Genomic DNA, 71,664 nt, shown 5'->3' with positions numbered 1-71,664 from the left:
TTTGTTTCATTCCCAAGTCTCAGCAGGTTTCATTCCCCTCTCCTTGACTATTGGCATCAGCAGCAGTGGCTGTACCACACCTTGCAAATCTGGGCAGCAGCCATTCCTGACACTGAGGATCCAGGGCAAAATCCCAAGCAACTCAAAAACTGCCAAAGTTCTCGGCTAAATCCGGGAATGGTGTTGACTTGCAGGTCCAGCTGGATCGTTGCTATCATCCTCTTGGACTCTTCTTCCTGAGGAGAGTGCATCCATCTCCTCTTCCTATCCGCAGGGATTATTCGGCTCAGCTGCATTACAACACTCAGAAGTAACTCAGCACACTGACGGAGCACTGTGGATGGACAGACAGGGAAACTGCTACGAGCCATTGAGAATCCAGCAGCCCAGGATCACACCAGTGGTGTTCTGATGGAGGTGGAGGTCACCTGCACTGACTTCACCCAAAAAGGTTCCCAAAAGGAATGACATCACAGCAACCCCAGGCACTGAGCCGTCCTTGCAGAGTGGAAGAACCCTATTACTTTTGAGATCCAAAACTTAAATTTCAATGTGAGATTCGTGCATCACTCCTGCAGCTCCCCTGCAGCATCAGCTGCTCTGAGGGAACCGCTCATCTTCCTCCTCTCAGCCTCAGTTTGGAGTTTGTGGGTTGGCTTTTTGCAGGGTTGGTACTGCTCCATTGAAACTGGGAGGGCAGGATGCAGTTAGGGGTGAATGTGCACAGGGCTTTCTCTCTACTGACTTCCAGAGGCATAAGTCAGGCTGCTCAGCTGCTCCAGATGGAAACACAACAGTCATCTTTCATAAGGGCTCTGCAGAGAAGACGACAAGAGTCAATCTTACTTTCAGTCTTACTGCATCTTCAAACGGCACTGCAAAATAAATAAATACATCTAAGATTGCACCTCAGTTGGGGTAAGTGGTGTAAATGTTCCTATCTCTGGTGAAGACAGTTTCTACCCACCGAAGATCTGCCCCTTGATCTCCAAAGCCAAAGGAGCACAAACTCCTGTGTTTTAAGCACAGTAGTGGCAGTGCTTAATTCTATTCCGTCGTCTGTCAGAACAGCAGAAGGAAGAAGGAATGTATTGGTGTCATATGGAAACCACGGCTTGATGACGGACAAAATTAAATCCTTGCATTTGGACATAAACCATAGTAACACAAAATATGCAGCAAGTCAGGCTTGGTTTTCAATACTGAAAACACAAGGCCCCACTTGGCAGGCTGGGAAGGGATATTAGTCAGATTCAGACATGGTTTTCTTTGTTGGCTTTTTTTTTGAAGGATAAATAATTATGTGTTGAGATATTCCAGACTCGTGTTAACACAGTTGTGTGTGAACCACAGCAGAGGATGCTGTGAGAATGGGAAGGACTGGAGGTCCTTTAAACAACAAAGCGCCTGGAGGAATCCTGGAGGAATTCTGGGGCTCACTTCTGGAAAACAGTCCCAAAGTTTCCTCAAAATATGCCTGACACACTGATCTCCATAAATTAAACCTTCCAAATGTTTGCTTACTGGATGTTCTTAGGAGGTGGAGGTGCAGGGTCAGTCTGTGCTGTGTCTCTGTGCATGTCCGTGCATTGCTGCTGCTGCAGCTGGGCTGTGCCACGCCATAGGCTGAGCCCCCATCCCTGCACACCCTCTGTGCTCTGCAGCTGCTCTCACTGCCCAAAGCTCAACTAAGCCTTTTATCAGTTGAAGCCTGGAGATGGCTTGCAAAAGTTTCTTTCGGTCTTGGTAGCGTTCCTTATTTGATTGGAATAAAGGTTTGTGCACAACAACAGATCAGCCAAACAACCATGGAATTAAGATTGGAAAAGGCCTCTGAGATCACCAAGTCCAACCATCAGCCTATCCCCACCGTGCCCACTAACCGTGCCACAGCACCATACCATCAAGTATTTTAACTTGTAGCAATGCTGTTCCAAGTGCAAGAATCCTAAAATGGATTTATTTGCTGAAACAGCTCAGCAAATGACTTCTGCCTCGTGGTTTATTCCACGGTCTTCCAGGCCGTGCTGCTACCTCGTGTTTTAGAAGAAACCCCAATGTAGCAAAAGGCCTTCCAGCCCTGTCCCACCACCACGCTGCTGTTTTTATCTACATTGCAATGCTCCGAAGGCAGACCCTATTTTTTGTAGTGTTTTGTACAGCGCTCTGCTCAGCAAAGACCTGACCCGGGCTCTTCTTGCTACCTGCACTGTCTGAGCTGATAAACATAACAGCTCACAGAGCTGCTTCAAGCAGGTGCTGTGATTTCTCCTAGAGGCGCTGTGCAGAGAACAGCACTCAGATGGCACAGCAGACACAGATCTCCTGCACAGACTGAGCCGTGTCCCTGTGGTGCTGCACTGCCTGCTCTGATTTGCACCCATCCCAGATCGCTGTGACTGCTGCTCTACATCTTGCACAATCCCACTGCCCTCACGAGTGTGAAATGGAACCTATAAATCAATTTGGATTTTATAAATACAATTTGGAAAGGGCAAAGGATGTAAATGTCAGCGCAGCAGAATGAGTTTACGTAGATGAAGTCAAGGCGAGTAGCACAGATATGGCATGGAGTTGGACTTCACATCTCGCTGATGCTCTTGGTCCAGAGCTTTGCTCATTAATGAGGCCATCATTCTGTTATTCAAACTCGTGGTAAGTGGTTCCTCAGGCAGAGATCCAGCAAAGCACTTAGGCAAATTCATAAATTTATGTCCCATTGACTTCTGTGCAACTATTTATATGCTCAAAGTCATGCATGTCTTAAATGCATTTCCAGATCAGGCCTTGTATTCAACAAATAGCCCTTCTGCAGCAGTGTAAACCCCAGACTTCCAAGATTCACGAGTTCACATTGTGATTTCTGAAGCTACCACAACTGCAACATAGAACACAGCATCAGAAAATGGTATAAAATAAGAAGCCATGGCTTTGACCCACACCCGAATGGGGCTGATGGAGTGCTTGGGAGCAGCTTTGCTATTTTAAAATGCATTTTAGAATGGCATATTTCAGTTCTCATAGACTTCAGGCACTGAGGATCTAAGAACCTCCTGCATTCACACCTGTCTGATCCATGTTTTACTCCTTTCTTTCCCAAACGCAGCTCAACACATTCTTTAACAGATCAAACATTTTAAATCCCAAAGCGACGTTCTGCAGGAAGTGATTTAGAGTCAGCTCAAGCTGCTGTTAATATAATTGGTAATTTCATCAAACTAAAAGCTACGGTGATTTATTTTTAATTATACTCTCAATTTCTACGTGGGAAACAGCCATACACACCCTCTCCCTCCCGCCCCCCTTCCCATCCCCATCCCCATCCCCATCCCCATCCCCACACTCTGAGCTCTCCACTGTGCAGATGGGTTCACAGGGATGGTCTGACATTGACCAGGAGCGACCAGCAGCAGCATTTACACCACTCTGGACTTCTCCCCTGCTCCTTCTCATGTAGCTTTTCAAAGCCTGAGCCAGCACAGGCTGCGAGAGATGAACATGCAATTAAACCCTTGGGGAAACCTGCCTTGGTGAAAATCTCAGGGCAGACAAAATCCTGAGGCTTTCGATATTTCGTAGGATTTGTGCTTCTCGCTTCTCTCCTTCACACAAAGCCTTTGAGGAACAGATTAACTTTGTCTGCTGGGAAACTTTAGCTGCAGGAAACTCCAGTCTGTTGCAATTGCTCCATTTCCCTTTGACAAAGCCCTGCACCCCGCGGGCCAACAACCTGCATTACACCCACTGCTCTCACTGGGGTCACTTTCCATTGCATCACTGCTAAATGGAAACCACCCGGTGACACTGGGGGAAACCTGAGCTCGTGGCTCCAACTCCTGCACTGCTGCAGGGATGACTTCGTTTGGAACTCAGAAGAAAACAACAGCAAAACTCAAAGAGGCACGGATTTGCCTTTTGTCTGCGGGGCTGCAGGGCTGTGTGTGCGTGCCCACATATGCTGGTGTAGGCAGGAGGTCCCACAGGTGCCAGCCCAGAGCCCTGTGTGCTCTGAACCTTTTGTGCCCATCTCACCATCAGCCACGACCCCATTCCTCGTGTTACTGGCCTGATTGTACAAAACTCACTGAGGAAATCAGGCCCACAAGGTTGAGAGTTTAGTTCTAAAATGGTGCTTTTCAAAAAGCAGGCAGAGAAATTAAACACACACTGACGTATGAAACTCAACATACCCACAGGCCATTGAATACGTTCCCCAAATCTGAATGGATGCACAAGCAAGCCTCATTTCCCTCATCCCTGCCTACCAGCACCCAGCCAATGCACTTCGTGGAGTCCATAGAGATGTGGCATTATAAAGATCATGCGGCCCAGAAAAGTACAGAAGTGATTTAAAACGTTCTAATCTCATTAATCTGTTTCTTCTCCCTGAAGAGGTTCAAAGCCCAGGCCGGATCCTTCGCTGGCAAGTAAAGTAGAAAAGCACTTAAATAAGACCTTGAATTTAAGCTTATGCTTAAATTATATTTACCACAAAGTTCATTTTGAGATAAATTCATGCTAAGACAATATTTCTAAGGAAAAAAGCTCCTCACTTAAGCCAGAGCCTTCGCAGTATAAATAGAGCTAATCTGCAGTAGATGAGTTTTTCTGCAGCAGGACTCCTTCACCCACTGCTCTGAGCCCCATTCTGCAGTGCAGGGATAGGGGCAGTGGCTCATTGGCTGCTACCAGTGAGCTGATCCTGTTCAGATGTGGCACATTCAAGCACACAGCAACAGAAAGTCACTATAAAAACTGATACCCAAAGCACCACTAACAGCCCAGAAAGCCAGACCCATTTTCTTGATCCCATTCTTTCCCTCTGGACAACCTTCTATGGTGCACTGGTCCACTCCTAGCCTTATCACAGCGTGTTCCCACTTAACATCCCTAAGCTTCCCACGTGTGAAGAAAGCAATACAAATGTAGCTCAGCCACATCTGTAATTGGAGGTTCCGTGTGCATGCCAGTATTGCATTATTCCTATTATTGCTATTGACAGTATAAATGGCAGCACCATAATGGGACAACAGCATCAGGTCTCAGGGAGGCAGAGGGTAAGGAGACATTAATATGTGCAGTCAACATACATCTTGCACTAAGAGAGTGTGCTGGTATGAGTGGTTCTGACACCTAGAACATAAACCAGATGGCCCCTTTCTTACACCATATCATGCAAAAAGAGATTTGAATTAATTCATGTAGAAATCACGACAATTCTGTTACTGTTGGAACTCAGCACGGCGGACAGGGTGGCAGGAGATTATGCTGAATTTTTAACTTATCAAATACCAGTGACAGATGTCACTGCCTGTGCTCCTTTGTTGTCTTCCATCCTTTCTCCATCTCAGAGCCTTCGTTTCCCTTCTCCAGAGCAGCAGCTCTGTCATCCATTCCATTCCAGCAGCTCTGGAAAACTATTTCAATTAAATTTTGTGCAGTACATTCTCCATGTCCCTGCGCAAAAAGCAATCCATCAAACCCCAAAGCGTGTTCCCAAAACCACAAAGATGCTGGTGTGAACTCCACCTATCCACCCTTTTTTATTGAAATTCCATTCAAAATTTGTCAAATTTTACTGCTGTTTTTTTTTTCTTTTTTCCTTTTCCCCCAGATCGAAGCCTCAGATGCTCCATCCCTGCCCTTCACACACCTCCTCAGCACCACACAGATCCATAGGGGATGGAAGAAGCCTCTGGAGCTCCCCACTGAACCCTCCAATGCAGGAAAGCATTCAGGTGGATCTTGAATCTCTCCAGAGAACCAGACTGCACCAACTCTCTGTGCAGGTTGTCCCAGCACTCTGGCACCCTCAAGGTAAAGAATTTCCCCCTAATGTGCAGATGGAATCCCCTGGGCTCCAGCCTGTGCCTGGCAGCCCTCGTCCTGGTGCTGGGCACCACTGGACAGAGCCTGGCCCATCCATTTGTCTCCTAGCCTTCAGATACTGATAAGCATTGCTCAGATCCCCTCTCTGTTTTCCAGGTGAACAGCCCTGGGGCTCTCAGCCCATCCCCATCAGAAGGTGTTCCAGTCTCCCACTTTCTTTGCAGCCTTGTGCTGGCCTCTCTCCAGCAGTTCAGTCTGCCTGGAACTGGGCATAGTGACCTTCCTGGGGCAGAGCAAAGGGGAGCAGCACCTCCCTGCCCTGCTGGCACCCTGTTCAATGCACCCTGGGGTCCCATTGGCCTCCTTGGCCACGAGGGTGCACTGCTGGCTCATGGTCAACTGTTGGCCAACCATTGGTCAAGCAGAGCATCTCCTCAGCCACCAGGGCACACTGCTGGCTCCCTCTGCACAGCTCGTTCCTACTGACTATGCCAGCCCCGTGCTGGGCAGCATGAGCAGCACCAATCAGCACTCAATCCTCAGCCAACATGGCTTCAACCCATCTGCTGGGGTCCTCCTGCTGCTCAACAACCCGTGTGGTTTCGTTGGTGCTGGCAGAGAGCAGCAGTGCTGATGTTTCCTTTCATCAGTGGGGATCAGGCTCAAGCCACTGCCTCTTTGGATGTGTGTGCAGCTCTTCCACCTCCTGTCACTGGGATGACAGATCTGCTGGGGCCTGGCACCTGGGTGTGCCACAGAGCCAGCGCTCAGCTCAGAGCACACACAGCTTTTCTTCCTTTTTTTTTTTCTTTTCTTTTTTTTTTTTCCATTGGGGAACTTTCTCCTCCATTTCCACCCCCCCCCAAACCTGAATGAACACTTCTTTCAGTAATGGGTTTTTTCCACCTGGTTGACTTGATGAAAGGTTTATGAGTTGACATTATGTGTGAGAAGAACAAAGCGAGCGCAGGGATGTGTGCGTGCGTGGGGGTGGGGAGCAACCTCAGCAGAGCTGCTGAAAACTTTATTACAAACTAAGAGATGCTGAGAGCAATAAATCAGTTGGATGCTCCCTACAACACAGCTGAAAGCTGCCACTGCACAGCAGGAGAGGGCACAGGGCTGCACAGGGGACAGTGAGGTGCAGGAGAGGGTGAAGGGAGGGCAGAGAGGGGATGGGAGCACATGGAAGAGCCTATGGTGCTCCCATCCCTTGTGACTGCCCTCGTGAGGTTCCGGGGGGGATGAGCTCTGCTCACCACCCAGCTCGGGTGAGCGTTCAGCGGGGTTAGGAGGAAGTCAGCAGCTACCATTTACCAGCAAGCAGACAAACAGCAGCTTGCTGCCAGTGTTTGGAAACTACTATACCTAAAACAAACAAACAAAAGAATCTCAGCTGTTGTTTGTTAGGAAAACAAAGTTAACAGGCTTACCGTTCGGAGACCAAGACTGACTGAGACCAGTTTCACTTAGCATTGCAGAGAAGGGCAGCAAGGGCCTTTGCAGCTCGCACTGAGCCTGCACGACACGGAGCAGCACTGCCACCAGCTCCAAGCACAGCCTGAAGCTCAGGCACCTGTAGGCAGCTCAGCGGGTTGCACACAGCCCTCCTGGTTTTATGCTCACCCCACGTTTTCCAAGCACTAGCCTTAGTTCTGCTCTAATTTAGACCTGTGTTAATTAGCGCTGTCTCTCCTGAGGTGCAGAGAGTTTCTCAGAAGCAGCAGGCAGCGGCTTTTCCTGACTCAGCTGAATAAATCGCCCGGAGAATGGCTGTAACGTGACAAGCAGACCGAGTCCCAGCAGCTCCTGCAGGTCGTGCAATCCAGCTGCGTGCACTCACTGCTATTTCTCCCTAGCAATCCCATGCCATACACAAAGGCAAACACGTTTCTATTTTAAACTCTAATCCAAGGCTACTGCGTGCCTTTGGAGTGCGGATGTCCTGGAAATGTCACCGCAGAGCGGTGTGCTCAAGCAGTCAGAGCCATTCCATTTTGCAAATGACAGAGCACGGTCACAGATGACACTTTGGCCACGGGGTCAGGAGCAGTTGCTCAGGCTTAACTTGTTGAATAGCTCGTTAATAGAAAGGAGAAAGTGCAAATGCTGAAAGGTTCTGAGCAGCTGTAACTTTCCCCAGCTCGGTATTTCTGAGGTTTTTATCACAGGTGAATAAAATCCTCTCCCCTGTAACAACCAGTGGGCATTGCAAGTTATAGAGAGTCGAGTTTAGTGGTGGGAATAAATGCCAGGCAAAAAAAAGAGGCTTGATATTTGCAGCTTTGTCATGTATCAGAAGGTGCTGACATCTGCTGAGCCAACTATAAACGGAAAGCAGAGATGGGTGAGGGAAATGATCAGGACCAGAGATGGCAATGAGGGGCGATCCGAGGAGATGAGGACTTAACTGGGACTGCTGAGGGGTGGACGGAGGCACAATTGGGAATGCAGCATCCTGCCAAGAGTGGGACAGAGCCCGGGTCCGTGTGCCATGCAGACCAAAAGCAGCATGGGATGAGCAGCTGCGCTCAGAGCGCAGGGCTGGGGAGCACAGCTCCGTGGTACAGCATGTGAGCAAAGTTCACACGGAAGGAGTCATGTGAACTCAACCTGCTGGGATCTTGGAGGCCCGGATTTCCCATCTTGGGCATCGTGCAGTGAGCAGTGAGCACAGACTGCAGGCTGAAAGGAAGCGGAGCTGCGTGAACAGCATTTCCAGCAGTGACTAATACTATAGGATGCCTCTATTTTTAGGCACCTAATCTGAGAGCTTCTTATCTGCAGATAGTGAGAACTGAGTCGCTTTTACATTTTTAGAAAACCAGGTGCTTTTAAGATGCACCTTTAAAATCAAGTTCTGTTTTAAATCACCGCCGAGGATCTCGGTTGGTGTATAATTGTGCTCCCAGGCACTGGCTCTGAAAAGCAACCAGAGCTCTGTCCTAGATCAGCATGCAGTGACACGCATCATTCACGCTAATGGACTACCTCTAGCTGTGCTGGGGGAGAGGGAAGGGTGGGGAAAATGTGCCAAGATGTACTTAAAAAAAATGAAAGAAGAATCAGGTGTAATTGCAGCTCCAGGCTGCGTGCTTGGTGTTAATCATTTGCTTCATCTCTGGCTCATCTCTGCTCCACACTTTTGCACTGCGAGCAATTCAGATGTTCTGGAAAAAGCAAAGTACAGACATGCTTGAATGTAGAATTAGCACCTCGTTGTGAGGTTTCTGCCTACCCAGGGCCCAGCATGGGGAGAAGCTGTCATTTTGTAGGGCCTGCAGCTGCGGTTTGGGGAGGGAAGAACCAGAAGATACCCAGTTTGGTCTAGAGGGAGGTATCCCTACCTATAGCAGGGGGTTTGGAAATAGATGATCTTAAAGGTCCCTTCCAACCCAAACCATTCTATGATTCAATGATTCTATACCCAAGTGGTTCCAATCAAACAAGTAAGCTGAACACTGCTGTATCAGACCGACCTCAGCTGGTTGTACCCAGAGTTGTAGCACAACTTGGTTAGAAAATGAGAGCAGCATTTATTCCCACTGCTGACTGCTGTTCAGGAAGCAGTGTCAATCCTTGTGTTCCAGCTGTAACTGAGCAGATAACAAAGCAACACTCAGAGCTACTTTACGGTACACCTAACAGAGCAGGGAGACCAGAAATAGGGCCAGAAATGCACATGGTATTGAGGTCACACTATGGCTATAAAGAGCAAAATGGTCTTCAGTGCTTCCCCACAAGTTTCTTACAGAGCTGGTGCCCTCACAGAAGTATAGAGCTGACATTTCTTTCCTTCAAGGTATCAATGCAGAGATATTTCACAGGAAATATTTTGGGGATATTTTTTTATCATGTAAATTCACCTCATGAGGTGAGGATCCCAAAGAAGGACGTGGTCAATTCATCCATATCGCTCCAACAGAAATGGGCCGCCTTCTGAAGTCTGAAGGAGTTGAAGTGAGGCTAGCTAAACATCCCTATTCACACCCCAAAGAGCAAGACCTGCTCCCTGACAAGCTGTTGATTACGAGCTCTGATTTCTCAGTCTCAGACCTGCTTTTCCTTTTCCTTGGGAGCAAATCTGATCCATGCACTTGCTGACTAATGCTAACAAATCATGCCAATTGTTGCTTGCTGGAATCACCTTTCAATGGGGAGCTGACAGCAAGAACAATGCGTCTGTTTGCAGCCTGGGGAGGCTGCAGGCAGCATCTGTCATCAGAGGAGCTGCTTGTCAGAAGAGGTTTCAGGCTCTGGCTGATTCTCAGAGCAGGGAAAAGAGACATGCATGGGCCCATCGTCAGACTGCTGCTCTGCACCAGTGGTGCTTTCATCTCCCTCCTCCTTTGCTTGCACAGGCAACTTTGTTCTATCAGATGCAGCTTTTAATTATGAGAGTTATATGTGCCATTAGTGGTTTACCTGAAGGGAAATTGAACCGTGTATATAGCACCATTCTGCTATTCTCTGTTTATATTAAGCTGGATTTCCCTCTAGATAATTACTGAGGGAGATGTGGAACTGTTTCAAGGTTCAGTTCAACTAGTTAAGATTTTACTGGAGGAAGGAATTCAGCCACCGAAATTGCCATGGGCAGCATTGCAACCAGTTGGGTAGGAAAGAAGCAAACAGCAACCACTACTTAAGCAAGGCAGACGACATCAAAGAGGCATTCCACCAGGGGTTTACATAGAAGTCAGTAAATTATGCACATACAAAGCAATAAAGGAACTATAATCATGCCTCACTGTTGCGTGGGCACTTTTCTTCCTGAAGGACAGCAAAATACTTTAAAAGCTGCAGATCTGCCCATTGGAGGTGATGTTCATTCTTTGCTTCTTTTTGGTGTTTGGATCAAGAAGGTACGATGCTATAGAACCTGTTGGCTCCCCAGGCAGCTCACAGTCTACGTGTGAAGTCTGAGAAGTCAAGAAGTGCTGAGCGAGGAGTTACGAATGCGTCTCAGCACTTCCTAGGAGTTATGCAGCACTTGTAATGGTGTGAAAGGAAGAGCTAGCAGGCAACTGCTGTCCTCAGCCTTGCTCTCTGCCAAAGCATTGCTTTCCTCAACAATGACACACGACTTGTCTTTTGGAAACACTTGTGCACCCACAAGGTTTACCAAAACCAAAGCAGGAACTACACACGCACAATTGCACGGTAGGTGATGTGGAACCACTGGAGGTAATCGACCCTAATACAGGAGTGGATTTTCAGGCTGTCTCATCTGTCTCCTGGCAGGGATACCGCTTTGCTAGAAAGCCAACAAGTGTCTGAAGTTCATTTCTGTCTTTCGCAGTCAGAAGCTCAAAGAGCACCCAGAAGCTGCCAGCATACAAAGTGCAATATGGTTACATTATGAATTGTGAGACCATGAAAGCAAAGGAAGGCTAGCAGGAGAGAGGCTTCGCTACCTCTGTTTTAATTTCACCTCGGTATCTCAGCTAGGATATCTATCTGTGTCACTCTCCAGACCTACCCATGCAGGTGGTGGCTGTGTCACCTTGTTGCAGGAGATCCAATAATGCAATTACTCCAACCTGTAAAGTTCTTTCTTGCCAACTTTGCCAAGGCTGCACGCTACAGACAGTTTGGAAAGGAGCAGAAATGTGCAAAGTTGGCCTCTACTTTTCTGGCTTCAGAAAGAAAATTGGCTTGATTACCTCTACAACTTATTATGCAACATAGATCAAGACTCTGTTATTTCTGCCCAGCGATTCTCATGAGCAGAACTACTTTGCAATGTGAGATGAGGAAGTAAAAACTGGAAGCTTAATAGAAAGCAACAGACACAGACAAGCAGACATCAGCATCTAATGACGTTTGAAGTGCTTTTCTCTTTCAGCCCAACGTCTGTTTGGCCCATGGGCACTGTGGGCTCTGTCAGTCAGTGTCTGTGGCACCCATTGCTAGTGAAGAAAGCTGCAATTACTCATATTTGACAACTCAGTGCTACAAAGCCCTGTGAAGTTCAAAGCCATCCACCTGGCACTTCTTCCTAACAGGCGTGCGGCTCTGATGGAGAACTTTGGGAATTCTTCATCTTTTCTTTCCCACACACCCAAATCTCATTCTCTCCCTCTCTTTGTGGCCTCCCTTTCACCCGGATATCACACTGAGAGAGTTCAGATGAGCAGGACTGAGACGAGACAGATCTCCTCAGGACTGAAGTGCCTCAGTGCAATGCACTCCACACCAAAGAACACTAAGGCTTGGGCAGGGCCTCTCCAAACACAGCTCAGACTGTGCCTACAGCAAACAGAGTCTTATGAGAGCTCCTTTCATAGTGCTGCATTATTATAGAGACATGTGTCTGAGGATGCCACAATTATAACAGAGAATGTTTATTTTGTCTGTAACCCAGCTGGCTGGCTTGCTGCATTTCAAACCTCTTCAAGTAAATAAATGAGAGGACTCCACTTTCCCCTCTGTATACACGAGTGTTATTTCATGTATCAGATGCCTGTACAAAAACTGCTGTCAGGCTATTAATTATCTGGAAAAGCACCTTGAAACTTGACTCGATGAGGCCACGTTGCAAATGGGCTCTAATGGCTTTTATTTCTCATTTCTGTCACTCGAGATCTAATCTGCCATCTTCTCATTTTTTATCCTCCCTGCTCCCCTCGAACATCACTGAGGAGTTCTTCCCTTGGTGCCAGGCAGGGGATGGGTGATGTGATGGGAGGTTCTGGACAAGGGAAGGTTGAGCTGAGCAGTGCTGGGAAGAAGTTTTGAGCACAGTCCATTTGATTGAAGGTAAAGCACAACTGCAGGGCTGCTCCTGTTCCTTCTCCAAACAAATGGAAGAACTCGAGAGGACCTTAAAATAGAATGGCCTGGGGTTGAAAAGGACCATAATGGCTGGATTTCAGAAGTTGTTCAGATGCTCTCAGGTTATTAATTGGGTACCAGTGCATTTGCTGATGAATTTGCCTATCAATGATCAGACCTCAGGTAGATGGGTGGGTAAATCGAGTGGCAGTTCCAGACTGGAGCTGTGAGGTGTGAGATCCTCAAGTAGAAGCCACAAATTCTTTTCCTCCTCAGCCACATTGCCACCATAATCTGTTTTGGAGTTCCTTCTGCTTTATTCGGTTATGCAAACATTACTTTAAGGAATATTTCCCAATCCTCCTGTGGGAATCCAACCCAATTTCCAGAGACAATGTGTGTGCAAAAATGACTAACGCTGCTCTTTGAGGAGGGGAGGAGATTTAAGGCTTTTGACTTTTCCCTTCTTCTTTTTCATTTCCCTCCTTCTTCTAAGTATCTCTTTATTCATCACTTTAATTACCTAATCGTAAATTTCTTTAGGGGGTTACTTAGAAGGAAAATTAGCATCAAAGCTTGGCAGTAAATTCAGGGGCTTTTGGAGCAGGTCCAAGCTGTTTCACCTGTGATTAATTAGATGATTTTTTTCGTTAAGTGCCAGAGGGCTGTTGAGGTCTTTAAGCAGTTACATGACTGCTGGCAGCTCAGGAATTATGATTGATGCATCAGTCTGGCATTCAGGACTTCTGCTTCATTCTGGAGTTGCAGGGAGAAGTGAGAACAGAGGATGAACTGCACTGGTGGAGGCAAAATGCCCATCTCTGCCATGCATGGGCCCTCAGCACTCCTAAAAGAGCACCAGAATGGCTGGGACCACTTCTGCCATGCAGGAGAGCGCTCAGCAGAAGTGTTCAGCAGAGCAGAACAGCACTGAGAGAAATGGAGAGATGCCTGCTGCTCTGATTGATACCTTATAGAGGGATGAGACCAAGTCAGGGCTTGGTCTCCTGTCTCCTTTTAAGCTTCCTTTGAGAAGGTCTGGGCTTATTCTAGAAAGACAAGAGGAAAACTCAAACCTCAACTTTAGAAACATTCTGTAGAGAAAAAAATTATATTTATTTAGATAAAAGATGCCCTTTGTGTACCTGGATAGGAAAGCTTGGAAAAAGCACCTGAAAATGGACACAGTGAGACCAGCAGGCTGCTTCCGTGCTGCCATTGCTCCAGCCACGTGTTTCTTGGAAAATGAATAACTTCAGCCATTAATGCTTATTAGTTGGCACATGTGTACCACAGAAAAGTGTCAGAAGCATTAATGATGCACTTCCAGATTGCTTAATATGGTTAGCTCACCTAATTCACTCTGCACGGCCTCCTGCTGCATGTGCGGAAGCAATCAGCAGCTCAACTGCTGCAATCCCTGTAAGAGGCTGATGGGGAGATGGGGGATGAGACCACAGTTTTATGGTACTTTGGTGGCAGGTCGAGAGAGTAAGCTCATGGAGATGGATGGGAAAGCAGCACAGAGCCCTTCCTTTGGTGGGAGCAGCTGAAGAACTCACTGCCAATTACTGATTCAGAGTGACTGCCTTGTTTGGAGTTATTGCAGTAGAGTCAAATTGTATCTCAGATAAGATACCAGCTCATATGCTCTCAAAGCCGAGTTCCTGTTGTTGTGCCCTTCTTCCCAGGACATCTCCATGTCCCATTGTGGCAGCAGACAGAACATCACTCAGATGGGAAGCAGTTCATCTCCATGGGCAGTCCCCATCACTGCTTAGAGAGTAATGACACCCTCTGTCTGCAGCCACCTCTTGTTTTCATCAATGGCCACCCTGCCCTATCCCACATTTATAGACTCTGGATTCTCCTCAGAGCTCATTGACTTCGTGTCAGTCATCACCTCTGCCCTGCAGAGCCCAACATGACCCTCACTGCTCACCATGCTGGATTGGAGCTGGCTGCAGGAAAGGACATTCATGTTCATCTCCTTAAGGGCAAATGCAGAGCTCTGAGTTTATGTGTGCATGCCCTGACAGTGAGGAGACCTGGGTTCTGTCTTTGTTTATGCCACAGATCTGCTGTATGTTTCTCAACTGCTTCCCTGGTAACTCTTTGTATGCATCACCTGAGCCCAAGAGGTCAGGCACCACTTTTAATTGCTTCTAACCCCAGAACTCAACTGGAAACTGTCAATATTGCTAAAAACCAAAACCTACGAATATCAATCCCTGTGCACAGGGAGGGTTTCCTGCTCAGGAAGGGTGCAGATGAGCAAACATTGGTGCAGAGATCCTGCAGCAGCTTTGTGTATGACGCCGTGGTTTTCACTGCAGGAGCTGAACTTCTCTCTACTACAGCTATATAAATGTATGACCCAACAAATATGCAAGATCCTGCTGCTGAAGAATCAAAGGTGGCACCTTCAGAAAGCGTGTTTGCATGCACCCCGACACACATTCTCTCCTACACCTTTGCTTTTCACAGTTTGTGACAACAGAGATTATTCCTTGCTGGAAGAATGTGGCATTGTTGACATTAAAAAAAGAAAGCAGCAGGAGCAGAAAACAGGCCTTTGCTTTGCTTGAACAGCACAGGCTTTCTTGATCAGCTGTCTGAGGTGCCTCATCTGTACAAAGCACTTAAACCTGTCTAACATCAAAAAGGTAAGACGAGTCACTTTGATGCTCCAGAGCACATGCCTAACATGATTAGTGCAGAATCTCCTGGTGATAATAGAATTATGCAAAAGAGGCCTTGACCCATTAATGCTTTTACCTTCCTTAGGATTTCTCTCCCCTTTCTTCCACAAGAAGCAGAACTGCTTGCTCAGAGGTAGCAACTAAACAAAACGGTGGGATAAGCAAAGTGAAAGAGGTCCCTCCATCACCTTGTCATCTCCCCCTGCTCCATCTTAGCCTGGCACGACACGCTCCAGTAGTCGAGGGTTAAACCACCAGAAATCTGATGTACAGGAAAAGCTCTGCAACTGCATATAGGCACATTCCCCCTGCTCTGACAGCTTTACACTACCCGTAGCTCTGAGTAACACAGCAGCATTACCAACGTTTGGTGCCTTAAAGTTGGACCCAGCAGGTTCTGAATTCCTGTTGCAACATTTGCTTATGATTTCTAGGGAAAGCGCATGAATTCAGACAGAAGAGTTTGCTGGCTACAAAATTGAGTTTCTCACCCATTTGGGAAAGTTCTGGGTAAACCAATTCTTTTGTTTTTTTCCTTCTTCTGGTAGTTTTCTTAGTAAAAATGCATTAACATTACACAAGAGCTGCTTAAAACCAGTACAGAGGCCCAGGCATGCATGTGTAGACATTTAAAGACAACAGAGCAATAAGAAAAGGTGTTACCTCTGTGCTCAGTCTGAATTATAGCTGCAAATAAAGAAGGGTTCAGGTGATGACAACACAGAAAGCTTGCAGTGTCAGTATAAGATTTCCTCTGTAGTCAGATCTCAGCTCTTCCTGAAGCTTACAATAGGACCAGGGGCTGTAAAGCCTCCCCAGGCTCTTCTTTCCACCTTTTAACAGTCTCTGTCTCTTAAAATATTGCATGAGAGGGAATGGATTGAGGATGCTGTTATCAAAACCTTGATCTGCCAGAGGGTGAGCAGATCCCAGTGCACAAAATCTTATCTGCTTGTATGTACAGCAGGCGACTTTAGGCCAAAAAAACCTCCTACCAAGAAATCAGCTGTCCTGGCTCAGTCTCAGGGCTGCACAGGGCTGGCAATGGGAAAGCATTTCCATGGTATTTTGTTTGCTCTAAGCGTGGTTCACTGATTCCTACTTACAGTTCAAGATAGATTGCATGATTACTTTCTTCCAGGAAAGATGAGTCCAACACATTAAGTCTCAGACTGAATCCAAACCCCAGATTTCCCCAAGATTTATTTCCATCTGGAGCTTTGGCCCAAGCTCTTTTCCTTGTTTGTTACTCACACTGTTTGCGTGGAGTTCCTAAATGTCCTGTCCTAAATCAGCACCCGTTTACACTCGGCTAAACAAATCACAAGAGGCAGCCCCTCCCTTGAAGCTCTTAATTACCTAAATTAACAAGTATGTCATTATTTTCCCTGCGTTCAGTGGGCAGCAATAGGATACGGGGAGTTGAATAACTCACCCAGGGTCATACAGCCCATTTGCAGATTGGTGTTTAACACTTAACTGCAGAGCTTTATTTTATTCCTCAAGGGGAAAAGCCCAAATCCAGACCCAACCATTCCCACGGGTGGGAAAACTTCTGAAGTATTTATTTGCAACAAAGGCTTATTTTCCCCTTTTTCCTGTTTAAAACAGAAAAAAAGAAAAAAAAAAAGACCAAGACCATACTCTTGAGCTTCAGGGATCTGTTAATTGGCTCCCTAGTAAAATTACAGAGACTCAGCTGCCTGATAATGATTGTAAATGACAGAGACTATCAGGTTTACCTTGTGATGTCCCTGGGGAGCTTGCAGTTAGTTTAGTCTGAACTCTGCATCAGCTGTTTGGGTTCCTTTCTTCTCAGCATGTGGTATCTGGACTCAAGCTGCAGTCTTTCAAACCTAATTAGTGTTAGGGGAAAGAGAGAGTGGAAAAGAGAAAAAAAACCACCACCATTCTCCTGCTTCCCTCCACTGAATATAACACAAGGGCAGGATCTGATTTATGGCATAAGTAAATGGGGGATTATTTGGGGTTGTTTGTTTTGTTTTTAAATGCCCATCAATCCAACATCTTCAGTTCTGTGTGCAAGAAAAGTGCACTTCAGAGTGCTGGAGTCTTTGAACTGAGCTGTTCAGCAGAGTCTCTGAACTTGGTGGAGTATTGCATTCGAATACAGATGGATCTGTTCTACACCCAGCAGAAACTCAACTTTTTGCCCTTTGCAGATGCTTTACTTTCTGATAGGCAATGCTGAAGAGCTTCACGGCACTGTTTTCAATGCTAATCTTATGTGATTGGCCAAATCTCAACTACCTGCTGCCCACTAAGAAGTAAGAGCACTGACAATTGACTGTGGGATCTCAATTGCTTCTACAGCTCTTTATTTGAAGGGCACTTTGCAGTCTCTCAGTGCTGGCATGGAGGTGTCTGTGGTATCTCTTTTCTTGCTTTGTAACCAACTCTCCAATTCTTACAGGTCTTCAGTTGCAATGTTGAATGGAACGATGGAGAAAAGCAGATCTGTGGGTAGCATCTTCAAATCACTGGCAGGCCGTGCAATCACAAACCTGGGAAAGCATTGGTATGTGAGATTCAGACTGTGTGGTGAAGCCTTTGCACTGAGTCTGGGACAGGAAGAATGCTGCAGGGCTCTTTGTATGGATAATGAGTGCATGTGCACAGTTCTTTGGAACGCTGAGACAACACGCAGAGTTTTATTGTACCTCCCTTTGCACCTAGGAGTGGCCAACTTATTAAAAACAAAACTCGTGAGTCTCTGAAACAGCTGGCAAAATGTGTGATAGATTTTTTGGTTGCTCAAAATCTCTAAATCAAAACAGAGTGTCTGTCTGAGATCTGGAGATCAAGCAATCATGGGAACCTTGAAATGGAAAGATTTGGAGCAGATGGGCTCAGATGAGGCAGTTCTCTCTGCCCTCAGCAGTGTTATAACTTCATGCTCCAGCAGCTCTCTAATGAAGAAAAGATAAATCACACTTCAAATGAACTTCAGAGAACCTCATGAAAGCACCAATAAGCACTGGATCTCCAGAAGTAACTGGAGAACCGTGTTCAGATTACTCACAAGTTTGCCCCAGATGGCCTTAGTTGCCTTCAAGGATGTCTGAACTCAAGACAAAAATAAGGAATTCGGATTGCCTTCCACAGATGCCAAACTTCAAAGTCAGGACTGGCATCCTTTGACTTATAGTACAACTTAAAATGAAGTGTACTTGCCTGTTCTTGTATGGATTGGGCTCCTCCATCAGCCGGTAGAGGCCAAAGCAGAGTATTCCAAATGTGTCTAAAGCTTTGCAGTAGATGTCTCCAAAGGAATCCTCCTGCAATGAAAGAAGCAAAACCACTCTTGCCTCAAAGGGACCAAACTGGACAACTCAGCCCAGCGCTGACACTGAGCCAACTGCCCTCCCTGTTCTCTACTTTTAGTCTCATTGTGTTTGGTAAAAAAGACAGAAAACAAAATGATTGATCCCCCCCCAAAAGGTTAGAATCTAATATAAAGCCATCTGATGTCTTCAGTCTCCTTAAAATATGGCTTGAGCTACACAACGATCTTCAGCTGTACGAAACAAAGCTTCAGGTAATGACAACCAGCCTTTCTGTTCTGGAAGCGGTGGGGATGAAAGCTTGATCCCCGCAGCCCAAATCCATGCCATGACTCACCAGGATCCCTGACAACCACCTCTCAGACAGTGGCAGGAGTGCCAGCTTGCACCTGACTTGGTAGGGATTTTGGACCACATTGCCCAGACTTCTGCTCAGTCTGCTGTCCTCTTCTCCCAGCTGCTCCAATGCTGGGCTCGTCCTGCTTGTCACCAAAGCCTGCAGCAAAGCCAGGATGTGATGGTTGTAGTAGGTCTGCAGAGGAAGAAACAAGGAAAATGTAAAGACTAAAGGGTATGCCTTGACTGCTCAAAGGCAAACAGATTTTACCACCAAGAACGTGATCAGACACTTCAGAGAGTTTTTTTTGTACACTTGGCTTCGTCCTTAATTACGTTTAAAGTTTTCTGATGCAAAGATTTGAAGACAAAAACACGAACCAGCATCTTTTTTTTTTTTTAATTATTTGATCTGTACGTGTTCCCTCTGCCTGCAGTGCATCAAATAACCCATTTCCCACCCTTTCTCCAAAGAAAATCTCATTTCCTACGTAGAGCCACTTTGTGGAATTTGTCACCTGTGCTCACCTGAGCAAAGAGACTAAACAAGGTGCAGAACGCTGCTATTAAATCCAAGCTCAGCTCAAATCCTCTTAAGAACTTCTGACCATATTGTCGGGCAAAAAGGTATAATGCTGTTAGAGTAATTCCCAGCCTTTTAAAGTAAGGAGCTATAGTCCAGGGTTATCCAGGAGTGATACAGCTTCAGGGGAATCTGCACTTTACATATTTAACAGAAGCGTGCTGAGCTCTTTAACATATCATTGCTGTACTTTTTGACATCAAAAGGATTGCATTTCCATACGTGGATGAATTAATAGGATTTGCGTGTCACCCTCATTCTGTACTTTCTTGGCTGAGTTACACGGCAGGGGTTTGAAAGGCAGGGAACGACAGAGGTGTGCGTACACACCGGGATGCAGCACACTGTGTTCACAATGGCTCTGGCTTTAAAGCAGCAGCATTTCCATGGCGTGCCCATGAGGAGTTCTTTCCCAGCTGTTGTCTGGGTACAACACGAGATAAGGACACTTCCTAGGGATGGACCTGCACACAAAGGCTGTGCCAGAATCCATCTCCCACCGCCAAGCAGCCCTGTAATCCCACTCACTTTGTGTTGCCACCAAGCTTTTAGAACCAGTCCTGTACAGCTCAGGAACCCACAGCAACTGCTCAACAGCAGCGTATTTCTCTCCTTCTTCCCTGGATTTTTTCTCCTATGAGGAAAGGCTGAGGGAACTGGGCTTGTTTAGCTTGGAGAAGGCTCCACGAGACCTCATGGCCTTCCAATACTTGAAGGGAGAGTATAGACAGGAGGGGGAATGGCTGTTTACAAGGGTAGATAGTGATAGGACAAGGGGGAATGGTTTCAAACTGAGACAGGGGAGGTTTAGGTTAGATATCAGGAGGAAGTTTTTCACACAGAGGGTGGTGAGGCACTGGAACAGGTTGCCTAAGAAGGCTGTAGATGCCCCATCCCTGCAGGCATTCAAGGCCAGGCTGGATGTGGCTCTGGGCAGCCTGGTCTGCTGGTTGGCAGCCCTGCCCATGGTAGAGGGGTTGAAACTAAATGATCATTGTGGTCCTTTCCAACCCAGGCCATTCTATGATGATTCTATGGATTTATAGACTGACTGAATCTAACATAAGGTGCTCCAGTGCTCTAAAGCAGAGCCAAGTGCTGATCGTTCTTGGACAGACTTGGAATCTATGCTGGAGTGAAATTTTATCCTTTAAGACAGGTCATGCTAAGTCTCAAGTTACTTTTTCACTTGACACAAGCAGCCATTAATTACTATCTGGATGACTGACATATCAGGGAGTAGCAGCAATATAATACTCTCCCTAACACCTTCTGAGAAAACCATAACTGGACTTGACATGCTTATTTTGGACTGCTTATCCCTTTGATAGCTTTGTTTTGTATTTATTCAATTTCTGCAAAACTGCCACCCAAGCACTATCCCCTTGGACAAGAACTGAGAGCGATGCACGTGGAACTCAACTCCAGCACGGGGAAGAGAAAGAAAGGGGCTTTGGGGAAAATAGAGATGGCAATTTAGAAACACCAGCTTGTGAGCTGAACCTCAGTTTTGCTGCCAAAATCTTGGCTTAACTACACCTAAGTGTCACCACAAACTATAGCACTCAGCTTTGACAGCAATTTATAGTGATCACACCATCAGGATGGAATCACTGCAGTCCTCCTGGTCTGTTTTGCTTTTTTTTTTGTTTTTTTTTTTTGTGAGATGTACCCCATTCTCTTAATGCAAATGCCTCTAAAAAGACATTACCAGGTATTTAAGGAGAATCAACATGAATGCTTCCTTTAAAACCTGGTCTTGTGAGTCAGCAATGGTCCAAATAGGTGGAATCAGAAAAGAGCCACTGGGTTAAAAAGTCCCAAGTAAAAAGTTCAGTTGAGTTGGAAAAGATTTTTCCATCCAAACTTAGAGTGAATTTCTGCCTGGGTGACAGTCAGACAGATGAGAAGAACTGCATTTTCTGTTCGTGCCCATGGTGCTGTGATAAAGTGGTGGTAGTGAAAGCTTCCTGTTCCCTAGTTCACCCATGTGCCAGACCTGTAGGACTCCATTCTATTTGTCCCAGGTATTCAGAATTCCCATAATCTTCTCAGCAATGAGCATCACTGCCGGAGCCTCCACCACAAGGCCAGCTGGTGCTGAATGCAATTCCAGCATCAGTGGCTGCACTTCCCTTTGGGGGACTGTTAGTAAGTTCATGTTATCAATCAAAATGTAAATAAATCAGGCAAGAGGAGAGAGAAGGTTATGAAAAGCTATTAAAGCACTCTGAAAGTTCCTTCAAATACTAGCATGAGTGTATGAAAATCAGGGAGAGCAGCTGCTGCTCACAGCATCACTCAGGTGTGTCTCCTGGAGCCCAAAGTTGCCTTTCATTCTATGGGACCTGCTACCCCAGGAAACCAGAGGCCCACAGAGCAGCCTGTTGGCAGGAGGTTGGAGCTGGCTGGTCTGTAAATGTCCCTCCCAACTCAAACCATTCCAGGATTCCATGATTAGTAAATTGCTTAAACAGGAATAGACGTGTTTAATTCTGAGGGCACTGAGTCCCGTGCCTTTCTGACATGTGTGGCCTTGACCATTGTTAAGGGTAGATTAAGTGGGTTTACCCTGGCTGATAATCACTTTGTTAACACTCCAATGCCACTAAACGTGACAGGAGGAGATACATCTACTTACCATAGACAAAAGAGAATTCAAGAAGCTATCAGAGAAAATAGCTCCTGCAGGGGCAGCGGTGGGGGAAAGCAGATCTTCCTCTGGGATGTCAGAACTGCTGCTGGGAGACTGATTAATGAAGTGAGCATTTGGTGAAAACTCTGTTGGATAAGCAAAGAAGAAACAGGAGACATCTCAGCAACGGAAAGAAGCCATCTAGGATCAGAAAAGAAAGCTAATATATGGAGCTTGCCATTCTGAGGCCAGCACTAGGAACAGTGTGCTGCATTAGGAAGGAGGAACAAAATAGTGCTGCTGACTGATGGTGCAATGGGACACAAAAGACACAGAAGCCTCAAATTGATCTCCCAAGCAAGTGCTTAAAGATAGGAGGCCAAAATTAATTCACCTATTTTGAAAAAAAAAAGGAATAATCTGATTTCTTCCGCTCGTTTTCCTGACCTAACAGGAATGAAATGACTTTATTGGCTTAAACTGGGGTTAGAGTTCCTTACATGGCTGTCCTTCTATTACAAGGCTGACAAAGTGAGGATCCCTATTCTTGCTGCCTGAGGTAGTCCTGCAGAATTCCCCCCCAATCAGAAAGTGATTCCTTTTCAGCTTGCCTTCTGTTCTCAGGGAACTGTTAAAGATTGCCCTGGCAAAAGTGCTCCTGGACGTGCTGGGTTTGTCCTGGCACTCCAGCACAGCCATTGAGCTCTGATGAATGACAGCAGCACAGTTGGAGAGAGACAGGAGGGCTGAAAAGAATTGAGATCAAGAACCCATGTCTTCCCATTAAAAAATAGAGAGAGCAAGGAACTCCATGCAAGTAATGATTGATTTCTATGATGTCCCCTTGGGCCGGAATGCATTTGAGTGTATCATTTTTAAAGATGACTAAAGCTAGCCAGAATCACCACGCTATTAATGCCTCCTGTTGTCTTGCAGTGTCGGTGCCATCCTTCAGCCGTGTGCTCTCAATACAGATATTTCACCCACCCTGGCTTTTAGGAGCTGGCACTGCTCTGGAATTAATCAGTGTGGCTCCCCAAGCCAGCCTGCAGCACCAGTCCTGCAATAGGGGTCCAGCTCTGTTTTCCACACTGTCCCTTCTCCTTCGCACACTCACAGGATCCCTGTTTGCTTGCAGATGGCTGCTGTTTATCCTGTGTATCTCCAGCCCTTTATGGTGTGGGTTTTTAGGATGTGCTGCTCAGGTAAGTGCCTGCTTACAGTAGCCCTGGGAGTCCAGGGATTCACTCCAGTTCAGAAGATGACCAACATGTTGAAATGTGCTCAGTGTGAGGGATCTGGACCAGCAGACACCTCCACGTGCAGCTGCCATTTAACTGGCCTTGCTTTTGTGCTGCCAGGTTTTAAATTGGAGCATCACAGAACTGTAGGGATTGGAAGGGACCTCTGCAGGTACCACAGTCCAACCCCACTAAAGTGAATTCCTCACAGCAGGTTGTAGAGGAAAGCATCCAGGTGGGTTTGAGCATCTCCAGAGAAGGAGACTCCAGCACCTCTCTGGGCAGCCTATTCCAGGGCTGTGTCACCTGGATGGTAAACAATCTGGGGGTTATTTTCCTTCTTAGCCCATCCTTGTAACTCTGAACGTGTTGCCGTGCTGTTGAAGACCACAAGTGGGGCAGCCCTCCATGTGCTGAGGGACCAGGCTCGACTCATAATTGTGTCAAATTGCTGACATGACTAAAATCCAAGTTATGTCAACACATCACAGATGTTTTCCCCTCCATGACACACCACATCCTGGAGGGAAATCACATTGGAGCGATGGCTGTCTGCAGACATTAGTGTGACTGCACAATGCTTTCTCCCTGGGCCTCAGGAGCCAGCTCAAAACATTTCTGAGGCTTTTGGACACAACGGAAATAAAAGCTGAAACCGCAGCACTAGAGAGCATCCAAATATCACTCCGGGGAATCCAACAGTTCTGAAAGACTCTGAAGAAAGCTTTATCTTATCGGTTTCTGCTGGAGAGTTTCAGTCTAAGGGCTGAGCAGCCCGCTGCAGTTGTTTGCTGCTTTGTGGTGGCAGCAGTGCATTGGTCCCATCCCCACCCTGCAGACGTGTATTGCCCACATACAAGCATTGCTCCAAAGAAGGAAGACAGAGAACCCAAACCTCAGTGCAATGCTGAGAATCCAGCTATGACACCCAGCAGCATGCTGTGCTGATGTGATGTTCTTGTGTCAGCATTCTGAATGGAGCAAAACATCCACGTCATTGGGGAGCACCAGCCCAGCATCACCACTCTGGTGTGACACTGACTGCTGCATTACTAATCAATTAATTAGTGCCCGTGTTCCTAATTAACGAATCTAGTTTGTAACCATCAGGAGACAAAAGCAAAGATAAAAAGCCAGCCAAGAGCAGCGATGGAAGAGCTCCATGGCTGCTCCAGTTATAAACACAGGTTAGAGAGGCCAATAGAGGAAAGCCTGCAACAGCCACCACTAGAATCCAGAGAAGAGGAGAAAACCACTGCAGTGTTTCAGAAAGGGGAGGGTTGAAATGTAGAGAATCAGGCCTTGGTTTGCCTCATTTTGTTGGGAGATGAAAACTGGACATGAGATCTTTCTTTAAATCTCCGCAGAGAGGGAAGCATGGCCAAAGGACAAGTCTCTGAGCACAGCTGCTTTTGGTGGTGTCTCTTTCTTTGCTGAAAATAAAGGGAAAGCAGGAAAGCACACTTCTGATTGATTTATCATAGTGAAGTCTGTACCCAAAGGTGGGATGAATGTGGGCCACGTGACGAGAACACAGATCTCCTGAGATCCAGTCTAGCAGAACAGAACAAGGACATTATCTTCATCCTAAATGGATGCTTCGGTGTTTTGCTTCACACTGAGACCTTTGTAACACTTTGTTTTATTTATTCTCCCGATAAACCATCCTGACTCCTTCAAAGGCAGTGAATTAACATCTAAGTCAAACCTTTTAATGTTCCTTGGACATGTAGTGCGTGTCGCTTTCTGCCTCTGAATTCTAAAAAGGCCTGGGCTAAATAAATAATGCAGCACGCATATTGCTGCTGTGAAATTCTTTCCTAAAGAATAACTTACTCAGCTCTGTAGTGATGGGGATCCTTTTATAACGTGGCTCTGATTGATTCCCCAATGCTCTTGCTCTGAAAACAGCATCTGTAGAAACAGTCAATAACAACATGAGGAGAGAGGGAAGTCAGTGCAAGCAGAAAGGGGGAGGGGATAAAAATGAAACCAAGACACAATAGTTCAGACTGACAAATGTAGGAAATCTTTTGCCTATGCCTAAAAATAATGTCATTGTCATGCAAAAAACCCAAAGCATTTCCTATATTTAGAAAGTTTCTTAGCTTGGCTTGCTTTTCCAAGGCTTACTTTATTCATTCAAGGCTTCAAAGGACGAGAAAAATAAAAGCTCTCCTGGGAGCTGCTTATTGACATCGTTACTGGAATATAATTACCCTCTGTGGTGCAGCAGTGATGGGTTCCAGTGCTGTTTGCCCCCAAGTACCCAATAAGTTACGCATAGAGGGAGGGGGTTTTGTTTTATCCTTCCCCTTCAAGGATGCTGTGTGTAACTGGATGAGACAGATGAAGGCCAAAGGCATAGGCCATGAGTTTTGAAGACCTGACAGTCAAGAAAAAGAGAAATCCAGAAGTTCCTATAAGCATATGTCCTTATTGCTCCCAAGTCTTCCGGACAACTGACTTGTAGAAGCAACCCCAACCCAAAATCTTCTTTTTTTTTGATTGTATACCATCTTGTTTCCCTTTCTGTTATACCTGAGCTTTTCCTTTGCTGCCCAGCACAGCACTGGGGTAACTGAGGGTCAGGGACGCCACATGCAGCACATGTGGTTTTATCACAGCCAAAAGGATGAAATCTGAACTCCATTTTGCAAGAGATGAACCTCGTTGAGATTCAGGCAGTTTGTAATGACTCCTTATCCCCTCCGAGGAGCAAGTGAATATTGGAGATCAACCGTTGTTCCAATCATCCATCCCTGAGGTCAGGAGATGGACCCACAAACACCTTGCAAGAGATGGCAGGAGTCACCACACCTCGAAGCAGCAAAACAAGCCCTCCCCAAGCCCAACAAGGCATCTCTGAATACACACAACTGAATGCCTGAAGTGAATCATTGCCTGCACTGCACCTCTCCATGCACTGCACAGGTTGATTTGAGTATGTCTGATCACTGCCTGGATACCTTTTCCTTATGTCAATATTTTTCCTATGGAACAGTACACAGCGCTCCACCTGAAATCCTACAGACTGGCAGGGTGCTATTACAAAAGATTACTTAATTGTAGATTACTTCTGTACGTTTGAATTTCAGTAGCTTATTAAGTTGTCAGATTTAATTACCATTACATGTTTAGATTATGCCACAGATTATTTAGTTCGGTACCTAGGTTTGCCAACCTGTTTGCGTGGTGACATGACAGGGTGATAATTACAGCATTACTGGAAAACCTAAAATTTTCCATGGGAAAGACTAGAAGTCCTTGGCATCAGCACGACCTCAGTGAACGCTCGTTCCTGTGAGCGTAAGTAATGTTTACCACAGTGTGGGTCTGGTTCCCTAAGAGCTGCCTAATTCTCCACCCCATGGGACAAGTAATGCACAGAATGGGCCTGGGTTGGTTGCTCACCCTGAAATCTAAAACCACAGGAAATGCAATTGATTTGTGTTTTGTTACAGCGTCCAAAGTGAGACTATGTTGGCTGCGACGTTTACCAAAGCACCTGAGCTCTGAAATGCAGATTTCACTGCTACAGGTTGCTGCCTTTAACTGCTGCAGGAGGTGAACTGACACCGAGTTCAGATCAGCACAGGCACTGCCTGGCTCTGTTACTGCTACTTGCTGTTCTCACTGTTTCCAAGCTAACTTGACAGTTACCCAGCCTGGCAAATTTCCTTGCTGTTCTCTATCTGTCGGCTCTTTCCTATCTGCAGTTGTCTTCTGTGCTCTTTGCACAAAATAGGAACTCTGCAAGGCAGCTTGGGAAGGCTTTGATGAACAGATGCTCACATCTCTATTTTCCATGTACGCATTGTAGCTCAGAGCTCTGCACACAATGTACTGTGATTTTGAATCATTAGGCAAAAAAATAAAAATAAAAATGCTGGAGGGTGGTAGAACTGTGGCTGATAGGATGAAGGGCCCTTTCTGCTTCGAGTCTCCCTCTTTTCCATATACACGTATAAAGATGCAGTAGGTACAGTATTTATCTGCCATTACAGAGATATATAAATTATATATTTAAGAACATATTATTTACTTCCTCTCTGTACACAATCAATAATGAGTTCCATATATCTTTATATACGTGTAGCAATAAATACATTAGTTAAAAGTAATTAACAATTACCCCTTACTCAAATATCTCTTCTAAATCATTATTCTCCTATTCTGACAGTACACGCTGTATGTTGATGTTATTTTGCCTAGTTATTATTAAAACACCCTGTCTCTGCCTCACTGTAATATTTTCTTTGGCACAGCCATTGCTTTAAAAGCCTAGAAAGATAATAAAGTATATGGGAAACACTTAAGAGAGCCATCCATTTCTCAGCCCGTCTTCAGTTAATTAATACTTCCATGTTCTCGGGAGGAGGACAAATCTTAGCTCTTTTGCCAAATTAAGGAAGGAAGAGACACAATAAATATTCTGCTGAGCTGAGGCTGTTTTTGCTTCCATCGCAGTTTCGTGCTGAGAACAGAGCCCACCTTCTCAAGCCCCCAGGGAAAGGTGTTGTTTTTCTCCTTTGGAAGGATGGATAGGGACTCCACTCACAACTGCTTTTCCAAGTAATACAGCAGTTACCAGCTCTCGTTGCCATTTAGCCTCCCACAATCGTCTCTTCACTGGAAACCTTGAAGTTTCACTCAGAGCTTTTGGGAGGAACTGGCGTATTTCCAGGAGCAGTGCTGCTGTACCTCTCCTTTGCGAACCTGTAGCTGCAGAAATTGGACTAGGCTGTCCAGCCAGCCAAGCTGAAATGGATTTCTGGCTGTATTCATTGACATTAGTCATGATAGATGGGCTGTGGCTCAGAGCAGTGACAAGTGATGCTTTCACCTCTCCCTCCTTTCCCCTCATCAGCTCACAGGCCAAGGGAAGCACGCTTACCCACTGAGGATGAACTGAGCTTAACCTCCATGGATCGGACGTTGAGAGTGGCTAGGATGCTTTCTGTGTCAACCAGGGAAGGATTGTTTGAGATAGGAGTGCTTGAAGACAGAATGACACAAGCAGCGCAATCCTGGACATTCACTGCCTTCAGATCCGCACAGGAGAGAGCACTACCCTGATCAAACCAAACAGGGATAAGGAGAAATCTGAGAAAGCTGAACATTAAGGACCATTGAAAGTGAAAGGTGAACAAATGTATTTACTTCAAACCCAGCTGGCACAATGGCATTTTGGAAGCGTCTTCAGATACAAGCAGCTTTGGTCAGAGAAGAAAATTCATGGTTCTAAATTTGCAATTCATCGGACAATTAATTCCCCATTTCCAATCACAATTATCTTCTCAGGGGTAACCGCAGCGTGAAACCACCACCATCTGCCTCTGGCATCATGGACAAGCGTGATAAAATAGGAGGCATTACTTTTGGATCAGCCCTCCTGTTGACAAACGCTTTTGAAACACCTTCAGAAGTGCACTGGAGAGCTACAGAAAAGGGAGGGGGAGGGAGAAACAAAAAAATTCTCACCGAGAATAACCACAGCTTTGGGAAATTCTGAATAAATTTCCATTCTCTTTGCAGGTACTCCAGTGGCCCAAGGAGAATAATGTCTTTCAGCTCATGGTAAAGGAAATTTGTCGCTCGTAAGGGCATCACAAAGTCCTGCAGCCCAATCAGTGGTGAGTTCGCATCACCAAAGACGCAGACCAAGATGTGATCCTGCAGGTACAGCACTGCTTGGTTCTTGCAGCTCTGAATTGGAAACAGAATTCTGATAGAGCAGCTGATAGGATCATCAGATTTAAAATACCTCTTTGCCTTGTAACATCTACAAGTATAATGAGAATCATAGAATCATAGAATTGTAGAATCACCAAGGTTGGAAAAGACCTAAAAGATCATCCAGTCCAACCGTTCACCTATTCCCAATAGCTCCCACTAAACCATGTCCCTCAACACAACATCCAGCATATTTACCAAAGTGTTTGTCCTTAAGTATTTGGATTCCAAAGGTATCCTACAAAAAACTGGTTGATATAAGGCATCAAAATCACATAACACAGCAACAACAGTGGATATCAATTCCAGGTGCTTACTGACTGCTTTGTCCTGGTGTTTTTTCCCTGCCTATCTGTTTACATTTCTCAAATTAACTCATTAGTGCTGTAGTGGGGAGGAAGTATTGCTTGGTATGTATGGCTGCTGTCTCGTGGTTGGTAGGTGGGACAGATCCCCAAAGCCAGGTCTGTCACAGGCACAGCACTGACAGCCACATCCACCAACCAGGAGCTGCAGGATCCATTCCCACAACGTTCATTCCTATGGCAGTTTTATTCCAAAGACAAACAAGGGTGTTTTTTTTTTTTTGTCAGGGAGAAGTTTCCTGATGAGAGATTAGAATCATAACCAAATTAAATGATTGTCTCTAACTAATTAGATTAGTTTAAATTGAATAATGAAACCTTTAGCTGTATTTAATGTAACATGCCTGAAGACCAACGATTAGTCTACTGAATGAAGCTGAACAATTAAAAACACAATCTATTTTATGGCTTATTTTATAGGAACAATTGGAAAAACTATTACTGCTGAACTCTGCAGAGGAAATACACAATTGCAAGATCAACAGGAGCAGTCAGATTAGTGAATGAGCAGCAGGGTGAGGTGAGGCATTCTGAAGACACTATGGGAGGATGTAGGCCTTCCTACCAAGCTGGGGTCAGGAAAATGACCGTAAAATTCCATCAGTTCTTAAGCATCTATGCAGAAGAAGTGAAGATGCAAATTCACTAAAAACATTGAAGTGATTTAAGAATTCATACTTTAAGTAAAAGTCAAAGAAAATCGTATTTTTATGTGTTTAGATGCCCTGTGTTCTGCATGGATGTTCTGTAGGAACTTCTGTAAGGTATATGATCTAATTTTCCATTACTGCATGAAGTGCAAGAGCTATTACACACTTATTTTCTTTGTGGACATTCTTAAACCTCATAAAGAGCCTTTTGCACAGCCTAGCATAGCTACACAGAACCAGTACAATACCAAAGTGGCACATGGCAGTTGTAAGCCTTTTCCTCGTGTAAGCCTGCCTGTAAGATCTTTTCAAAACATTACCCTTCAATTCTCAGAGCTGAGCTCCCAGTCCTATTGGGATATTTGCCCATTTGTAATGACTAATCCTATTTTGGTGGTTGCTGGGCAATAGGGTCCTTTTATTTGCTTGGAAGGAAGCTGCAGCATTTCAAGCAGCATGAATTCCAGCCTGCTACAAGTCTCCCAGCTGGCAGAACAGCTTGAACATTCTGTATTTTTGATGAAATCTTTGATCACCTCATTGCAAGATTTGGTTGCCTACTCTCAGCTCTCTGGCAGCTCTGAGCACAACCTGCCATTTCTAGATAGGATTTGTTCTTTTACGGATTAGGCACATGAAATAAATAAGCCAAACAATATTAAAGGTACCCAGATCAATAGGGCAAGGGACACAAACGTGCAGTGTTTCAAACGTTTTGTTAAAATACAAAACAGGTATCAATGGGACCTTCCTTTGCACATCTGCTGAAACGCTCTCCAGAGACTGGATGCCTACCCAGCTTTAGATGAACACAGGAGGCATTACCGATCCCTTGTTACCTTGGAGATCCTTCTCTGTTCCCAGGTTACCACTTAAATTAAAGCAAATATGTCCATGGAATGAGATTCAGCTCCCATCAGTCTCTGGTCAAGAACTGCAACAGGGGTTTGTGGTCTCAGCGTCTCTCCTTCAGAGCAGGGTCAGCTCAAGGAATGCATTTAAACAACAGCAAACCAGAAAGTGCTGTGCTCTCTGCTCAGATGAGCACTTTGGAGCCTAAGTTTATTCCTTGGAGGATAAGCAGGAATGTGTGAAATACTAAAGGCCACCACTGGACACCTACCAGAAGAGCTTCGTGCAGAGGAACAGCATCACACTGGTGGAACCTTCCTGTTAGATACAAGGAAACTCTGTGGCTCTCCTCCTCCTCCTGAGCATGCAGGGCTCTGAAACAGAAAAAGCAGCTTCTGAGCTACAGAACAACCTCCAAGCTGAGATCACATCTCCAGCTGCTGCTGCTGAGATGCCCTCCTCATTGATACTGCAGTGTTTAGATCCCTTAAATGGCAAGGAAAAGTGAGGATGTGTGATTCACAGGGGCTACGTGGTGGAGGAATTTCTATATCAGTTCAGTGGGTCAAACAAGGTGAAAAATATACTGTAACAAGTTTTTAGTACAATCATTGAAATAGTCGTGATGTTTATGGCTGTTTGAGCTTGGTTCCTAAAAATATTTTAAATAATGAGTTCTTCAGTGGGGACATTCATTGAAACATAAACGTGGTCTCAGGAGCAAGAAGTTAGCAGGAACTTTTCCCTCATCTTCAGCAACTTTAAATAAGGCCCATATTGCAGAATCTTCTTCTGCTGATGGAAAAGACCTGTTTGCTCAGCACTCTCTCTCCACCTTCACTGTAGGTAGAGGAGCCCTGAGCAGTTGTCTTAGGAACAAAGCTTATTTAATCACTCTGGAACTGAAATAGCAACAATGAAAGAAACTTGCCATCTAGGATTACAACATACACTGAACACAACAGCCTTAGTGGAGCTGTATGACCAGGCAAGTGTTTGGTCCTGACATTGTTTTTCTTGTCCAGTTCATCCTTATCTTGTCAATGCAGTATTGAGATTAACAGAGAGGAGGGGGGCTTTGCTAGAGGAAGGTGCCATTCACTGCAAGGCTTGCAAGGCAGATCGAGCTGTGCTCTGAACCAACCGATTTACACAGGAACTCAGCTTAAAACTTCTTAGTAAAGCAGCAGGAACCTGAGTTTTTACCCATTTTTGCACATGGCATTGTGGAGTTTGCAGGCTGTACCATGATGCCACGGCTGCACAATTAACCAATGCTCAGGATAAGCAGTTCAAGTCAGTTATTTCAGCACAGCCATTGACTTTTCTATTCCACATCAGACTCTGAAAGATCAGGCTGGAGCTTCCTGGTGGTTTCTGCCTATTCCCCAGCTCTTGAACTAAGGGACATCCATTCACCACACGTCTCCTCCTCAGATAATTCATCTTTAGGCCACTGATTAAATGGCATTTTGGCAAGCTGGAGACTCTTCTCACAAGCTCTCTTTACTTGATTCACGTTCACCAATCAATCAGTGTATATATCTCTATCATAATAAAGACATCATCTATACACACAACTTGTCAGAAATGACAACTTCTCCTTTTAATATTATAGGAAATATATACGCCCGGGAAGAAACACCTCGTGGATCCACAAGGCAGGGGAAAGAGGAGAAGATAGCAGCAGACCTGCTTTATCATAGCAGCATCCCCCTTGGCAAGGCCAAGCACACTCTCATTTAACAAACCATTCTTTAGTTTGGGGTTTTTCCTGTCACAAACTCCGCAGATTACATGATCCTTCCAGAAATCTGATTTTCCTGAGACACTCATAAGTCATTCTGCATTGGACTCCAAGGAGCTTGAGGATGGGGGCACGAGAACTGATATGGTGTGGTACTCTACAGAGACAGAAATAGTCTCTGGCTGAGCTGCATGAGTTTCTTACTGCAGCTATTAGGTTATCTGGGTCACAAATTGAGTGTGTTGAGTGCACAGCTATCCATGCTTGCTCTCCTTGAGTCTAGAAAGCAAAGAGTGCCATTCAGAGGATGCTGTGCCTTGCCATGTCAGTGCTATTGCTCCCAGATCTGCACGTATCTTAGCCTCCTTTAGGGAGGAGCAGAGTTTCACACACATGCAATGGAAATTGCCATTGCCTCTGGGGCTGCTGCAAAGCCCCTTTCTCACTCCCAGGCCTGCACTATATGAATACAGTGCTTATCTGGGCTCAGCTTATTCATCACCATGGATTATATCACTCAGATCGCAACGCATCAAAGTGTTCTCCCTACCTCACAAGGAACTGTGAGGCTTAATTAATTAATAACGCAGAGGTATTATGTGTCACTGCAAAATGTTGTAATTTAGAGCATTCCATCCAATAATTAAAAAATATCAGGCAACAAGTAAAACCGACCTTAAAAATGAGTAGTTAATTTTTTTTAATTACATCCACTGAACCAAATCCGCCCCTAAGCAGTGCACATGTAATCCCAGTGAAGTCAGCATGGTTGTACAGAACTCACTGCAGTACAATAGGCAGTAGTTATCATTTATACCATAGCAGCTCTTAGAGGTTCCCCCCTTAGGTTTAGGGCTGTAGGCACGAATGACAAAGGCAAACTAAGCTGAGCTGAGAAAACAGCTTAGAGCAACACTGGCACTTATAACACACAGGGAAAGGCTGAGTCCCAATCAGGCGCTGCCCTACACTGCATTCTCACATGCAGCCAGGATCCTCAGACAGCTCTGAGGGATGGAGCCTCAAAAAGAAACGAGGAGCTGGCAGTGCAAGAGGAACTCAGAATGCCCTGAATGGCTACACAGACAGACCAGTGGGGCTGCTTCACTCCAGAAGATGCCTTCTGCTTTTGGTGTCCAGCCTCCTCTTCCACACCCAACTTCCACCCCACCTACCCCCTGGCCAACACTCCACTATTAAAGGATCCATTGTTCAGCCATCGATGTAAGCCTGGTGTCATAACTCCAGCTCTTTTTTAATATAGCACAGTTATTGTAGGAGAGCTGGTTACAGCTTCTGCAAGCAGACCTCACGTGTCAGAGCTCTGAGCCATCATTTCTGACAGAAAACAACAGCCCATTATTCATAGCATCCCTGATGAAATCTTTACTGAGGTTCCCCCTGAGGTTGCACAGCCTCTCATCAGCTCCAGCACATGCATGTGTTGTTCCTTCAATGCTCCTCAGGCTGGGCACGAGCTGGGTTTTAAAACCGAAGCCTGATTCTGCTACCCACACACAGAACAGCAGCTTACTTCGATTCCAGAAAGGCTGAGCAGAGAGTAGGACAGCAGGCAGCTTGAGGAAGGCAGGCAAAATTCAGCTCCTAATTATCAGATTAAAGCCTTAAAGCAGTTGTCACATATGAAGGGACAAAGTGGAATTTGGCAAACGGGAAGGGAAAAAAAATCTATATCTTCTCCTAATGATAACTAATCTCTGAAGACAACCTTGTCATTTTTTGAGAGCATCTCAACAGTTCCCTCTTTTTATTTCTATTTTTTTATTTTTTTTTTGGTCACTGCTTATCAAAATTTGCATGGCTAGTTAGTGGGTTAATTTAATTACGAGCAGCGTTTATGAACAGCCTGATGGGGGATCTGCAGAGGGCAATAGAATCTGTTCTTGAATTATGAAATTGCACACACTACACATCTGGAAGCCGTCATGGGACAGATCGCTGCCTTGTAAATGCGTGTTGAGTGTTACAATATTTTACTAAGCACTCCCAATCTGTCAAGGTTTACAGGAGAGTGGAGACTGAGAACATTTGGGATCATTTGTGGCTTAGAGCCATTAGCTACTTCCACCCACTTATTGTGACATTATTAAGAGCAAAATAATCTCAAGAGCAGAAGTTGGCGCGGTTGAGATCTTAGATAATAGGAGTGATATTCACTAAGGGTCACAAGCAGAGAGCCAGGACCTATTGGAACACAGGGCCATGCAGGACAGCACGCCAGGGCTGAGCTGGGGAATGTGTGCTGCTCCTCAGAGGGCCGACCCAGAGCTGTCAGCATTGGCACTGCAGGTCTGTGTAAGAGGGACTGCTCAGGAAATAACAAAGGAGAAATGCTACCACAGCAACGTGATGCTGACCATTGCTTACTGTTGCCTTCCTCAGTGCTAAGAAGGGTGCAGTGCATCACACGTGACATAGAAGAGCTTGCACCTCAGATAGCCATGGACATGCTAGCAAATCTATCCATCAGAACAGAAAACGTGAGCTGTACTGTGTGTTATCCCTTCCAAAACTCAAGCTCCCTGATTAAAAAACAATACCATCACTGCTGCATGACATCTGGCTTACAATTACTGCCAGGGACAAGCAACCCCTGTTGAGCAGAAGGGCCGGTTAGCAACCACAGCCATATCACATAGAAGTCCATTTCTGGTTAGGCACACAAGGATGGATTTAATCCCATGAAATGCAATCCTCTGCTGAGAAAATCAGGACTTGGCCTGTGAAAGAAACTTTGCACCAAGTTTCCTCACCTGCTGGAGCCACAGCTCAACAAGATTTGGAAGACTTTACCTCCAAGGAGCTTTTGGCTCCTTATTAAGCTATTGCATACCTGCTTAATTCAAATCCCCATCCAATCATTAAATATGGCTTTTTTTTTTCCTTATGGGTCATTATGACGTGATTTATGGCATCAGCGTAATTGTCAGAATTACTGTGGGTAATTAAAATACAAAACGCATACTGCCAGAGGCTTCAGTCACTCTCAGCACCTCATTAAAAATCAGGAGCTGACCAAATTATAAATAGACTGGTCTGCACAAGTTCACAGGGAAAGCTAATTATGAAACTTCTCCTTATGCACTCAGAGCGCAGGCTATCAGTCATGCAAATTCTTTAAGTGATTATGCTATTGTATAACGTGGAATCAGATCAGTGCATACAGGTGGGTGCAACTCCAGTTACCATGGGCAGCACAACTGTACTCTGCATGGTGAATGTGAGCCCCTAAAATTCTTGTGTAAGCCCGATGATAGATGTGGGATAAGAGCCTGGGGAAGAGAGAAAAGATGTGATTTCATGTGAAATACGGAAGAAACTGAGGAATGCATGGAGAAGTAGAAGTTGCAAAGATTAAGGTCTGTAATGGTAAGGCTGAGAGAAACAATAAAGAATGTGAACAGAGGGGAAGAGAGCTTCTGTCTGCACAGAGCAAGTCTGGGCACATGCTGCACACCACAGAAGTAGCTTTGCTCCATCAGACCTCTGCTAAAATATCTGATCCATCACGCTGATCCTTGAGCTGTGAGTTTCAGCAAAAAAGAGAAAGATGTTATTGTTCCACGAGCAAGATGCAGCCAGGCTGCACCGCCAGAGCCATCTCCATTTATTTGGGTGTCTAAAGATTCACACAGACCGAAAAGAGTTGCGTTCCAAAAATAATGCTGATTTACATTGTGTACCTGTGTGAGATTTGAGGGTTGGGGATTTAAAAAGAGAAAGCTTGGGGGAAGGCATGCATGGACGATGTCCCTACCTGAATTTCCTAATCCAGAGACACCTCATTCACTGCAGGTGCATTTATCAGTTCATCACATCTATCACTTCATCCAATCTGGCCTCCTGACTCCAACAGGGACTCCCCAAAAACGCGCAGCAAAAACACGAGCCTTGCACACCAGAAAGCAGAATACAAAATCTCCTCCTCTCCCACTTCGACCTTCCAGAGCCCAAAGGATCATTCCCTATTCATCCCAAACTGCAGAAACGCCACCGGCGCCGTTCAGGAGGGATTCTTTATAACATTCCACCCCTGAAGCCTTTGAGATGCAACCACATCTCTCCACATTCCTATGAGCCCTCTGAGATTTGGCCATCACCAAAACACCCCCTCCACGTCTTTCCCCATCCTAGCAATAGAAGTCAATCCAAAAGAACGTGAAACCTCATCTAACGTGAGGTTTCTTTGCTATCCCAACTGACTGCTACATTTTCCACGAGCCCCCACCCCGCTGTGTAAATACCAGGTAGTGAGCAAAAGCACAATGTGCCTGCTGACAAAGGGATCTCGCTCACTGTAACAACACTTCCTCCACCTCTATCGAGCTCCTTTTTCTTGAGAACACAGTTTTACACTTGTCCTTCATACAAATAACCCGAGGGTGGGAATTATTCAGAAGGCTCGTGTTTGACACCCCATCTGTTCATTTCTGACAGCGATATATAATGTAAGGCTATAAAAACTTGAAAAATAATGCAACATAAAAAGGGATTGACTCGGCTCCAAGAGGCCATAAACGGTAACAAATACCATTGTATGATTTATTTCATGCTGTAATCTTTACAGTAAGTCATCTTTCAGACATTTCCTTGTGACAGGTTTTAATAATATTAATGCCCAGAGCAATCCAAATCATCGCCAATAGACATATTTATCAAGCTGCCAATCCAAGTAAATGAAATTCTATAAGCAATAATGTAACATGTTTAAAGGAAGCTAATAAAACAAGTCAGGAGAGAAATATTACTGTAAAGTATTCTCTCTCTAATCCGGCCCTGGATTTTATACAGCCGTAATGCAAATCTTTCCCTCTGTGATTTATCGCTCCAAAAATACCAATGACCTTTTTGGGAGCTCCTGCACAGCCCTTCTCACACATTTATAAAGGCTGTGATGCATTCTGCCAGATTAGCTGAGCTGGAGCACTCAGCATTACTGCTTTGTTTTGAGCTGCCTTTGGTTTGGGGAGTGATGGGCAGCGTCAGAGTGGGATCTTAAGTCTTAAAGATTTATTTGGCACTGACAAGCCCTAACATAGGCTTGGCAACTCAGCAGGTATTTATTAGCAATTATCCTGGCAGTAGATAAATTACAATTAAGACAGAGCTAAAACTTGTTTCTTTAGCCTGGGCTCCCCTTTAATCTAATTCAGTTTTTATTAATCCTTCTCCTGGCTGAAGCACTTTTACACTGAGACAAAAGGGAAGGAGATGCTGCAGAGTTGCACACGCGGAGCCCTTGCTCACAAACACCCTTTTATGCCTCACCAGAAACTGAACAGGAATCAAAAACGAGAGTCAACAATTCAGCAGAACACACACCATTCAACTTGCCATGCCTTAGGCAAGGCTGCAGAGAAGCCACGAGTAGTAAAGCAAAGTGCATCGATGCCCCATAAGCATGGAAGGAGCCTGGGGAGGTCTTCATGCGTTCCTTCTGGATGAACTTTGTAGCTCATCCAGTCCTAATCCTCTTGTTTTGTGGTTTTTTGTTTGTTTTTCTTGGTTATTGTTGCCACTGTGTTCAGTATTGGTTTATGACTTAATATTTTCTTAATGACGTTCTTTCCCCGATCTGATGATTTCCAATGAGAAAGAAAAAGAAGAGTCTATGGACATAGGGTGCACAGGGCTGAGGGAGATATCTGTCATTATAACAGCCTACAACACTAGAAATATCACCGAGACACTGATGAAATGAGCTTTGAGTCTGATAACAGGCCGGGTCCAATTCTTTCTCACTGCGCTTCACCGCATTTCCCTGAATTACGGTTTGATTAAATTTTTCATTGATCAGCTCATACGTAAACCCTGCTCGACCTCAGATGCAACATTCCGATTTTTTGAACAGAAATGAAGTATTTAGCAGGCTAAATATCCCAACAGAAAAGTATTTTCAAGTGGGCCCACGAAGGGATGTCCAAAGTCCTTCTGATAGCACTGCCTGCTGCACACAGCAATCCCCTGGCTGCACCCTGACGTCTCAGGGACTTGTGTTCAAGCCCCCCGTCCTCTCTGCATCACGCTGTGGTTTGCCATCCTAAATCAAACAGAGCAGAGATTTGAACTTGGAGCTCCCCTTGGCCGCTGTCCCAGCCATCCTAATTTGGATAAGGAAGGTCAGTGTTAGCTTTTCTATTAGCAGAACAGCCCGGGTGGAAAAGCTCGGCTTAATCTGAAAATGGGCAACTGCATCCGATTCTAGATCAGGTTTTAATAATAATAATAATAAATGACTTGGGATAGATTTGAGAGCTGTAATGTTATGAAGGGTCGGCTCCCAACAGCTGTATTTTGCACTGAGTTTTCCTCTCTGACTTTTGAGACCTCACTTCACCCTTCCCTCCTTCCCTTCACCACTGTTTAAGGCTGAAATCCTTTTAATGGTGTACGCATCCAACATCCAGCCCAACAGGGCTCCAGTGGAAGCCTCAAGGCACCGCTGTAATACAAATAATAAATACTGCAACTAATAACAGTATGGTAAAATCCCCTCCCCAGGGAAGCACTGGAAGACCATTCCCTGGCGTCACTTAAAACTAAACAGCAGAAAACATCCCAGCCCTGACTGGGGAGGATGTGGCGTCGTTTTGATACGGTGATGAGGGAGAATATCTTGATGGGGATGGGAACAATTATTTATCTGCACATTTGGCCATTTCTTTAGGGGATTTCAGGATATCTTTTAGTAACAATTCTGTTCCTCACTGCTAAGCAGCCGCAGCAGCAATCTCTGGGAAAATAAATAAATAAGAGCTGCATAATCCCCAAGGTGTAATCCCAGAGTACGGAAACTCACTTCACTTAAATACCTCCCTCTGGCATAATTGACTTTTCATGCGCATGTTAATAATGGCATTTCAGCAGGTTGTGAGGGTTTGTTCTTCTCTCTCCCTTTGGTAAATTATGTTATTGGGCATGAGGAGGGGGAGGGCCATGTTATAAATCTAATTATGCTTCCGTTTATATTTAACAAGTCAGCACAATCTGCTAGTATGTGTGTATGTATTTACCATGCAGTCCCAATATTTACAGCTGACCTAATTGGTTGTAGGACAGCAGCACTGAGCAACGTTTTATTGTCCTGATAGCATGTATGTGCTGGGGACAGCTGCTAAGATGCAAAGCTCTCCAGAGGACACCTTACAATCCTTGCCATACTGACATTTGCCTTTGCTGCTGAAGCACAAGATGGGATTTTGCAGGGAGGGGAGATACTATTTATTAAACCTCTTCAGTTCTACAGTGACTGCAAATTGCTCACAAGCAGAAACGAGGTAAGAAATACTGGTTTGTGCACCTCTTCCCCTGCTAGGTTCCTGTCTACTCACTGCAAATTCTAGCATGATGCTATTTGCCAATATGTCCTGTCACCTTCTCTAGTGGATGTAGGAAAAGTGTAACAGCTTGCTGTCACTGACAGCTCAGTTTCAGACCATGATACTCTTCCTTATGCTGAATATAGCAGCTCAGGTTATGAGGAGTTCCAATGCAAGTCAAGTGGGACTGCTCAGCAAACTAAGTACACTGTAGCTAAAACATTGCAATTCACACCTCGGCTCAGACAGAAGATGACTACACTGACACTGCTCTGTGAAACCTGCTGGGAAATCAGATTCCTCCAGCCAGGAAGCATTCAGATGGCATAGAAGGGACTCCTAGCATGCATTGCTGATGTTAGAGAACAAGGCTGTCGGGTGAGATTTCTCCTGGATCACCAATTGGCTTTAGAGCAAACCAGAGGTTGTTACTCTTCCACGTTGCTGCCAACAGCACAACGCAATTAAGCATCTGAAGAACAAGCATAACTCAGTGTTGGCTATTCACAGTCCTGCATCCAATTACTCTTGTCTTCACCCTGCTCTCTGAACAGCAGCAGAATAAACGTGTTCATGACTCCTCTGTGTTATTTTGCTTCCAACTAGAGTGCAGTAAGCACTTTGTTGAGGTGTACCAACCCCTCCTTTCACTTTTCCATTGTACCTCAAATTGGTGTCACAAGTTCACTGTATCTCATGTATGCTTATAGGCTTTGACCCTCCAGGAGAGTGTTAGAGCTGAGGATTTGGATGCATAGAAACAGTTGTGCTTTCTAGACTGATCAATTAATCAGGATAGGGAGAAGCCATAAACCATCCACTAACAATAGCAGAAGAACTAGGAAACAGGCTGTTCCTGTTTCCCACACAGATTCTCAATGAGTAAGTTCAGGAAATGCCTGCTCAGCACTCACACAGCTTTACATTTCTTACCCATCAACAAATCTCTGAGGTGGAAGGACACTTAGGGACCTTGACGTTGCAGGCTCTCCATCCAAAACAAGCAATTCTCCATAGGATTTCAGTTTATCTGGAACAAAGGCAATGAAACAAAGTTGGGTTCCTTCTGGATAGCCCTTGGTTGTACTTAGACTGCATCTGCAAATGGCCATTGTACCATTTGAAGCTTCTGACCTGGCCTCAGAAATGCTGGGCAAAGGAGCTTTGAATTGGTTATTCACACAAGTGGTCAGAAATACAGCAGTGCTACAAAACAGTATTTCTATCTATATGTGTTGAATGGTCTTAAACGTGGTGAGAGCATCCTTACTGCAGCATCTCATTCCAAAGTGGCTCCTTTTCTTTGTGAAGCACGGTTCTCTACGAAGGAAAAATTGGCCAGAATGTAGGCAGAGTTCATCCTCACTGCTGTACTGTCCTGGCTTGAAATTATTAATTAGTCTATCCTCATGTTGTCTCTGAGAGTTGAAGCTGTTACAGCTGCAACCCTTTCCCAACAGGAAACCAAACTTCAGTAAGGCTGGGTGGCCTGCAGTCCCAGATTGAATCTGAGGAAACAGATCAAGAAAATGAGCTTGGGCTTCCCAAATCCTAGAGCAGCAATTTAACAGCTGGAACATCTTTTCTCTGACATTTGATCAAGTCCTTTCTGGGCCATAATCTGAGGTCACGGGCCATTAAGACCAGCATTAGAACACCAGGCAGTGATTCGAAGATGTACAGCAGCACCCTTGGAGGTTTTTAAGCCCCTACCTGCACCTCCTGCTTTCCACAGCAATGCAGCAGGCTCAGAACACAAAAAGCTATTCCTTGCACTCCCCTGGCCTGTATCTTTGTTGCTAATCTGCATTCCTCCTCTTATCAGCACTTGACAGAAGGCACAAAGCTTTTCGTGTCACATGTGTCCAAACATGTCCAATGCATTCAGGTGGGGAAGGGTGGACTGCAAGAACTTTCAGACACAGAGATCCCTATCTCACCAACTGACAGGTGAATCCTCTCATACCATCAGCTTCCTTGTTCGTTGCAGCTATTGCCAAAGCACACTAACCCAGATGGAGCTGCTAGTGATTCTAAACATACCCTGGCAGACAAGGGGACGTCTCTGAATAGGCAATTTGTCAGCCTTAAGCTGTAATTGTTCTGCACAGGTGTGCTGAACACAGGTGCATTTGGCCTTGGTAACAGGATAGCTCCTTCTACAGCCCTGTGTTCAACGAGGTGGGAGCTGGAAGGGCAGAGAGGGAGCTCTCCAAGGATGCCATGTGACACCTGATCAATCCTGCTAGGTCAAGCTTCATTAAAGTATCATAAGACAAGTCACAGAATAGAGATCCTTAACAGCTTGTCTTACATGGGCAGCAATACGTAAATGTCTCCCAAAACAATATATTTCATTTTGTTTTAACTTACAGCCCTCAATTTTGCCATTCACACGTGTTAAAGTAGCAACACGGTTGCTCCTTTAACTAAAGTTCACAATCTTGGGCTCCTGTATTAGCTTCTTATTCACGACAGTGAACTTTATCTTCACCAGCTTCACCTCCCTGTTTCCGCTGCAGGCATTGGAAGCATCCTCACCTGCACTAGCTGGGGGTCTCCTGCATCTAACCTCCATTAATTCCATTCTCCCACAGTGAGCCTGGAGGCATCCAGGACACAAAGTACCGCTTCAACTGGGTTATATTGAGAAGGCAGGAATCAATCAAAGTGACTGCAGTTAAGCTCCAATCCATCTGGAATCCTGGAGAAAACTGATGGCAAGGTCTTTTGGCTGGCAAAAGTCCTGATCCAGCTCAGGCAGCCATTCTCTACTGCATATCTGGTGCAGAACTGCAGGTTTGCAAACAACTGCTCTTTACTAATACGTATCCTGAAATGCAATCTCGTCCTTTTAAAACCTGAGCTTGCCTAGGAAAGCAGAATAAAACCACCCAGGTGGAGAGAGTTCCCACAGCACCGATGTATTTCTACTCCTTTGACACTGACTCTTATTAAGATGTCTTCTACACTTAAAGAAATCTCTTTTCTGGGAGGTAGATGGCTTTCAGGGACCCCAGCTGCATCTAAGCTGATAAGTGTGTGGGACTGAAAATGGGCTCCAGCTTCCCTTCCTACATGACATTACTACACGGAGTCCTCCAGGTGTCAGTATGTTTGCGCTCGCTGCGTGAATGAGTTCCGCCTTCATCTCTGCCATCTGCAGCTCGGAGGCATGTTTTGTAATGGGGCTTGGCTGCCATCTGCTGTTTAAATTATTTGCAAGTGTTAGAAACGAGCAGAAGTCCTTGTGTGCTCATGTTTAAGCTCCTTCTCAACCCCTTAAACCAAAGCGCCATCTCCACGGAGGGGAAAAATTCACAAGTGGTCATAGATGTGCAGTTTGGCCTTTCGTGCCTCGCATTGCTGCAGTTAAACATAAATCAGAGGCCACATTTTCTACTTCAGCAGAAACCCGAACCGAAGCAAAGCCCAGGAATTCCCTGAAGGTGGAGTTTGAGGTGATGAAAGCACACGATGCTCTGCTTTGGGTCAGATTAATCTGTTCTCTCAGTCTGCAGAGCAAACGCCATCAGACGCTGCCACATTCCTTACACAAACCCCACAACGTTTTTCTGACTTCACATTTCAGGTTGCCTATTGTCACGATGGCCAGGACATAGATGTACCTCCTTGACCAAAAAAATTATCACAAACTGGACACAGAGCTCTTGTTTCATCCAGCTGTGCCTTTTGCTTCGACTATATATACTGATGAGATGTTTGCTTTGGTCTCTGCAGTTAAAAACCTGCATACTGTGATAAACCTGTTAATAATTAGGGTGAAAATCCTCACCGGTGTATTTTGTCCTGTTCTTTTTTAGCCAAGAAGCTTTGACTCCTAAAGCAAAGCACAAAGAAGCCTTTAAAGATCTACTGTAAGACTTATTAGTGTAACCAGAAAGATCCTTGTTTTACCAGATAAGGGCTGTTCCAACCTGTTCTTATTCTTAGTATCCTCATTAACTGTGATAAGTAGTTAATAAATATACAATTAACAGATATTGATTTGGCCCTTTTTAAAGTCAGAAATGGACTTAACCAACGTACCTGAGAAAGTCTTTGAGTGACGTTTGCTTCCACACTGACATTTCTCAATCTGCTCTGGATCCTGGATGTCACCGTGGCAAACTCTGCAATAGAAATGTGCCCTGGAAAACAGAAGTGAATCAGGAAGGAATGAATTATGCTTTACTGATCAGATAATCAATGCTCCCTAAACTATTTTTTCGTTTTAGAAGTTTTTCTCCACAAAACAGTAATAAAGCACCTTACCTTTTGACTTCTGCAAGAGAATGAGCAATAAAAAAGCCCATTGTATTCCGGTGAAGCTTTATCTGTGGAGATGGATTGATCAGGATGGCACTGTGTGAAGAAACCATACAAAGAGTAATGATGGTTTGGCTGCCATTAACCACCTCTGCTGTGGGAATTCAGCCTGGATGATCATAGCAGCCCCCTCCCACCTTAACTTTTGTTTTAATTCCCTTTGTTATAACTCCTAGGACCCGTGTGACTTTCTTTTTCCCCTCTTGCTTTCTCTTTCCATCATTCTATTTTCATCCAGGCAACATATGAGCTCAAGATACATTAGATGGAGCTATGGCCTGTTTTCCATTAGCGCTGAGCACTTCCAACATGCACTGTCTGCTCTCAGCATAGGGTTCATTCACCACTTGCAGAGGAGTCTCAACCTATTTCTCACAGCAGTCCCTACAACTCCTTTGTTTTCAGAGTTTCTATTCTACAGCCATTTCCTTCATAAAAGTGGAAAGAGTAATAATTGCACTCAATAGTCTGCATTTTCTGGATGATTTCTCAAGCTTTGTAAAGATCTATGGCACTCATTTACTCCCCTTTCTGAACTAGTTCCAGCTCCCCCATTAGGATGTCTTGTATTTCATCATTAGAACAGACAGAGAGTGTTATCTGGCCTGGGACCAGATCAGCTTCAGACAGCAAAAGCTCTGCTGCCAGCATTGACAAATTATCCCTTTATGACAATGCTTGATAGCATTTAGGAGCTAAAACTCATGTGTTAAAAAAAGAACAACAAAAACCATGAGAAGGCGTTTCTATTATCCATGAAAATAAATATGCTTGATTTGCCCCAAATCAAAGGGAGATCTATGATGGTTATGCTGACTGTGTGTGGAACAGAAGGTGAGAATCCTCCATCTCTTGTTTGATTATCAGTGAGAAGAAAGGAGGCAAAATGTGGTAAAATTCACCCTGGCATGTAAGCAACCAGGAATCACATCGTTACCCCATATAACAATTAGTGTGCACAGGAAAAGAAGAGGTGCATAAAGCCTGTGCAGACCTGGGAGCAAATCTGAGTTCTTTGGAAAGCATCAGTTTGGAATTTTGACTTTTTACTAAGAGAGAATTCCGCCAGTTACCTCTCTCCTTGACTGCCAAACTTGAGCTCAATCCCCAAGAGGATAAGGTTCAGTTTTACAAAGCACAACCTGGAGAAAGAGAGCAAGTCAGCCACGCTATCAGCCAGAAAGGTACATCTGGAAGGAAATAACAGAAAAATGTCCACATCTGTACCACATACCGACAAACCTCTATAAAAGTCATGTCTGCAAAGTCGTTGGAGAGCTGAAGAGCCATGACTTTGTAGTCTTTGTCTCCCAGAAGCATCTTGTCCTTCAGATGTTTTCTCTTTGTCTGAAAGAATCGATCATAAAGATGATGTATTTATTCAAGGCAAAGCGAGTAGGATGTGTAACCTAACACTGGGACATTGCTCCAATACCACATGATATCACATCAAAGGCCCTCGGTTACTGGCAGCAGAAAGACATCTGCTGTACGTTGTCAGAAACAATATTGGAGTTCATATACAACAGACCAGGGAAGGTCTTAACTCTGCTGGACACTTCCAATTCGTATTCAAACAATCATAGAAAAGCCTGGGTTGAAAAGGACCACAGTGCTCATCCAGTTCCAATCCCCTGCTATCTGCAGGGTCGCCAACCAGCAGCCCAGGCTGCCCAGAGCCACATCCAGCCTGGCCTTGAATGCCTGCAGGGATGGGGCATCCACAACCTCCTTGGGCAACCTGTTCCAGTGCCTCACCACCCTCTGTGTGAAAAACTCCCTCCTAATACCCACCCCAAACCTCATCATGTCTCAGTTTAAAACCATTCCCTCTTATTATCATTGAAGAACAGGCGTCAATACTGCAATCAAAGTAACATGGTCATTTTATGACTGCAAAGTACTGGGAATGCATTGTTTGAGGAAAGTGAGGCTTTATTTTGCAGTTATTTGGGTCTTATGTGTACCAGCTATAACTGCAGGAGAGCTGCGATGGTCTGATGAGCAGTGAAGGCCTATTCTGCGCCTTTTTGCTTGCTCCTCAAGGTAGCAGTGTGACTGAGGAAGGTTTGTTTATATCAAGGGAACATCCTGCTACTGACAGCTCCTTTGGCTTCTATACCACCACTCATTACTTCGCAGTACACGCCATTTTCTTGGCACGTGAATGCCTTCTGCATAAAACTTAATAGGCTGTTAAGAGTTTTTGCTTTCCAAACAAAAATTATGTGATGGACTTTTTAATTGAGAAAAGCATCACGACAGAAGTTGGCTGAGCTTTCACAGTACGCCTTAAAAACTTCAAATAACAGCTTAGCTAACTTTGCTGTGACCCAGGGAAGCATTTGGACCTGAGAAACAGCACATCTATCAAACAGCACTTTGACTACAAACAGCAGACCAAGAAAAAACTTCCATATTTATTCCACCCAATATTCATATGCTTTGCTCAAATAAATTCTGCATATGAAAAGCCCCTGAATACAGGAATAGCAGTCCAATTTAATGCTTTGTTCTGGAGATTGAAGTATCACACACAGCCACTAGGTGATAGCAAAAGCATTTCCACTGAAGGACTGGCAGCCTTGAGGGCTGTTCGGGCAATTTCATGCCCAGCAGTCACGTTTGTATGTTTTTCTGCTTGTCTTAATCATGTCAAAGGATTTACCTCTGTATTCTCTTTCCCGATGAACAAACTGGTCAGGAGAGTAGACAAACCAGGAACCAGGCAGCTCTGTGCCATGAAGCCCAACTTCAACTCAGCAAAGCAGATGATGCTGTCTCCCGTGCTCCAGTCCCAGTTGGGTATGTTTGGCAGGTATACCTGTTTCAGTGTAGGAAAGCAATTACAGATCAGCCCAGCAATGGGCAAGGTCAATGTTCCTGTACAATGATCATCCTTGTCTTTTTTTTGCATTTGCCATTGCATTTTTTGACAATGGAACACACCAAGTCTAAAGCAGACTTCTGATTTTGAGGTTCTTTTGGTTTTGTCCTTCTTTTAAACGTTGAACTGCGCGTTTACTGGCAGCTTTGACAAAAAACAACACAGAAATGGTTGCTGTTTATTCTTAACAGTGTTGAAAGATATTCCAGCCAGGTAGTGGCTGTATGAGTAAGAGGCATTGCACAATATCTCTGCCTTCTCCAAATAAGAGCCTTTGATTCCATAAAAGCCAGGATTCCAACTGTAACACCCTACTGAGACAGACCATGGCCATACCTTGTTACGGGACTGGATTATCTGTAAAATGACTCTTGTTTTGGGGTAGTGATTCTTGATTGACAGCACTCTGTATGAAAGATATAACTTTAGATTAATATGCTTCCTTCTGGCTACAACCCTTCATTTTTCAAGTCCTGCTAAAGGAGTTGGACTTTCCAACCTGAACCTCTACTCCTGTAGATGCCCTACAAATGGAAAGTAAAGATGATCCAGTTTGGAACTTGGACTTCTGGACTGATTTTGGGGGGAGAATACTACTACAATATGAGCCATCATATTCACAAAATCCAGAAGTACTACAAGAACTCATTTCAAGTCTGACTGGTACAAAAACGCTTAGGCTATGAGACCTGACAGCAGAGCATAACTATTTCCAGAGTAAAACAGAGAGACTCCTTGACTGCTGATATTCAGGATAGCGAAGGAAATAATTACACTATATTTAGTAATATTATATTCTGTGCAAGACTGCACAGCTGCTACCTGTCTTAGCCCTTCAAAGCATCTGATAAAATCATAGCAGAAAGCAGTCAGTTGGCTTTCAGAGTTCTCCTGACAGAAAAAAAAAGAAACTTGATGGGACAAATATGCTCTGCTGCCAGCTGCACTATCCGTGTCACTGTTAATATCAATCAGACAGAGAATGAAAGCACTGGAGTATCTCATCCTACCTCATGATATTGGAAATGTCTTCAGTATAGGGTTCTGGAGCGCAAACATCTGCTAGAATGAGACAAGCATTTGCAGACTCCATCTGTATCCCACAGGAGAAAAGTTAAATCAGGGTTTAATCCCATATGAAGAACAACAATCTCTAACAGTGGCATGTGTCTTTAGTTAAAGACTTGCAGAAGGTCATCATGATCCTATTACTTTGGAGCTGTACACATGCCAGAATGTTTCAGCAGTGACACAGCTCCAATCAAACGTACAGGGTGTAATGCATGTTTGTATTTTCAAAGTGCTGGAACAGATGAAATTTACGGTTTCTTGGGCTAACATCTTCCTAGAAGAGGTTACAAAAGCCAGACAGCAGAGCTGTGTTCTTCCCCAGCAAAGTCCAACCAAAGCTCTTCCAAGGGTCAATATTTGGGCAGGTCAGAAGAAACCTGGCTCTCCCATCTAATTAATATTTGGGATCTATGGTGAAACAGGTAACAAAAAAATAGTTCCAGTTATGGTAAAATTCTTATAGCCTTCTGGGAACCGGATGGAGATCCACCACTGAATTTCAGGTTACTAACCACCAGAAACCACAGTAAAATCAAAGCTAGTGGGGGGATTTTTTTGTTGGCTTCATCTTTTTCTTTATGCCAACTCCATTCCTCTCGCTTCTACTGGAATATTTTACTGCCTCTTCAACATCTCAAAACATGAGGCCTCTTCCCTGGATGTTCATGAACGCGACCCAAACACGATGCACACTTACAAGAAGAGGTAACTAAGAGCTACTGCAATAATTTAGGTCTTATTTCCAGAAATGCTGCTGCCCCAAATATCTCTGTTTTAAAACCAGTTGATCGGTTTGGCTTTGCCTTTATTTTTCATGGTTCAACACTTGAAATACTTCTAGTCTGAAAAGTCTGTTATGCTCTCACATCTTCAGTTCCCAGGAGTGCTATATTGGTATGCAAAAGGCTCCACTACAGTAAATGGAGCTGCTTGAAGTGTAAATCACAACATGAGCTGGGTAAAAGCAGCTGATGCATCCTTTCATAAGGGACAAGATTTTGACAAGACTGACACGTACAAGAAAGGGCAAAAGATACAGAAGTTGTTACCCGAACTCTTTTCAGATCTTCAGAGTTCAGCGCAGAGCCATAAAAGAAAGAAGTGTGGGGTGAATAGCATTTGAACACAGCTTCCAGCTCAAGACTGGGAAGAGACCTATTCGGTATAAACAACAACAAGAAAGAAAGAAAAAAATCCATCAATCTCTCATAATTACATGCTCTGCACTTCTCCATTTCTCAGAGAAGCCATTTGCCGTAACTACTTACTGTTTAAAAGAGAGCTACAGGGATTTTGGCAGCTCAGCCAAAGCGCACAGTTTAGATTTTAATGAAAACAAGCTTTTATAAAACTTAACAGTCGTGAAAATGTTTCCTGGATTTTTTTTTTTTTTTTTTTTTTTTTTCTCTGTCTTCTGCTATTGCCATTAATTTTTCATGAGTGTCATTCCATGCAACTGTAATTGTACGGCTCACTGTTACTGCACAGAGTCAGGAAATGACACTTCCCAGGGCTTCACTCTGCATTCTGTGCTCAAATGGAACTGCTGATGTTCAACTTTCTCTCCAACTCGAGTGTTATTTCCCTACCCTGTGTATACAAACTGTATTTCACCCGGGAACTTTGGTAACATTCTCTTCTATGATGTATTGTAAAACTCACATTTTGCATTGATCTCAGCAACGAAGCAGATCCCATAGGAAGGCATCCAGCCTTGGTTTAAAGATGGGTTAGAAAATCCCCCCATTCTCTAATGATTTATTTCAGTAATTATTAATCACTTCACTTCTGCAAATGCACGCCTTGTTTCCAGCCTGCGTTTGCTCAGCTTTAGACTCTAATCATTAGTCTTTATTATTGGCCATCCTTTCTAGGTTTTTTATTGTTGTTCTAATTTATTTTGATCATCAGGCAATCAACTACACAACGTTGCCTTCCCTTTATGTCAGACCTCCCACCTTTCCCCTGAGAGATCAGGAAGTCAAAGAGGAATAACTCAAAGAAACACAAATACTTACTCTCCCAGAAAAAGGATTTCTGTGCAAACGTTCCCTTTGTCCTGAAGCAAAAAGTCTTGCAGGAAAGTAGTAACGCTCTTCAGAGTGACATTACCACAGACAACAACATAGCTACAGGAAGAACCAAGGAAGATTTGACGCTTGGAAAACAGCAGTGGTTGTAGCATATCTGACACAATCTGCTTGTGGTATATTAAACACATCGATGAAGCAGAAACAGGGTTTGTATGTTTGGCTTGAAGATAATTTCACCCATTGTGGTTACAGACTTCAGGAGTTATTTTGGAAAGGAGAACTGCGTTAAGAGGTGGTGAATGGTGGAGATTTGATGAGTGAAAAGTCATAAAAGGAACGGCGTGAGATCTAAAAACTGTTCCTAGTTTTCTGGTTCTGTGAGCAGTGAAGGAAAAACAGCAACAAAAACAAACACACAAAACCCCTATTACTGATAGCTAATAATCACAAAGGAGATAGATCTCCTCAATCTCTAAGTGAAGCTGCCATTTCACCCACATATTCTCTTCCTTTGAAAGCCAAACCCACACCAATGAACTCTACTTAGGAGGTTTATTTGGACACATTTGAGGTAAAGAACGACAGAGAGTAAGTTCCAGGATTTGATTTAAGCTACTATAGGAATTTCTTATGAGCTGGTTCCCAACCTAGAAAGAGGGCTGGTTTTTATTTTCCAAGGAGTCACCATACTTACTTTTTCCCACTCATCACTTCATAGGAGGATTTGTAGCTTTTACGGCTTTGAACAATTTCCAAAACTTCAGGAATGAAATTTGCAAACAGGACCTAAGGCATCAAGAAATACCACCTTCCTCAGAGCCAATTCTGTATCTCCTAATCGTGATAAATTAATTCAAGAGAATTATATTACGTGGAATGACAGCTACAAATTTACTTTGGATTCCTAAAAGTTGCTGGCAGGGATGTATATCTCAGTGACAATGGATTTATGCTGGTGATAGACTTGGATTCATCTTGCCCAGTATTTTGGCTCTAGCCAGGAAGAAAAGTGTACCAGAAGCCCTGCCAGCTCTTAGGAAATTACTCTATAGCCATGCCAGTAAGGACTTAATGTTAAAGCTGTTTTTGCTCATTGATGCCTAATCTGTACCTGGAACCCCTCAAAGCTTTGCTGACAGCCCTGTTCATTCCCTGCCCCCAGCTGCCATTTTCAGAAAAGAAAAATAGGTTTCTCACCAAGCCACCAATAATGAAGAAAAAAATGAAGGCTCGACCCAAGGCTGTTTGAACCACAATATCACCATAACCAACGGTGGACATTGTCACCATGATGAGGTACATGCACCTGAAGTAAGTGATGGGCTGAGAATTTACAGGCTGGACCCAAGGATCTCCGTTGTTTTCTACCTGTCCAGGGCGGAGAAAAGAGGAGAAAGAAGTTTAGAGTGGTTTTGGTTCAAGTCCATCTCCCATCTAAAACTATTTGATTAAAAAACTGCACTGTTTTTTTTTATTACTGCAGAGTGATCCATTCCCACAGAGGGGAGGGGTGCTGCATCAGTGCCACCAAATCTGGCAACATATGCAAGTAAACTCTGCTGGCATAAGTCATGCTTTGCTGTACACAGATTTGTTCTCTCTCTCTCTCCAAAGAGAACGCTGCATTCATTAGAGAAAACAGAAAGCCAGAGCTTGCATGGCCATACTGATTTAAGGTGACAAGGAAGGACATATAGCTGATGGTACAAACCAGGTGAATAAATCCTGCAGCTGTGAGCCACGTGCTGATAAACACAGCGAAGAGCTTGGAGAGCTTGATGGAGTAACTGGAGATGGGAAGACAGAAAGCCCAGGATGTTAAACGTGTAACACAGCGCTGGCAATGGTTAAAGCTTCCTACAGCACTGCTCAATGAAGTATTCTCTAGTAACAGTAACTGTACAGGAAGGGTTTAGAGTCAGAAAAAGTCTCCCTACATCCAAGGCCCTTTCTATCACCGGCAACACAGCAGGCAATACCATTTTTCACAGTTGTCTGCCTTCAAAGCCTTTAAGATGTCTTGATTTATGACTTCCCCTTATCTCCATCCTCCCTCCAAGAATTTCACTGAGCCCATGGTTATAAATATTTTTTGTTATTTCCAGTGTAAGATTACTGATGGGCAGCTTTTCCCCCATATGCAACGCTCTCCCCCTTTGTTACCCAACCCAGCTAAACCACAGGCATCAGGGAGGAGAAAGGGCTTTGGAGGGTACCCAGCAGGGCTTTAACTCACTCATCCTTGGTGATCCTGAGGATCTGCAGTATGCGGGGAAGGTCCAACAACCTCAGTGCTCTCAAAAAACGCAGACCTGCAGAAAGGCAGGGAAGTCCACAAGAAAAAAATAAACCCATCTCCACACGTGGAGCATCTCCACATCTTCAGGTACGCTCAACAATTCTTCAAACCTAGCAAAGAGGGGATAACGTTGCTCTGTATTCAGAGCCTTTGTAACACTGGGTTTCCATTTATGCCCTCGAAGGCGCTTTGAATTATGAGAGAAATTAAGAAATGTGGTTTGTCTGAGCTGTAACCTGAAGGCTTAAGAGACATAGAGGACCACTGGACTACTGGCCCTAAGCATGCAAGAAAACCATTCATAGAAATCAGGGTGCCACAGTTACATCCCCTCTGGGTGGCTCCTCATCCTCTTGGTCAGGCACAGAGATTGCTGAGACTCTCAAAGCCACACAGACAGAATAGAGGCAGAGTTTGGTAATTCAGAAGTCCCACAAAATTAAAGGCTTTTTTTAAAGCAATAAGGCATAATTTTGCTCCCAAGGAACAGTTTGAAACAGTGAAAGAAGAGATGGGCAGTTAAACCTCTCTAGGTCAAACCAGATTTGAAAGGAGTCTCTGTGTAGGATGCAGAACAAGGAAAGTGGGATCTCCAAGTCTTAACTTACCAAAGCAATTCTTCCTTAAGAGAGCAGAAACAAACACTGGGGGGATGGTGAAGAAATCCACAAGAGAATTCAGCTCAAGCCAGAACCTCAGTTTGTCATCAGCCGCCACAAACTGAAGATGAATCAAATCAAAGAGCATCAGTTCTGTGTGTGATCTTTGGTTTCATCAGAGCAAAAAAGGAGATCTCTGAGGCAGAAATCCATTTTTTCTGTGTACTTCCTCCTGTCTAACTTGCCTTCTGTGGACATCAACTTGATATTCCTGTTTTGCTTCAGGGCTGGAGCCCTGAGAGCACAATGATGGGTATAACAGTGCTTTCTTTCCCTTTCTCATCTGCCCCTTTCATCTCTTCTTCTAAGCTGCCTTTCTCTGTATACTGCTGCATCAGTAATAATGAATCATGAAAGCTCAGGACAAGTCAACACCACACCCTCAGCTATAAGAGAGAAAATCCCATTTTCTGGTGACTTGGCTAAAAATTCTAATGTCCAAAGCTACAATCAAAATGTATTCTGCACTGATGTAACTAATGGCATCTGAACATGGTACACAGCTACATGGTTTGTCCAAGAGAGGCTGAAGAGAGGCCTGACCAATGGATTCAGTGCTCTAAAGACATGGACACAGACCTGGCTAATGTGTGAGCTGGGAGATGCTGCAGAAATGCTGGAAATAACCAGGTTCCAAGGGGAGAACACAATTACAAGAAAAGGTGAAAAAACAACAGAGTGGCTCTGAATTAAGCTAAAACAATCCAACGTTACATTACAGAGCATCTCTGTCCACACAGGTAAACTGCTCCCAAAAACAGTTTGTAACTCACCTTTCCCATGCAGTGCACTTACCCGTAATCCAAAGTAAAAGACGAAGAAAGCATTGAAGAATTTATCCACATAAATGATTCTGCCTGGAAAGGAGAAATGGAATTGCTCCGCCCTGTGGGGAAAGCCAATGTCACAGCCAGTGGAACGAAGGGTGAAAAGAGAAAACAGTGCATTGGGTGTACAGCAATATTTGGTTTGAGTTCATATTTTGATTATGAAGCACTGACCAAAGCAGAATTCAATCACATTCACAATTTTGTGTAATCTAAATTCCCACTTCCTCACTGAGTTATGGAATGGTAGGAGTGGGTTTTTTGTTAGCTTTAGTGAGCATGTTCAAACTGTATTACTTATCTACCGTGCAAATTCACTGCAATGTTTGGATTTCATATATTCATACAAGCTTTTAAACAAAAAAAAACCTCCTGTTCTCCAGGAAAACCCTTTCACCTTTCTCACATGGACTGCTTTACTTGTTTCTATTCCACTTAGTCAGCAAAACTGGGAGCTCCTGCAGCGATTTCTCACCCAACCACTGCTGAACATGGAGTTCTATCTGCCAAGGGAGCAGCTGAAGCACCAAAGGGTTTCCAGCACTCTGTCAGTTTAGCTCATGCTGCCCATTTAAACGTCTAGGCCAGCCCAGTGACCTTGCAAAGAGGTTCATAGAGCATGTAGTTGGTGTAGGCTGGCATCAGGGGCAAAACCTGGCAGTGGAAAGCTGAAGGGATGAAGATCCACCAGCACCACCTGGTCCAGCAAGGGATATTGGACTAAGTGCACTCAATGACACTGCCTGCCCCAGGAAGGCAATCAGATACATGCATCAATCGAGCCCTTTGAGACCCCTCTTCCTCCTCCATGCAGGGAAGATTTGAAAAGCAGAAACACAATTAAGGAAATCAGTCCCATAGGTCAGAGCCCAGCTGGACGCCTACTCTCACCTACAGCTGCAATGCTATTCGTGGAAAGAATTCCATGTGAACGGATGAAGTGCCTGTTTATTCCTTAAAAAATAAACTCTTTCCCTTCTGAAGCCATTCCTAGCTGTTCGTCAGATTTATAATGCCTTGGGACTGAGCACAATATTGGATTGCTCTTGATGTATAATTCTGTTTCTCAGGTTTACCCCTGCTGATTGAATTCAGCTCAGAGTGCTCCACAGCTTTTATACTTTATTTATTTCATTTTATGATTCCATTTTATTTTTCCCACCCAAGCAAAGCACTGAGAACAATGCTCTGGCAGATTAAATCGATCAAAGGGTTTTACACATTAATATCTTTTTACCCCTAAGCACGTTCCATAAGATGTATGCATTTACGTGAAGATTGGTAGAAGAAACAATGTGCTTTCTTAGACAGTTTTGTTATTTCACTCCCATCAAATTGTTTACAGAAATCTAGACTTTAGGGAAGAGCTCCATTCCCATTTGGATACCAAACATAGATGGCTGGATGTTCAAACGAGGCTTGGGTAGAGCTTGATGAGCTTTATTAAAAGCTTAGCATTCTCTAAATATTGCAATAGGAACAGCTGGGCTTTTGAATATTTTGAAAATCTCTGTTTCAAAATGGGTTTGGGACCATTTTCAAAGCCTGTTTCCAGCTGTAGGACTCAGTCACCTGTCTCACAGCTCTTCTGAAAATCCAGGCTTGAAGGCACAGACAAAAAACTACATATACCAACACCTGAACAGCTGTGACAGAAAGATACACGCTGTCACATAACAGCACCCATGGGCTCCACTATCTAGTACCTGTGGCCAAAAAACAGCTCTAAGAAAACACACCAGCGTGGGTTTTCTACCATTTGTTTAAATGAGCTTTTGGGATAAACATCAGTGATGTACTTACTCAGTAAGATCAATAAAATAAATGACAAGCGTGCCAATGTTCAGAAGAAACACCAGTATCATCTGAAAACACACGTATTAAAAAGGATGTTATGAGGCTTATTCTGGTAGCAATACAGATTCCATCTAAAACACCCCTTTTATTGCCTGTCTGTGACTTACAGAAAGGCAGAAGGAACACAGTTCAATTACCTGCACTCTACAATAACTCCAGGAAGGACGAACCAAGATCTCAACCAACACAAACCCACGTTATCACATTGATTTGCTACTGCTGAGGGCTTTGTGCAGCTGACCCAATGCTTCCCATGCAATTCCAGTGGCCTGGTCGTCCCTGTGAAATGCCAGGGAATCCACACGTGTGACTCATTCACCAAACTGGGACATGCATGGTCTTCTTAGGAGGACTTTCTGAGTCATCTTCCAGACCAAATACGTTTGTAAGTGGAAGAAGTTTGAACCAGACCAAGTGAACTGCAAGTTCAGAAGGGCACACATCCCTCAGTGCCTTGGAAGGGGAGCCCTGTGCTAATTGCTCTACTCACCAATACACGTCCCATGGAGGTTTGGGCTGATAGCATCATCTGCATCTGTGTAGAGAAGATTCTTAAGTAGTAGACTGATCTTTGTTTCCCTTTGTGTGACCACCAGATGTCTTTGTTCTAACAGAGAAACAACCATCGTTATCCTTGGCCATGCCAGACAATGTTTCCTAAGTCAGCTAAAAAAAAAACACAGCCAGCCACCAACAAATCCGAAGTGAAAGAAAGAAGGAAAGAAGACAAGAGGAGCACCTCTCCCTTCAGCTAAGCACACCAGAATGCCATCTCCTCCCAGACTTCACAGAGGGCAAGCTGTGCAGGCAATCACTGTGATCTTCCCACCACAGTTGCACCATCGTTTTATGAGTTGCATCAATGAATGCTGATTTTCATCAGTTTGAAGTGATTGCTTCATAACCTGAGCCTGAAAGGAAGAGGATAATAATACCTCTCCACTACTCTCCTCACCCCTTCCCATCTTATGCCAGCAGTGAACCCATTTATGTAGTTTTGACTGCTTTTTTTCTTGCACAGCTTCAGCTAATTCTGATCAGTTTCGGCCCTGAGTACAACTCTGTCTTCTCACAGATACAGTTACTGATAACCATAACACATAACTAACATTATTCAATGACAGAAAACCTGTAAACATGCACCAGTAAAAACATTGCTCATGGGAAATGCTTTACTGGCCCTTCTCAGTTTCCCAGTCAGCAGAGTCTGCAAAGAGCTGACACTTAAGAGCTAAACCCCACCTCTGCTCCAGCAGCCAAGAGAACAACAGAGAGTCAGGTTAATTTAACTTTTTGGCACACAGAGCTGCTTACTGCTTGCCAGCAGCACAGGTGTTCCCTTTATCTTCAGCCCATACAACCTGGGTGAGCTGATGAGAACATCGAGTCCTCCCTTGGAAATGATGGAGAGAAATGGGCTGTGACAGTTGTTGGAGGCAGCTTGAAGTGACACACAAAGAAAAAAGCTCTTCAGTCCTACAAATGGCACTGTAACCTGGTAAATAAATGACCTGGATGCGTCATTTGAACATCCTGGTGTTACCCTCCAGAGCTATTAACACCTTCTTAAAGCTTCATAGCGCACATAGGGAGGACTGGGACAAAAGATCTGGTGGTGGGGTGTTTTTTTTCAGCATGCTTAACCCCATCCTTGTCCATTTGGTGCAGAACTTGTGAAAGCACCTATCCCAATGTACTGAAAAACAGCTTCTTAGGGCAATTTTCCCAGTACTTCCAGTATACAGAGTGGGAAAGCATGCTGCTAAGAAATTACTTGACCATGTACGTATTCCTCCTGTGCATTTGCATGGAATAAACTTGTGTGTTTAAGAAATGGAAGTCGTATGCAAATGCAGGTAATTGTGATCATGATTAAAAGGCGAGCATTCTAGTGCTGTGTGCACCTGTGTTTATCTGCACATTCAGGAGCTGAGCTTTCTCTGTGTGTGTTTCTGCAACTAGCAATAGCTACACTGGTAAAAAACCATCTTGCTCCCTCCTCTTATTAGGAGAACAAGAGTAATACACAAAGGCACCAACGTGTGCAAGTAATCTTCTTGAAAATAAAAGCAGTACATTTGGGTTTTCCCAAACCCAACTCAATATGCCATGTCCAGTGCACTAAGACACGAGGCAAAGCTTTTCTAAGCCAGTACTCCTTCAGTTCCAAAGGCAACTCTTGAATTCTCACATCAACACACAGCATATGAAATAAGCCAAGACAGCTTTACCTTCACTTTTTTTCTCCAGATTTGCTTAAGGATGAATCTATAAATGCATCGAATTGACCTGAAAGCCAGAATGGTAAACAGGCCTCCGAGGAAAACAAAAAGAGATGGAAAAATAAAAGCCAACTGAAAGCGCAGTGCACAGGTGAGGTCAGATTCTGCCATGTTATGTTCTGGTCCTGATCTTCTAGAACACAAACTACTCTTGTGATGCTGCAGTGACCCCAGTGCTCAGGTTGAGGTCTGGGAATGGCCACAGCCACCATGGGAGCTTCTGAATGGTGGTTCCCATTTAGAACCATGTCTGTGCAGTGATATTACCAAGGTACTTTTTCTCTCTGGAATCTCTCAGTTTACAGAGCTGGCTCTCGCACAGACTCACTGTATAAACATAAGTTGCTTATCCAGACCTGTGAAGTCTCACACATGGCACTCAAGACTCATCCATTCAGACCCCACTTCACGCTTCCTTTCACGAGCTGCAACACAGACATACTGCAGCTCTCTCCTGGGAATTTCCATTCCACTTTTGGATAGAGTCCGGATGCTGTTCAAAAATAAATACAAGCAAGATGCCCTGGCACTGAAAGAGTAGATGTCATAATGAGAGCTTTGATAAAAACAGTGAATAAACACGAGATTGCCCACAGAAGTCAGACAAAGGATGCATTTAGCTTGCTGTCCTGCTGGTTACCGCCCAATTGTTGGTGATGAAGGACAGTCTGATCCTTTCCCTACAGTCTTTAACTAGATGGCCCTCTTTCTTCCTTCTTTTGGTTTAATAAACTTACTAATCAGAACAATTTCAACTAGATAGGTCAGAGTTTCCCAGACTGTGCACACAATCACCCTGGGGTGGATGTGCTCTCATACCCACAGATGGTAGCATTCCCTTGGAGTCCAGCCACCTTTGCAAGGCCATACGTAAAAATTACTTGCTTCCCAGCATCACTGCAGCCTTGGACAAAGGAAAAGACAAAGCAGAGCAGCACAGCAAGCTGTCCACTGAAAGTGTTCTGTAAAATCCAGGGCTCATCCTGCCCCACAAGGCCTTGATATCCCACCCACAGTGCTGTGGTGTGAGCAGTTCATGCAGTACCTTCCCCACTTCTGTTGGAACAGAATGTCCTCAAAAGCTTTTGGTCTAGCCAAGAGCTTTAAAGTCTCAGGAGAACTGCAGATGAATAATGCAATCAGACTCTTCTTCATGCAATCAGGACAGCTGAGTATGGAAGTGGTGATTTTGCCTGAATTGGGGAAAAATATGTGCCCAGAAAAAATAATAATAATAAATTGCAAAAGAATGGTGAAATAACAGCCGAGCAAATAGCTGGTTGTGAGGCAAAGAACGTGTTATTGTAGCCTTTAATAAATACAGTGATGCTGAATGACTGCCCTCCTCTTTCCTTTCCTCCCACGCTGAGCATCAGAGGAGTCTATGAATGATTTTAGCCAGTGGGGTGTTTTGAATGGAGAGGGTGGTCCTGGGGACAGCCTGACAGCTGACAGTCAGCATCCCTGTTTTCACAGAGCCCAACCCCACACAATTGCAATCAGTTCCTCATCTAAGACTCCAGGATGCCTCAAGTCAAGGACAGGAAGGATTCCAATTCCCTGCCTTCCTTCCCTTGCTGCTGTAGGGCAACTCTGACTGCAGATGGCAGCCTCTGCCCATTTTGTGGTGCTGCCCACAACTCCCGGCTGATTTCTCAGTCCAGCTGCCCCCAGAGCAGAAACAGACCAACAAATCACAGCCACTCAGCAGGAGCACAGAGCTGCAGGAAGGAAGCGATTTATTAGCATGCACTGACACACTGCCCTGTCTGCAGCGAGGTGCATAAGCCAGGAAAGGGAGCTCACAACACTGAGCAGACTTATTTTCTTTCATCTGACTAAGCTGTTGTTTGTGCTGCACTGATGCAAACGTTTAGAGATAAGTTATGGAAATGTTGCTCATTATTGATGCCAAAATCACCTGGAATTCAGAGTGCTCTCTGAATGCAAGCATTTGCAGCCCTGCCTCCCCAAGGGTTATATGCCAGTGCTGTCAAAAACTGCAGGTAGGAAAACTGTAGGAGAAAAATTAAGGCCATAAAAGAATTAAGCTGGCTGGCAGGAACCCAATTTCAGGTTTTACAGACATAGAAGCCTGTGATTTAAGCCATGAACACCACTGCAACGAGTCTGCACAGTGCTCAGCCGCTCTCCAAGGGCAGCATTCACAGTGACATATGACTTTGCTTCGTCTCTGATCAGCAGAATAAAAGTAGAATCAAGTAATGCTCTCCATCAGGCTGCATTACAGGTCTCTTAAAAGAGAACAAATCCTTCCAATGGTTAATTAACATTTTAAACTTCCCCTGGAAATGTGTGCCTTCCCCCCAGCTCTCGTGCTGGCTCCAGCTTCCCAGGAAATTCTTCTCCTGATCTTCCAGCCAAATCCCTCTGTCTATTTATCTACTGCTGGAGGAGCCACCTGTTATCAAAAGTCACCTTCCTTGCATTTGTGTTTTCATTGTGATAGAACCCCTCTTTATTTCCTCTTCTATAGCCTACGTGGATCAAGCTCCTAATATCTTTCACGAGAAAGATGTTTCCTAGACTTTGAATCATTTATATGGCTCTTTTATGAACCCTTGCAATTTCTCAGCATCCTCTTTGATGTGCAGACACCAGACCCTGAGTTGCTATCCCAGTGAGGGGGGAGGTGGTGGATGGGGGTGGTAAGCTTATTACATTAGATCTGTGAAAGGAAGTTCTTGATCATAAAGTGCACCAGTTTGACTGAGAGGAAAGAAGGATAAGAGGCACCAAACTGGGGAGACACAGCCTGAAAGGATTTAACTTCTGAGTAATGAGAACATCCACAGGCACATCAGACTGGATTAAAATAAAGATACATCCTGCTGCTTCAGAGCATAAACCAATAGCTGGCAGGGATTACAAATAAATGTCTCCTTTGGGTAGATACCTACCTCTATAATTGTTCACTGTGGAGAGCTTACATCTCCACTGAAGCAGCTGGCTACCAGCAGACCCAGAACACTGGGATTAAGGAGGCCAGAACAAGTTGCTCATCTGTCTGCTACAGAGGGACATACACACATGGAAGAAACAAAGAGCTTAAAGGTAAAATCCTTCTGTTATCTCTTTCTCTCTCTGTTTCTGAGGAAAGCTAAGGAATTAAACAAAGACACATATCACAGCCAGCATTCTCCCAACCTCCTTCCCACTGCAGTCCTCATCCCTGCTTGGTTCCCAATTTCACTATTCTCTGAGCCTTCCAAGTGCAAAATAAAACAGATTAGTCCAAAATTTGGAAGCAAGTGAGCCAAGTGCTTGCTCTGGGCTTCCACTTTAATAAACATGTATCTGTATCTAGTGGACAGTCTGTCACTTGCCTTAATGGAAATCACCTGCTCGTCTAATTATCATTAGACAAATTGACTGTGAGAGAGCCAAGGCCTCTCATTTTAATGGCACCTGCAGCAAGAGTGAAATAATCCACTAATATCTTCTCAGCAAGGCCATTATTCTGCCTAATAGGAATGCACACACACGCTCCACATGACATGGGATCAAATATACCCACAAAGAAAATACCGCACAGGAATTCCCTTTATTTACAGAAAGCAGCATTTTATGAGTGAAATCATTTCTCATTTTCCCTGGATGAGGATGATTCTGTAGGCTGAAATGCCCATAGTGTTGCATGCAGCCCTGTTTGGCCTTCAGAAACACAGAGCTGTGTGGACATCAGCTTTTCTCAGGCTCTTACAGATGATGTCTCTGAGCTCAGTCAGCACACACAAGGTGTCTGAAGCAGCCAGATACAATTTCTGCTACAGCATTCCACACCACCACATGTAAGGTCACTGTGCCTTAAACTTCAAACAACAGGACCCAGGGTCCTATCATATAGCACAGGGTTTGCATTGCGGGGGCCTCTGCATTTTGTTGGCATTCTCAGCTGCCTGTCTCAAGGTACATTTGCCTCGTTGGCCTGTCTCATTCTCCCCCAGCACTGACTCCAAACACAGCCCATCAGTCCCAAAGCTCAGCTCACCATTGGCCTTCAAACCTTTCTTACCCACGGCATTCATTACTGAAGGATGCTTGAGGATAATGAAGGATTTTTAAAAGCCTTACACATTCAGTTTGATTGCCCCAATAATGCTGATTTGAAGGCCACGTTCTACCCAGTGTGAGTAAATCTGTTAGGATAAAAGATGCCCATGTACCAAAGGGGCAATGCCAGCTGAGGAAGGCTCCCAAAGCCTGTGAGCAAACAGCTCCATAAGGGCAGGTGCCCCAAGAAGTCGTACTCATGTGCTGAAAGCCTGAGGAATCTCAGATCATCTTCCAAATCAACTCTGCACCCAGCTCCATGGGTGCAGAGCACCTCAGGAGATGCCTGGCTTTTCAGAGCAGTCCCAGGCTCTGCTCCCCAAGCTGCCAAACACTGCATGCAGCAACCCAGAGCACAGGAAGGTGTTTGGTGGTGGAGTCACTGCTGTGCCATTTTCTGGTGGCTGTGCACACAAGTATTGTAGTGAATTACTCTCAGCATAAAGCAAATCAACTGCCCTTCACCGCTCTCCCTCTGCAAGAAGTGCCTCCACACCTGCATATTCAGCAGCAACCAAGGACACAGCAGGACAGGATCTTCTCCAATACAACCCTGAGGTGTAACAGACCCCATGGGGCCACAGTCTGGGAATTAGGATGGAGGATGTGAGGGAGGAGTCTGAAATGGGTCGTGTAGGGATAAATTGGGCCCTCGCTGTTGGTCCAGTCCTTATCTCTGCAGTCCCACAGCACATCAGTTATTTGCAGAGTTCTCTGCACAGCATGCCTATGTGGGAGAGGGAAATTGCACAACCCCATTTTGCAAAGATGGAGTGAAGCAAAAGGAGGATTGCACAAATTTCTCTTCCTCCCCCAAGCCATTGTGAAGGTGAGTGGAATCAAAACCATGTTGCCCAAACCTCCCCAGTTCCCAATCCCCTTTTCTAGCGATGACAAAGCACTCTGTAATCAAACTCTCCCTGCAGAAATCAGTGCTGACAGTGCTTCAGTACCTCTCATTACCCAAGGCTTTTTTTTTATGTTTTTTTTTTAGGGAACCTACTTCTAGTATCAGTTGGAAGCCAGATCCCTGCTTGCTTCTTTGTTATGGCATTCACTGCAAGGCACCAATAGACACCAGGAGATACGACTGCATTCCACACATCCACTGCAGCTAATTTCAGTGGTGTTGCAGCTGTAAATTAAATGGAGCTCTCCGTGAAGTGTTCTCTCTTTCTCTCCTTACAACTGTCTAGCCTACATTTGGAGGCTGCCAGCTTTATTTAAAACTTACAAGCTCTGAAACATTCCCTTATTTACAGTACCAGAAAAATTATGGATAAAAGGAAACAAGTATCTCAACATTTCTCTGATTAAATACATGGGTTGTTACTGCCAGGAGTAAAACCCACTATTTAGATGGATGAAGAATTCCAACAGTATTTCTCTCTTACTGCAAAGAGGCTGGAGATCCTCCCACAGCCATCCACTGCCAGAGAGCCCAGGAACCAAAGCCAGAACCATCAGTGCTGTGCTCAGCATCATCACTCACCCCTCTGCTGTTAAGGGCTGAGGCAGTGCAGGTGTGGTACAAGCAGTGCTACATGTGCTGCTGTTCTGATCAAAGCAGTTTGCTCTGGATGTAGGTTATTCTAACCAAAGCACATTAGACAGACCAAGATTAACATGCCTAAATGATACATGTGTTCTAATTAGAGAATGTAATCACCTCAGGCTTGATCATTACAGCTCCCTTTATGTTGAGCGTTTCAGCTGCATTAAGATCCCTGGCAGTTCTTTCATCTAACTTTTATATTCAAGGACATCAGGATTTTAATCATTAAACACCTAAACTCTATTTTTCAGGAATCTTTGAAGAATAATTATTTTCTAAGTATAAATGCTACATCTCCAAAGACTGTTTTAAAAACCTCTCATCTCCTGCCGCTGCGTTTCTGTCAACTGTAGAAATACGGGCAGTGGGAAAGCAGCTCAAATTAAAAAATAATAATAATAATGTTTTGTCATTCTCCCTCAATTTTTTTTCATCCATTTTGTCCTCTTGGAAGATCTCCATCTATAGGATCTGTCAAGGCATCAGCATTGTCAGAGCTAAGGGGATTTTCAGTTGGCATTGAGCCCTCAGGGCAGTACTACCCCAATTTGGGACTGCCTGACAGCCAGAACTCATTCCTTCTGATTGAGCTTAACGTTTCTCCTCACACCTTTCTGCATACATCCAACCTTCCCCTTCCACACCTCCCCCCCTTACAAATAAAATAAAACGCCTTATTTCCCTTCCAAAAAACTCCTCTTTTGCAGAATTAGTGGCATGTAGGGAGAGATTCGGGAAGAGTTGGCATAAATTTGTGCACATTCATCGATACATGCATTTATTATGTGGTTAGCTTCATACGGTTCTGCAGAATGCATAAATCTGGCTGGGAATATAAAAATAGTCCACTATCAATCTTTTTGTAGTGGGAAATGTAGATTCATTGGTGCAGGCAGAGGGAGGCACAGGCAAAACTTTATAGCAGCTTCCATAAAACTGTCAGCAGTGAAAACAGGCTGGTTTTTAAGCTCAGGGAACAAAGACCATATTGGCACCGGGTCCTACAGCAGGAATACTGATGAGATCCTGCAGTCAGAGGTTTGTGGCTGGGACAAGGAAACACAGATGGAGACCTTTGAGCTCTGTACCGCTGTGACTCCTCTGAGCTGTTAGAAGTGACTGCAGCCCCTCAGAATGCAGCCACAAAGCTTGTTTTCTTCTCACTGCAGTTCTCAAAATACATCACGAGTCGTTAGCAGGGACGCCAACAAGATGTATATGGACATAATTATTCCTTAGTGTGACGGCTCACTGAATGCATCACGGACAAAAATTATTTAGAACTGTATAGTGTTGTATGCCTTGCTTCCTTCCATGGCTATTTTGCAACGTACACGAGGCACACAACACGAACAGCCATACATAACGTGAGCAAGCCCAGCAGAGACAAAGAGAAAAGCTTCTGTAGAGAAGAACATCTGAAACTGCTGCAGCCCATGCAGACTCACCAAGGGATTCCTTTCCACAGTTCCAAAGCAGCTCTGTAAGCACAGGCAGAAGCCCATGAGCTGATGTCTTTTAGGAGCTTTCTGCCCTCCCCAGTTGCAGCTCACCCCACACCTGCTCCTCGTACCCAAACCCAATTTGATAGCACAGATTTATACTAACAAACGGGAATGCTTTCAATTGCTCTGCATTTGCCTTCTTTTCTACAGCCCTAATTAGGGGTTAGTCTTTAAGATCATCCTCTGTACCATAAAAAAAAGGCATAGGAGAAGTCTCTTACCCCTTGAGTAAGACTTAGGTTGAGGTTGGAGTGTTGCCATACCAGCCTGCTGCTACTATGGACCTATGGAGACCTACCATGGACCATTTGGAGATCTCTGATCTCAGAGTGCTAAACACAGTTATGGACAATGAAGTTGGTTATTTGCAAGACTGGAACCAAGCTGTTCCCATTTCAGGCCAAATAACCTTCTCAGGAATGAAAACTGAATTAAATTGCCTGGGCTGTATCTCATAATTAGAGGCTTAAAATATCTTTGGCACACTATTTCTGTGTGTTTTTCCCCTTCTGATCACCCAGTGAATTAATGTGATAACACTGCAGCAAAATCAAAAGTACCTGAGCATCCCCAGGCTCCAGCTCCCATCTCTTAACTAACAACAAAGTGACAATGCAATACTTCAATATAAACACCGTGAAAAAATGTAAACATGGTGACCCCAGCTGCATTTTTCATGCAGTCCGTGGCAGACGTGATCCAAAGCCCTTTGAAATTCATACAAAGTCCTTTCAGAATCTGCTTGAATGTCATCGAGCTGCTCTGCGATGGCTTCTCAGTAACGTGGCACTTGTTGCACCTGAATACTAATAATTCAGAAGAAAGGGAGGAAGGTGCCTTTAGAGACTGGTGCCCCAGACACTGGGAGCAGTCAGTAAGAGGCAGCAGGCTCTTTCTCCCAGCTGCCGTCTTCTAATGCTTTGAAGGACATGAATTGTTTGTATGCAGGCAAGTAAACAAAACGTTGCACACTGTTCTTCACAAAGTGCTTTGCTGCGTGTGTTCCTATCCCAATCTGGACAGACAGCTGCCACATCTGGGAAGTTTCCATATCTACCATTTCTTGGCTTTATACCACTTCCCTCAGAAGGGGTTACCATCTCCATGGATGGCTTATCAGAACATCTGCCCTTCTGACCTGTGTTCTGCCCCTATCAGCTCAGCCAGATTTACTATTATAGCAGCTGAAGGTCAAGGAGGTCTTGTTTTCCAAGGGGGGCTGGGGACTGCTGCCACGAGGAAGCAGCATTTTTTCCCTAAAGGCAGTGGTGCCCATCATGGCACGGTGCTCTGCAGCCTTAGGCAACCTCTGCACTGAACTAATAGGAGCAACAGACCCTCAGATCTTTGTGTTCTGTATGTTTTCAGTCCCACCTTGCCTGCAGGAAAGGTGTCTCTCTTTTCTTATCGCTGCAGTTCAGTATTATTCAATGGCATTTACTTACCAGGACTGCAGCACGAGCCAAAGATGCCACAACTCTGCATCCGTGACAAAAGGCCATGCATTATTTTTAAGGAGCCCTATGCCCATGAGGCCTCCAGCACTGATACATCTTCTGCAAGACAGTCAGGAAGCAATCCTGCAAACCATGCAGTGCAAGGCAGATCTCTGACTGCACGCACTGCATCACCCAGACATGGACTGAAACAACACCATGCCTCCAGCTGAGGATTTCTTCTATTATTAGGAAAAAAAAACAATTTCTTTTTCCAATCTGGAGCACAAATACTGGAGGTGACAAAGCAGTGTGTGTGTTCTCTTCCTCTCATAAACTTCTCTCTCCAGTAGGTGCACCACAGAGCTGGTAATAAAATCTGTATCTATGGTTCACACGCGTTTCAATATCACTTCCCTGCAACTGAGTCTTGTGAATGGAAAGCAAATTAAAATCATGATAAAAACCCAGACAGATGCTATCCGTATTGCTAACCGCTTGTCAAACCTCGAGATGCTTTCCTGTCCTTTGGGAATGGCCGCACTCATTTTTCTCACTGTAAAGCTTTAACAGTTACTGCCTTCAAGCAGGAGCTACACAGTGCTCCATTTGGACATGGGAAGGAAGCCTGGCAGGTTGCAATTAACTTCCTTGTGCTTCTTCCTCCATTTCTACTCAGTAATGCACAGATTCTCTGCTTTACTTGCTCTTTTTTAAATGGCTACTCAGAATAACCAGAAATTTCCATTTTCTCTTCTGCTTACAGAAGAAACGTTTAAACTCAGATGCATCCTCTCCTTATTGCCTGCACCTCTGTCATCTCATCCTCCCCACCAGTCCCAGACCAAAAGCCTCAATCGAGCAGAACAAGAGATAAAGGTGCTGTGCTGCAGCCTCAGCCCTGCTGCTGTCACACGAGCAGACATCACAGCAAAGAAATAGCCCCATTTCTTATCAACAGAACACTTTAAAGCCAAAATAGAAACGGTGAGCTACAGCTACAGCCAGGACTCGTGGGTTAACACAGCTCAGGGTGGCAGCTTTACCTGAGAGCATCCTCCCATTGCAGCCCCACAGCCCTGACATGGAGCTCAGAAGTTCCCCTCGTTTTGGTTCTGAAAGTGGAAACGTTTCCCTTCATTTGTGCTCTCATTTTCCGTTGATGGCTTTTATTTTCAGAGCTTTGTGAATCGGAATGATTACGCACAGCAAGCCTTATTAAGACAGAGTAATTAATTTAATCAATGAAATAATTTCTAAATGCGTTTTTAAGTATGTTTATTTTTTATATAGCTGCCTGATTTCCTAGGTATATACCGAGCTATTGACATTTTGCAAGGCTTGCATTTATAAATAGCACATTCCTAAAGCACTAAACTTAATAGAATCCTTTTAGAAAACCTATCATGGTCTTTAATGTAAGGTAAAGTTTTATTACTTTTTTTTTTCTTTTTTTTTCTTGTAATTACAGTGTTTGCTTTGCAGAATTAATTACCAGCTGGCTTCAACCTGAACAACTCCTCACTTCAAGCTTCTCTTTCTCTCTCACAGCTATGTTCCATGTCTGGGACATTGGCATAATTACTGAGATTAGGGGAAACAGGTAGATTGTTTTCTGTATTCTCTTGTGTACTTGACAATGAACAAATTTCCTCATCAAGTGTTCTGCTTTGAATTAGACCTTGAGCAAAGGAAGGTAACGCAAGAAGGCTGTTAGAAGAAGAAAAACAAAATACTGCTTTTTTTGTTTTGTTTTTTTCACCCTTCTTCACAAGCTTAAGCACTTGCAAGGGTATACAGGGCATTATTATCTCAAATTCTGTCCTGTATTTTGGCTCAGAGTTGGAAACTTAGCAAAATGACAAGGAGAATTGTAACTGTGAGACACTATTGCAATGACTACACGAGGGTCTCACCATAGCAGGTTATACACTCGTGGTAGAGCCCTCTGCACAACAGCAGGAATGTCCTACAGACATCAAATAGGAGCATTCACCTGAAAGGGGAACATTTAAAAGCAGCTCTTCCAGTACATCAGAGACTCTCACTCACATTGCTCTGCATGGGACGCAGCTCTGTGACCAATCCCTTCCAACAGATGGAGAAGCTGAGCAGCGAGGCAGCACAGGACATGAAAACACCATTCTGATCCTCACTGTACTGTCAAGATGGAAGCTCTCACGTAGCATTCTGCTTCAGCAGTATTTTCTTTTTCCTTGATCAATGTTTGGATATGGAAAATAAACCAGAAATGGCCTCCAAATGAGCTGGCAGAAACCTGCAGCAAAACAGGCTTTAATTCCACAACAGCGGGGAGCAACACACCTTCCTTCTCCCCCCGTTTTCACACACATATATACAGTCTGATTCAGTTCTATAAGTTAAAAACCACACATTAAAAGCCCCAGATTCTCATCACATCTCAGTACCCAGAGCTGGGTGCCATGGATTTCTTGCTGGCACACCATCTTCAGAAGGGACCTGGCTATATTTTTGCAATCTGATAGCAAGTGGCTCATGCCATGCATATGCTGACACATTTAAAGGCCATAACGACCACTGATTATTCTAAATTTCTAAACCAAACAAATGCTTACATTCTATGCTCTGAAAAACCAACGGTCTCAGGGAAGAAACAATTGCAATCCATCCATGCTTTCCTGGAACAAGATGCAAACTTTTTTCTCCTGCTGAGACCGCAGGTCATTAACATTGTTAATGTTCTCTCTAAAACTGTTTGGAGAATGTGACAAGTCTAATTTGTTACTGACAGAGCAGTTGGGAGTATGTTTAAAATGCATCACTCTTGCCATTGTATCCTTTGGATGGATACGTGGCTGCTGTCAGGTGCATTTGCTGTTTTGTTAAAGATTATCTGCTGCTTCATCCATCTTCTCTCCAGAAGGAAAAGCTCCTCATTCTGCTCAACTTCATTTCTGCTTTTAGATATGGAAAACCCATCTTTAAAATACAACAACAGCCCAAAGCTAAACGTGGGGACCCAGAAGATCCACCTTAGATACAAAAATCTGCACCTATCGCTCCCCAGTTTGAACATAATAATAATAATGACCCAAAAACAAACCAAACAGCAATTTAGACAGAAAAAAATCCAACCCCCAAACCCACAAACCTATGCTTGCATTACAGCATAGACGTACTTTTATTCCACACAGTGAGAGACTACAGCTCCGCTGGAGATTTAGTTGGTCTCAAAGCTCATTTGGAGTTAAAAGCCCATAAGTAAGACCTGATAGTTTAATGCATTCCTGCAATGAACTGTAATTTGCTAGGAAATGGATAGGATAATATCATTCTGGAGATCAGCTGGAGGTCAGTGCGTTAAATTTCAGCTCTAAGTGTTGGTACAGAGGGATTCAATGAGGAATGGGTGGCACAGTTCAGGGGCAGTCACAGCCTATGTGACACCTGTAGGGAAACTCAGGTCGATTATTAATCCCAGCATTTGTGATGAGATAAAGGCAGCGGGAAAAGGAGTCACCAAAGAAAAGCAAATAGCCAGAAGCGTCAGGAGAACAAAAAAAAATAGGAACTCCTGGGTGAACGTTGTACCAAATAATCATGATTTAACAGATTTGAAACACTGATTATGGGCACTACCTGGTATTTTCTATATTGAGAAGTGCAAAGAAAGAAAGAAAGAAAGAAAGAAAAAAAAAGGTTAATTTTGACTAGAAAATGACATAGGACAAAAAGAACTATTGTTACCCTGAGGACACTGCTGTAAGCTTTATGGGTAAACTAACAGCAGAAAGACCAAAAGTTGTGAATTAAGGGGAAAAAGTGTTTAAATATCCCAGCCTGATCACCTTTGAAGGTAGGCATGAAAACACAGCACTGAACAAATGCACTGCATGACAGCAGCGGGAGAAGCAGAGAGCTGAACTTCAGAAAGGATTTGCAAAGCCAAAGGTGAGGCTAATGCATCTTTAGGATTAATGTAGTCATAACGTAATGCTGCGAAGAGCTGGTCATAAATTGCCTCAAGGGAAGGATATGACAATGGGGAATCTGTGTGGAGTTACTGAATAATAGTATCAGAGCATCTGCTGTACAATATGGTTTGAACTTTTCAAAGCCCGTTGTATAACTCACTTGTCATTTGGGCTGAGGAACAGATGACAGATCTGCCATGAGTGCTCAAAAACAGACCTATTAATTTTATTTTTTTTTCCCCCTTTCCCTCCAATGAGAAGTTTCTAGACCAGCTGTTCTCACTGAGAGTGTTTCAGCAAACAGATCAGCCTCCACTTTCAGAAAATACATACAGCAGAACCTGGAAAAGGCTCCTGGAAAAGCAAGAAAACGTTCAAAATGGAAACTGTGGCGTCTTCACTTAGTTTGTAGAATGAAGTTTATCACCAACCTATGGAGGAACATATGCTGCAAGGACCAGCTGAGCCATCAGATTTAAGCTTTCATTGTATGAAGGTAACAGCAGCAATGCCAGGTATTAAACAGCACAGCTAGAGAGGATTTTCCTCCCCCTTCCAGCAATATTCCATGTCTGCTCTGAGATAACAGGACAGGGAGGGCTGCCAGCAGTGCTGCCTTCCTTCCAGCCAGAGTCTGCATATGAACTCACCATTTATTTAAGAAAATCCTCACCAAGGTACCCAAGTGATAGCTGTGCCCCTCTGCACAGCAGCTGTTGTCTTTGGGTGCTGAGCTGATGGGGATTTGAGGAATCTTCCAGCTGATTTTGGGCAAGCCATTTAGGTTCTTTCCAAA

At 44.4% G+C, this 71,664-nt stretch overlaps 2 protein-coding genes across 19 annotated transcripts in view; both read right to left on the bottom strand.

Annotated features, from left to right (window-relative positions):
- Nucleotides 1–16,064, bottom strand: part of LOC122188195 — a 108,978-nt gene extending 92,914 nt beyond the window's left edge. For 16 of the 18 annotated variants that reach the window (XR_006181514.1, XR_006181508.1, XR_006181507.1 and 13 more), the window contains exons 1-2: nt 7,263–7,678; nt 1–815 (exon numbers count right to left, since the gene is read on the bottom strand). The exon at nt 1–815 is cut by the window's left edge. The gene's annotated coding sequence lies outside the window, so the exon portion shown is untranslated. Of the gene's footprint in view, nt 876–7,262; nt 7,679–15,971 lie in introns of those variants that run through there. The other 2 variants (XM_042886303.1, XM_042886300.1) reach the window with 2 other exon arrangements.
- Nucleotides 16,065–17,736: 1,672 nt separating this feature from the next.
- Nucleotides 17,737–58,542, bottom strand: KCNU1 (potassium calcium-activated channel subfamily U member 1). The gene is made up of 27 exons (XM_042886289.1): nt 58,292–58,542; nt 56,551–56,667; nt 56,007–56,068; nt 54,172–54,262; nt 53,326–53,437; nt 52,655–52,730; nt 52,130–52,205; nt 51,616–51,786; nt 51,113–51,204; nt 50,404–50,514; nt 49,435–49,540; nt 48,325–48,407; nt 47,651–47,720; nt 47,096–47,251; nt 45,662–45,774; nt 45,501–45,569; nt 44,374–44,463; nt 44,149–44,249; nt 41,032–41,128; nt 31,283–31,385; nt 28,893–29,117; nt 28,306–28,483; nt 25,245–25,322; nt 22,174–22,313; nt 18,951–19,145; nt 18,504–18,607; nt 17,737–17,833 (listed from the first exon to the last, which is right to left on the bottom strand). Exons 1-27 carry the CDS (start codon nt 58,451–58,453, stop codon nt 17,737–17,739), a joined length of 3,075 nt encoding a protein of 1,024 aa, XP_042742223.1. The 5' UTR covers nt 58,454–58,542.
- Between the last annotated feature and the right edge of the window lie 13,122 nt (nt 58,543–71,664).

The sequence above is a fragment of the Lagopus leucura genome, unplaced genomic scaffold, assembly GCF_019238085.1.
Source record: "Lagopus leucura isolate 7727_CA_CO unplaced genomic scaffold, USGS_WTPT01 Super-Scaffold_100056, whole genome shotgun sequence".
In the NCBI taxonomy this organism is placed as follows: Eukaryota; Metazoa; Chordata; class Aves; order Galliformes; family Phasianidae; genus Lagopus; species Lagopus leucura.
This window is presented reverse-complemented; position numbering and strand designations above follow the sequence as displayed.

Coding starts and splice junctions, on each gene's coding strand:
- KCNU1 (XM_042886289.1), bottom strand. CDS start 58,453: ATGGCAGAATCTGACCTCACCTGTGCACTGCGCTTTCAGTTGGCTTTT. Junction 44,464..45,500: donor TTTGGCAGTCAAGGAGAGAG/GTAACTGGCGGA, acceptor TTCTTCACACAG/TGCCATCCTGATCAATCCAT. Junction 22,314..25,244: donor CCCCATCACTACAGAGCTGA/GTAAGTTATTCT, acceptor CTTATCCAACAG/AGTTTTCACCAAATGCTCAC.